This window comes from Capsicum annuum, unplaced genomic scaffold (assembly GCF_002878395.1).
Source record: "Capsicum annuum cultivar UCD-10X-F1 unplaced genomic scaffold, UCD10Xv1.1 ctg1489, whole genome shotgun sequence".
NCBI classification, from domain to species: domain Eukaryota; kingdom Viridiplantae; phylum Streptophyta; class Magnoliopsida; order Solanales; family Solanaceae; genus Capsicum; species Capsicum annuum.
The window spans coordinates 3,907,252-3,979,340 of NW_025820303.1; the positions used below are offsets into that span (position 1 = coordinate 3,907,252).

The window sequence follows — 72,089 nt, forward strand, 5'->3', positions numbered from 1 at the left end:
TGGACATAACCCTAGCTTGCTATTTCTCTGAATTTGAATACTACTACACATATTTCATCTTGTTAAACTGAAACCATTAATTTGTGAGCTGAACCAAATCCCTCCAATTTATTTTACGAAAACAAATGATTAAAAATCAACTAATCTGCATACAACTTAATTAGCACCATATTCCCTGTGGGATTCGACCCCAACCTAGTTGGGTTATATATTTGACAATGACCGCTTACTCTCTCGTAAGAGAGGTGTAATTTGAGCGTTATCAAAAATGACGTCATTGCCGGGGAATACGATTGTCAATTGAGTTTATGTGTGTTAATTGACTGCTAGTCAAGTTTCTTAATTTTATGTTTAAGATAGTTGGTTTGAAATTTTAGCCTACTTGCTTGAATTCAAACTTGTAAATATTTGTTTTTAGTTTTCTTTTATTTCTTATGTTAGGTAGATTTTTTTTTTAGTTTACTTATTACTATGGCATCGTAGAATGAACATGAGCTTGGTGGTTGGAAATCTTATCTTGATGATCCATGTCCATATTATGATGGACCTCATTTTTGGCAAGATTGTAGATATGCTCTTCGAAGAGAGATATGTGCACCATCTCCATCCTACTGGGAGTATGATTGTTCTTTATGTGGTGGTCAAGATGGACACTGGAGTGATTTCCCTAATGCATCCTCCCCCCGTTGCGCTAACCCAAATTCTAGTTCTTCTTTTGAGTTTAACAGGTCTTATGGTCGAGAAAAGAAAGAACGAAGCACCAGAAGGAATGGCAATGAAGCTATGTCAATGGTGGTAAGTTTAGGAGTGATGGAAACATTACAGGTAAGTTGGAGTGGTCAAATGTGTAAGGCTCAAGTATGATTTGCATTAGAGTCGTGCCTCAAATTATGTTAATCCGACCCAAAAAGTTTTGTAGTGCGACTTTATTTTGTAACTTTCAATGAGGTCTGTGGTAGCGTAAGGATCGGGCGAAGCCCCCACGGTATGGACCTTTCCGACCAAGAGTGCTCCGTATATTCTATCACACATGCTCACTGGACCAACTATGCAATGCACAATACACTGCACACCTTGATGTGTGTGATAACGTATGCATCACATACTTTAACATGTGCAATAACCTTTGTGTCGCACACCTCTCCGCATATGCTCACTGCCTCAAGTATGCGATACCCTATGCGCTGTACTCTTAAAGTTGTGCGATAGGGTATGTGACGCATACCTCTTCGCAGATGCCCACTATATCAAGTGTGTGATATATTATGCGATGCACACTTAGTCCAAACAACATAAATCTGACCTTAAATTGGGTTAACCTAACCCAAATTTCATCCTTTAAAAAAACCATGCCTTCAACACACTCTTTGTCCCACAAGCTCTTCACCACTTTCAAAACCCAAGAACATCGACTTACTTTTTTCAATCCTTCATCTTCAAGGTAAGTGTTCTTTTCTTAATCCTTAGGTGTTGTGACTCTATGCTGTAGTAATTAATTGATCACTTGAGGATTATAAATTAAATTCTTACCATGGCTATGTTGTGAAAGTGATGGTGTTTTATATATCTTGATATGGTTGAAAGTGTAGGGTATGATTTTGTTCAAAAAGTGTTTCATTGAAATAGACTTGGGGAAATTGAAGTGATTGAATTGTATTGTGACTAACTTGGTGCACCATGTCAAAGTGTATGTCGACGAAGTCTGAGCACCCGATAATAACACTTAATTGGTTGATACTAACAAATTAAGTGTGGGGTGGTGAACTTACCACCCTCATCTTAATTATAGTTAGTTTCATTATGTGTGGCTGTCGTGGATGATAGGATGAGTACAGGAAAAATGGCTCCAATGATGATCTCCATGCAGGTGGCATGGCTCCTAATGTGAATGAGAAGTACTACTAGCCAGGTTCTTTATCTTGTTATTTGCACTGGGGACAGTGCTGAGCTTAAATGTGGGGTGGCTGGTTACTTTTCTACTTGTTTTGTAAGAAAATAGGACCTTCTCCTTAGTATACTTCTGGATAGGATTAGTTATTTTTTTTTGTTAGTTATTTAGTCATAATTAGGTGCTTTTCTCGATCATGGATGGATGACGATCGTCTTAAGAGAAAAGTAGTCTTTCAATTACATGTAACTGCTCTTGTGGATCACATGACATTATAACATAAGTATGTGATGGATCATTACATTTGAAACACCAAGGATCTAGTTGTGACTCTTTTTGTGATTGTTGGTTTTAATTGAATTCATGTACTTGTTCGGTCGAGAATCTATAATGCTCCTAATTGAGTTGACCATGTGTCATGAGTGTGTAAGACTGTTGTATATTCCTTATTGCAACTGATGCTAGAACTTACCTGGTGTGTATGCAAAGCGAAATAAAGATTGTGAGTTTAGGAGATGATTTAGGCATTTCTTTTGTAGCTATTGTTCATACCTTCTTTTGACCTACCTTTGAACATTATCTTAGCTAGCCCCGTTGAGCCTTTAGCTTGATCTTTTGTTAGCCTCATATGTAGCCTAATCCTTTCTTTAATAGATCGTAATTTGATCCAAAAGCTCCTAAGCGCTTTAATGTAAAATTAATTTAAGTTAGGATTTTGACAATTAGAGGAAAAAGGTGAAATTTATGCCCCAAAATCTAGTTATTGGCATGTGAAATTGATGTGGTTGAGAGTAGCAAAAATTGTTGAAAAAGTTTCAAAATTTATCCTGGACATGTTACAATGAACCTGCTTTGGCCCTGGTCCTTCTTGGACATTGTGCACCTCAACTAAGGTAAATCGTGTAAGTTGAGGGTGGCTATTATAGGGGTGCATAACATGAAAAGGGTGCAAAAAAAATATTTGAAAGGGTTGCATACTCCCACCATAGTGTTATTAATTGAGCTTAGCGAGTTGGGGTGAAAAGCAAATCTGTGAAGATAGCAGAAGTGGAAATTGGTTGTTAGAGATTGGTCTTAATTGCATAATGTAGTGTATTAAAGTGCTTAGGGAAGATAGTCACTATTTCTGGCAAAAATAGTTCCTACCCATCCTTTAGCCTGCATTACAACCCGTAAAAGATCTAATTGATCCTAATCTTAGCATTTTGATATTAGTGGAGTATTACACTAAGGGCAAGCATATGGTCATCAGTTGTAATTTGAGAATTTTTTGTGAGAGTGAGTGCAACTTGATTCTTGTACCCATTTTGTTAGAAATTGCATGATTATGAGTGATTATGGGTAACTTTCTTGTTGTAAGGACACATGGTTGATGAGGGTTGGTTAATTTATATGATTTCTTTTCTTAAACGATATCCATGAAATTTCCAACTTAATAAGTTTATTCTTGAGGGTAGGTTGTCTCTAGTAATGATCCATGAATCTACTTCTTGTTTATAATTGTTGTGTGGGCCTATTTGAGCATCTTGTTTTCCTTTGTGGGTGAGGCTTGTGAAGTATGCATAAATAGATATGTTGTTTGAGGATGAACAAAGCTTGAAGTGTGGGGTGGTGATCTTGGGTGTATTTATACGCCTAAGCACCATAATTTATCCATATTTTAGCTATGTTTAGAGAACAAAGTGCCTAGTTTCTTATGTTTTTACTCTACTTCTATATAATTGAGCTAACCGATGTGATTAGCATGATTTCAGGTATTAATGAGGTAGATGAAGACATTATGGGACTATGGAATGCGGATGGCATATGACACAAGAGAGAGTAGCAATCTGGACCAAATGTGGCGCCTAGAAACTATGTCTAAGACTAGTTTGTCATTTATAATTAGTTCAGGGACTTAGAAGGTAATTATGAGAGCAAAGATTATTAAAAGCCTTAATGCTGAATTTTTATTCATTATTGAATTATTCTGTAGTATTCTGAGAAGGGAATAGCGGCTTAGGGTGGAGAGAGAAAAACGTTTCTCTCTTGTTTCACTATTCGCACACCAAGATCGTCTTCTAGTTTTTGGTATGATGAATATATTTATGATGCTTTTCGTTTTATTCATGAGTAGCTAAGTTTATTAGTTAGGGTTATGGAAGCCTTGTAGCATACAATCTATCACTTTGAGTTTTGAATTCATTATGCATTGATTTGTTTACATCATACTCCCTTCGCTTATCTTGAATTCTCGTGGTTGCAAACATAGAGGATATGCCTTAAAATGCAACTTGTTTGAAAGAAAGGTTGATGTTCAAAAAAGAGAGTAGTGACAAGAAAATAGGATTACCAACCCCTATTTTATAAGTTAATGCCTTAGCAGGATTAACTACTTGGAGATTTCGTATTGTTTTTGGTAAACGCTTTTGATTCGAGAGAACTAAAGTGAATTAGTCCTTGATGGTTGACAAACACTAGGACTATGTTGTTAAATACAATATGTTTCTCTGTAAACATGATGCATGTATGAATTTGTAAATCCCATAGTTAGAATGTATTGAAAACTACAAGGTAGACATAACCCTAGCTTGCTATTTCTCTGAATTTGAATACTACTACACATATTTCATCTTGTTAAACTGAAACCATTAATTTGTGAGCTGAACCAAATCCCCCCTATTTATTTTATGGAAACAAATGATTAAAATTCAACTAATCTGCATACAACTTAATTAGCAACATATTCCCTGTGGGATTCGACCCCAACCTAGTTGGGTTATATATTTGACAATGACCGCTTACTCTCTCGTAAGAGAGGTGTAATTTGAGCGTTATCAGGCTTCTGACTGGCTATTTTTAAATTTGTTGACTTACAATTTCTTCACCCTGTTCTCCAGGTGGGCTCATGACTTGCTATTTTTGAATCTGTTGACTTTCAATTTCTTCGCCTTATTGCTTGACTCTCAACTTCTTCACCTTGTTGCTTGACTTTCTATTTACTCTCTCTGTTCTTCAGGCAGACTCCTAAAATAACATCAAAACTAGAAAAAAAATTATTTCAAACAAAGATTATTTTAAAGAGAGATTCCATTTGCAGGAAAAGTAAAGTTCCAAACAACAGGAATTATATTTGTTGCCCCAGTTTATCATCAAAAGACTTTTATGAATGTCAAATCCAACCATAATTACTTGTATGTTACAATGATGAATCAAGGCTCTAACCAAGAAATGCATCACTTGAGAGTAAAATTAAATGACTAAGACTAGAAAGTGCACCTCCTAAGAATTAAAGTGAGGAATTCCGACTAGAAAGTGCGTCTTCTAGAGATAAGGGTTTAAGTTAGGAAGTGTGCCATCTGACAAATGAAAACTGACAAGGACTTGACTAGGAAGTGCATTTTCTAGGAAGTGCATTTTCTAGGAGTACATTTTCTAGGAAGTGCATTTTCTAGGAGTGCATTTCTAGGACCTGACAAATGCAATGACTTGACTAGGAAGTGCATTTTCTAGAAGTTAAAGGGAATGAGTCAACTAGAAAGTACATTTTCTAGAAATCAAGGGGAATGAATCGACCAAGAAGTACATCTTCTAGGAATCAAGGGGAATGAATCGACCAAGAAGTACATCTTCTAGAAATCAAAGAGAATGACTCGACCAGGAAGTACATCTTCTAGGAATCAAGGAGGATGACTTGACTAGGAAGTAAATCTTCTAGGAATCAAGAGGACTGACTCGACTATGAAGTACATCTTCTAGGAATCAAGAGGACTGACTCGATCAGGAAGTACATCTTCTAAGAATCAAGGGGGCTGACTCGACTAGGAAGTACATATTCTAGGAATCAAGGGGAATGACTCGACCAGAAAGTACATCTTTGAGAAATCAAGACTTAAGTTAGGAAGTGCATCACCTAAAAAGTAAAATTCTAATTACCCAATCAAGGAAGTGCATCTTCTTACCAGTGTCGCTTGAATTACCAAAACAAAATAATTACGTCTCCTTACTAATGCCACGTGAATTACCCAAATAAGGAAGTGCGTCTCCTTACAAATGCTGCTTGAATTACCCAAACATGAAAGTGTGTCTTTTTACAAATACCGCTTGAATTACCGAAATATGAAAGTGCGTCTCCTTACAAATGTCACTTAAATTACCCAAAAAAAAGAAGTGCATCTCCTTAAAAATACCACTTGAATTACCCAAGAAAATGTGTCTCCTTACAAATACCGCTTAAATTATCCGAACAAGAAAGTGCATCTCCTTATAAATGTTTCTTGAATTACCCGAATAAGGAAGTGCGTCTCCTTACAAATGTTGCTTAAATTACCCGAACAAGGAAGTACATCTTCTTAAAAAATGCTGCTTGAATTACCCGAACAAGGAAGTGCGTCTCCTTACAAATGCCACTTGAATTACCTGTGCAATAACATTGCCCCTTTGCATTTGTAGATTTGAGAAATTGTGGCCTTTAATGTTTAGGATTTGAAATCCTTGACTTGAAGGTAACATGTGTTCTTATTTCATATAAAGTAAACTTGTGAGTTTAAAAAACATGGTGGCTGGCTTGTGGCTTAGCTTTTGCAGCAATCGCTCTTGCCCCTGTCACATTTAATCTTGTTTTCAACCATTAGCATATGTCATTGACTTGATGCATCATTGACCTAAACTTAGATTATTAAGAGTGACTCTGAAACAGATACAGTATCTCTGCTTTGCCATGCTTCTCAGATAACCCTTTGAACTTTGGTATTTCCATGAGTTCCCAGACTTGTCTATTGACAAAACTTTTTGCATGCCTTATTTCACCTCACAATCATGTATCTTTTATGTATTAGCCTTTTGCCTTGCTTTGTGCAATTGAAGAAGCTGGTAGCCAGTTTTGAAATATTTTCTCACTTGTTTTGACACGAACTTGACTCAAGACAAGAGAGAAAAAAAATGACAATGATTTTTTTATTTGGTTAACTGACTCAAGAAAATAGAATAAAAATAAAGAGAAGAAAGAAAAGACAATGAATGTCCCCATTTGAAACAAAAAAAACAAAAAATTTATCTAAAAATGATAGTCAACTCTAATGATTATGCCATGCTTTAGATTAAGTTGTCTGCTCTTTCCATCAAAACTTTCTACGAATTATTTTTTAGTTAATGGCCCTGAAACTGAGTTACTTCCTTGGGCCAATTGCGTTCGGATACTTCATTCGGCTATTGGTGCCTTGAAGGGTTTTTCCCAACAAGCCTCTCTCATTTTCTTTCTCTCAGCTCACCATTTTTCTATGGTATCCATGAGGGTTTTCAGTAATGAGACTCTGTCATTTTCATTACTCTCAGCTCACCATCTCCTTATGGTGTCTATGAGGGTTTTCACCAATAAGGCTCTCTCATTTTTATTTCTCTCAACTTACCATCATCTTACGGTGCCCGAAAGGGTTTTTACCAGTAAGACTCATTTTTATTTCTCTTCCGATTCTTTATACTGAGGAAGACAAGTAGTTCCCAAATATATCATCATATCCATTGTATGCTTAGCCTTAACATTCTTAAATATTGATCTAAAGGTCTTTCTTTGGTTGTAACTTGGCTTTTGGGTAAGGTTAAAAGGAAAGGATAGCATGAGACCCAAATGACACTTGAAATGGGGTAGGAATTACAACTTTTGGAATCGACTCAAATAATTAGGATTAACTCATGGCCCAGTTTTTTTTGACTGGGCAATTCTAAATTGTTTATTTGGTTGGACTGATCCCAGAGTTGGGCAGCCTACATATCTCACACTCCCGAAAGAGGAGAATCAGGTCACACGTAGTTTCGGCAACTTGTTTTGCTTATTTCTATTTTTTTATCTTTTATTGACTCATTTCTCTTTGGGAGTTTTTGTCTGACTCTATTTTTCTTGACACTCTTCTCTTTTCTTTCTTTTTGACACACTATTACTTTTTTTTTTTTTTTGAAATTTTTTTTACTATTTTTTTACTCGACATCATTTTGTTTTTGAACTTTGTTGACTCTATCTTGATTCCAAAAGAAAGGTATGAAAGAAAATAGAACTAAAGCTTAAATGCGGTAAACAAAGGATGACACGATGTTTGGATAGGAGAATGAAATTCCTTCGTCATATCAATCCTTGAAAAATGCAAGTACATATAATGCAATATAAAAGTGAAAGGTGATGATCATTTGTGACATTTTTTATAGCATTTACATTAACTAAGCATGTGCGTCACTACTTCTTTTGCGCTTGTCCAGCATACAACTCTACTTTTGTTGTACATTTCTCATATTGAATGACTCATGATTTTGTGAAGCTGATTTTCTTTCTGTTCCTTTTGATATAGTATCACGCATCCAACTATTTGACCTAATTAAAACATGTCTTTCAATTGATGACCAAGTTATTCCTGTGATTCTCAAAATAATTGCCTTAATTTCGAAAAAAGGCTTCATCATGTCACCAAATATCTTAGCACTCTACCTATTTTCTCATATGTTTTTTCTAACGTTAGCCCTATGATTCAAGGTTCATGCTCAAATTGGATTTTAAGATCTAGCTGAAAATTCCGCAAGCATGTCATATCACTAGAGCCAACATAAAATGTACTATGTAAAGACAACAACAAATAACATATATTTAAAACACAAAGGGAAAATGGAAACTTTATGTAGTTGAAATGGAAGATAAAAGGGTTTGAACATAAATGACAAAGGGACAAAAGAAGATAGATCCCGAACTACAACCATGAAATAATTCGGATAACAGAAAAGAAAAAAAACAAACTACCAGACCCCTTCCTAGTAAGGAGAGAAGTGACTTCTTAATTGCTGAGCTAGACATCTTAACCACTGGTCTACATATCAGCATGACTAGAACTTTCCTCACAGTTAATGTTCTACACCATAATTGATTTATCTTGAATTATTTTTTTTGTTTCTCCTTTCAAAGAACGACAATCTTCAGTACTGTGACACTGAACATCAGAATGATATGCACATCATACATTAGGATCAAAGCTCCTTGAATGTGGGTTAGGAGTGTACCTAAGGAGAGTACTGATCATGCCCCTCTGTACCCATCTCTAGAATAAACTGGCATACAACTCTCCAATTGGTGTGAAACTATCTCTCGACTTCTGCCTCATTTCATTGTTTGGCTTGGATCAAAAATCGGGCCTATAAGGGCTTTGGTATGTTTGTGGAGTTGGAGGGTGACTCTGAGGAGTTGGTGTGTGCCATTGTAGGTAAGATGAGGGTTAAACATATGGTTGTGTGCTATACACTATTTATGGAGGTACAATAATGAAGTATAATGGATTTTGGGAGTGATTCTGTAGAACTTAGGCATGGACTTGGGTTTGAACCTGAGGGTAACGACAACGTGGTCTTCTTGACCGTGCTCGCTGTCCAACTACAATAGTAGATACATCTTCCTCATTCTTCTTTCCCCTAACACTTTTTGAACCCTTTTAAATAGCTTGAGTACGTAGTTGCTTTCAATGTTGCAAAACTCATAATGCGATCGGTCTTAATTCCATCCTTTATTATCTCCCCCATTTTAAAAACCTTAATAAATGGCTTGCCTAATGCAGGTAACAAATATTGATAATATGTTTCATCCTGTGCTTGAATAAATGCCTCCACTATTTTGCTTTCTTTCATTGATGGTTTCACCCTAGCAGCTTGTTCACACCATCAAATCGCATACTCTCTGAAACTTTAAGTACTCTTCTTATTCTTCATATTAGTTAGGTATTTCTCATTAGGAATCAACTCCATATTGTATTAGAATTGTTGCACGAATTCATTAGCTAGGTCATTCCAACTAATCCACTTGTCGATGTCTTGGTCAAGAAACCATTCCGGAGCTTGGCTTGAAAGACTCTCACCGAAATAAGCCATGGTCAATTATTCTTTCCCTCCAACACCCCTTAATTGGTTACAATAATGCCTCAAATGTGCCACTGGGTCACCGTGTCCATCTTAGTTCTCAAACTTTGATATTTTAAAGCCAAGAGGGAGATTAACACCTGGAAACATGCACAGATCTTTATATGAGACTTTTGTAACCCCCAAGTCCTTGGAAATTCTTCATAGAAAGTTCTAAACTTCTCAATTTTCTTGTTATTTTCTTTTGTTCTTCTTTCATAACAGGCTTTTCAGCATTAAGAGAAAATTCAGGCGAATAAGTGTAGCCATATGGACTAGTCGACCTAAATATGGGCTCAAAAGCACAATGTTGATCATAAAAAATATTCAATACAGGGTCGCTTGTATAGTGAGGAATCATAAACATTGGATTGACATTAAAAATAGGAGCTTCAGGCAGAGATGGTGCCGCAAAAGCATGAACAGTAGGTAGATTCAAGCATGTGGTAACTTTGTGTTGAGGAGTGAGGAAATGAATATTGGAAGTATTTGGATAGTGTTGAACCGGAGTAGTCCCTGATGCATGTTGTGGCGTGTCAAAAAAAATGAGAAATTATACATGTGACATGGTAGGCAAGCTACAAAGATATTCTAGACTATCGGTGGGAAATGAAGGAGGTGGCAACCTATTAGCCCAAGCTCGATGCATTTCTATCATTTGCTGCCTTAATTTTTGAATCTCTTTATTAGCTCTTAAATTCTCATTCTCCGAACTCTCTATTTGATTAGTGATGACAACCTCGGTATTTTTGTTGGCCATAACTTTCTCTTTGACTTGGTGCAATATGGAGAACAAGCCGAAATTCCACAAACCAACCACCTTAAACTAACTAGACAAGAGATAGCAAATGTGTTAGAGTTCAACAATATTTTTAAACTCTTTTTTGACTTTTCTTTTGAAAAGATCACCGAACCCAAGAAGGGTAACTGCGTATCTTACTCCCGAGAGAGGAGAATCAGGTGTGCGTAGTTCGTGAAGGTTGGTCACAAATGACCGATCAATTTTCTTTTTTTTTCTTAAAACTTTGATAACAAATTGTCAAAAGGATTGACAAAAATCTTTTTGAATTTTTCAGCTTTAAAATCTTATACAAAATGAAACCTATGATTACCAAAGGAAATTATTTTTTAAATTTTTGATTTTGAATTTCATACGAAAATGAAACTTGAACCTATTAAAGGAAAATCTTTTTGTGGTTTATTTTAAAGATGTATACACACCTACTCTAAATGAAGAGTGAAGAAATTTATTTTTTGAATTTTTTCGATTTCTACACAAAATGAAAACTATTATTACCAAAGAAAAAATCTTTTTCGGTTTCGATTTTGAATTTATACGAAAATGAAACTTGAACCTATTAAAGGAAAATCTTTTTTGTAGTTTTCTTTTAAAGATGTATATGACACCTACTCTAAATGAAGAGTGAAGAATTTTTTTTTTTTGATTTTTTTAAATAAGATCACCGAACCCTAGAAGGGCTGCCTATGTATCTCACTCCTGAAAAAGGAAAATTAAGTGCGCGTAGTTTGTCTAGATCGAACAATTAAACAATAACGGACAGACTGAACCATGACTTGATAGACACGACAAAGACTGACGGTGAAAAACGTCAATAAAATCTTTTTGAGTTTTTAATTTGACACTTCACGTAAAAATAACACCAACAACTATGAAAGAAAAAATATTTTTGGTATTTTCATTATATGAAATGTACAAAACTTCTACCACTCTTTTTTTGAATTTTTCTTTTATAAAAAGCTTCTATTAATTTTATTTTTTTTGAAATTTCAAATTATGAATGCATGCTAAAGGTGACAAAGGGAAAATCTCTTTGATGTTTTATTTTTTGAGTAAATGAGTGCAAAAGGTAAAAAAATCGTGAAAAACGAAAGTCATAAAGAACACTAAAAACTGCGAAACTCTTCTTTTTTTTGTTTTTTTTCAACAATTCCTTGCCTACACACTTTACTTCTAACACATGCTTTTGCCCAAATTAGTCTGTCAAATGACTCTATTACCCTCAAAGATGCAACATTTAGGACGTAGGGATGCTTTAGAGGTGAGTCTCCTACAAAGGAAAGTGGATCCCGCTAGGTCTCAATATGATGCAAATAAGCATGACCTAAAGGCTGACCTATGTTGGGGCTCACTAACAAGGCTGTTCGGGGGAGCGTATAGTCGATAGTGGTTGTGATAGCTTTCCACCCACTCTATACTAGCCAATGGATCCCCTCCTAATATAAGAGTGGCTTAACTAGAGGTCGTGTACATAGCGTGTACTATAGAACTTGTTGCAGAAAAATTTAACTCAAGTTATGCAAATGATGCGAGATATAAAACGGTAAAATGTAAGAGGAAAAACTATAAACATGTGGCAATTAGGCACTCAACAATGATAAAATAAAATACAAATAATAACACAAATAATGTCTATACACCGATAATGTCAAACTAAGCCGATACAACTCAAAAATAACCAGAGATTCTAGGTTCGATCCCCAACAGAGTCGCCAGAGCTATCAAACCCTTTTTTTACCAAAAAAAATATTGATTTTAAGTTTGAAAAGGATCTTTATTATTAAAGTGACAAGATAAAGAATTGTTTCAAAAAGGATTTATTTTACAATTAACTCAGAGTCGCCACTTGACATAAATCGGGTGTGCCAAGTCACCTTTGGAAATCCCTACTAATTTTTGTATTGTCGGAGCTCTGGCAAACTCTGGTCGCCGGAATGAATCTCTCTCTTAATTGTTTCTCTCCCTTTTGACCTCATCTCTCTCTTAATTCTCCTTTTTCTCTCTCAATTTTCTCTGTGTATGTTTAATTTGTGTTTTCTCAATGACTGGGTATGTGTATGTGTGGAGTGCGTATGGCTGTTGTTCTTTTTATTGAGTTTACCAGTGAATTCCAAAGAAAAATGAAAAAGGGTCTGTGGGTGTATTCGTGTATTCTCTATATTATGAAGAATTGTGAGTGTGGTGACTTTTTTGTCAGGATCCGTGATTCCCTATCTGTGACGATGTGTGTATGTCAAGGTTTTTATGTGTGTGTACATGATATTAGTGAAGACTGTGTGGTGTGTGTGTTAATAGTAAGGGTGATTCCAGTGAGTGCGTGTGAATCTATTAGTGTAGTCTTGTGGGAATTTCAATGAGGTCCCCCATGAATTTTATCTATGTTCGTATATAAAATGGAAATTAAGCCTTCTTTCTTTATGTATTGTTCTGTTAATGGGATAGGGGGTCTGGGATAGTAAGGGTTAAGGGCTATATGGGGTAAGGGGGTGATAAGGTGGGAGATAGGGGTAGGGGTGAGGTGTCAAAATTAGTTAGAGGGGTTGTTATTTTTTTGTGAGTTTGTTATTTAGATTTTTGTGGGGTAAATTATTAAATGGGTGAAGGTGTATGATAAGGTGAGGCAAGAAATGGACAAATTGGGTTTTTGGGAGGGACAAAATTAGATGTCTACAATCAAACCGTAAATTTCGCCAAGGCACTGTTTATGGAAGGTCTCAGGTTAAATGAGCTCTTCAGGAGTGACACTCGACAAAGATGGATATATTTCTTGTCCTCTCTTAGGGAAAGATCATGAGAGCCGTATTTTTAAAGTTTGAGATCGTAAAGGAATTCTCTCCTCTAGAATGACCCTTATTTCTCCTAGTTTCGTAGGTACTGGTGTGTGAAGGTTCACAAACTGACCCCGCTGGACAGGAATTGAGTTCCATGGAAATAAAAGTGGATTCGTATTGACTATCTCTTGAGGTATGAAGAGCGGTGTTAAAGCAATTCATTCATGTTGGGGAACTAATTCAACATATGTTGAAGGTTCCACAAAGACTCCAAAGTGTGGATGAACTGTGGAGCCGTGGATTGCACTAATAGGTCCATAGCATTGGATAGACACATCTGATTCACAAAGTACTCGATCGCTTTTTTCATACCTTCCAAAATTAGTTGGGCTAAAAAGTTATGGTTTTAGAGAAAAAACAGGGTCTCCACTCCATTGATATCCATCGAGAAGAGAGTTGTATGTCCTTGGATTGCTCTCTTGATCTAAGTCAATGGCTGATGTTGGGGATACATGGGTTGAGTTGCATATACTAATGGATGGTGAGCCGCCTGTGGGGAAATTTGAGAAGGCAAATTCATTGGAATATGACTGAATGGACGAGTTAGAGGAAATAGTTTGACCTTTTGGTGTAGTGGGAGGGGAAGAATTTTGTCTATTTTCTAAGTATAAAGGCTTATTTATCTCTTTTGGAAAAAATCAGTGAAGTGTTGTAGTTTGTTTAGAATTTAATGCAAGAAGTGTTGCAGTGGAAGTATAATCATTGTAATTTATTCAAAGTTCAAAGGTATTAAGTAAAGGCTCTGATATGGGATTTTGCATAGCATACAAGTCATCAGCAGGTGACAAGTGTTCTGCCAGATGGATTTGCTTGTCGTTATTTTGGGGGAAGAGAAAGTGAAGTGGATGACAGTTGAGCCCTAGAGTGGGAAGCAATTAAAAAATTTGGAGAATTAGTATTAGGGTTGTTTGGAGAACGTTCCACATAATTAGAAGATCCAGTAATAATAGCAGTGTTAGTAGGAGGAAAATGATTTTACAAGGAAAGTCCACAAGTAACTTTATTTTTTAAAAAGGGGTCTAACTTTTCCCTTAGTTTTTCCTTAGAAGGCCCTACCTTAGTGCAAAATTTCACTTTCAAACTAGTAGAATGAGAAATTAAGTCTCTACATTCAAAATATTAAATTGATTGGGGTGAAACATAGAGAAGGTCCCCCTATTAAGAGGTAGGAATCTTTTTTTTTTGTCTATCTTAGAATTATACGAACTAGAACTTCTGTAATTGGGAGAAACTTGAGTACTGTCAATTTTAGACTTTGCAGAAAAATTAAAAGGGGATGGAGGCATACCTGTTAATGAATCGAATTAAGAAAGTACCTTAACACCGTTTCCATGAGATGCATCCTTCCTATGTGGATCCAAAATAAGGGTTGTTATTGAACAACTTTGAGAATTTTCCTTAACCCCCTTTGCAGGGTATTTTCCATCTTGGGTGAGGCCAAATCTGAGGGTGGAGTTTTATTAGTTTTCCCTAATTTATTATTTTTTTATCTAGGTGGGAATTTGACAGTGTGTCATTCCTGTGAGGAGGTGGACAAGTAGCTGAAGCACCACCGAGATCTGGTGTTTGTGACTCCGTTCAAGTAGTATGCTTTTGATACGAGCAGTCCTTGCTTACATGACAAAAACAACCACAGCTTGTAAACAAATAACCATCTCCTTCGTACAAAATTTCTTGTGTATGAGCACCTATTTGGATGGTACTAAGGACTGGTTCAACCATTGCAATTTGTAAACACAAACGAGCATATCGACCACGTAGAGTTGAACTGATACACGCATCTACTTTCAATAATTTGCTGATCGCATTAACAATCTTTTTAAGAGAATGGCATCATAAAATTCTGTTGGTAAGTGGGGGAGACGGACCTGAACGGATGTGTAAATAACTCGTTCATTCTGTGGCACAAAATTGGGCTCCCAATTCTTAATAGATAGTAACGTCCATTAATAAACCAATGACCATTTTGGAGCACCTGAGACACACTATTTGGTCGATTAAATTTAGCAATGTAGAATCCTAACCCAAGATCGATTAGGGGAAAATACTTCTGGAACCTTCCATAAGGACGCCAGCTTTTCACGAAGATATTGATGAGTAACCTTCGTACCCAACAATTTGATGATTAACGAATGTTTCCAAGGAGAACAAAGTCTAACTGTATCTTCTTTGGAGAGCTTAATAATTTTCATCACATTAGATAACTCCTCAGCTTTTCACGTTCATTCTGTGGCACAAAATTGGGCTCCCAATTCTTAATAGATAGTAACGTCCATTAATAAATCAATGACCATTTTGGAGAACCCGATACACACTATTTGGTCGAGTAAATTTAGCAATGTAGAATCCTAACCCAAGATTGATTAGGGGAAATACTTCTGGAACCTTCCATAAGGACACCAGCTTTTCATGAAGATATTGATGAGTAACCTTCGTACCCAACAATTTGATGATTAACGAATGTTTCCAAGGAGAACAAAGTTTAACTGTATTTTCTTTGGAGAGCTTGATAATTTTTATCCCATTAGATAACTCCTCAACTCCTTTATTAATGGAAACCTTGGGACAAGGGTTGTCATTAATGTCAACAGAGTCTTCCATTGGTAGGTCCTATACGAGCTCCGTAGCAAGTAACTTTGATTTAAAGATTGGTAATAGTTGTGGACTTGAATCGGGTGGGTCAGGTGGTGTTAAATTTGGTTCTAAAATGTTGAATAGATTTTCCATTGACATAATGGATGTTTTTTAAAATGTAGAGAGAAGGGAGAGCATCTCTCTAACTAAGCTATTTATATTCCCGTACAAAAGAATATACAGGGCTTGGTTCCACAATTTAACATTTCCATCTCTTTAGAGAGTTTGGTCCCAAAATAATATTTTATAATAAACATTTGATCTAAAATGCTAAAAACACAAACCAGAGGGATCAAGAAGAAGATAAAGAATTTCAAGAAATAGTAGCATTAGTAGGTCACAAATATAAAGAACATTTTGTTGCAAATGGATGCCATGTCAATATACATTTGGTTTGTTATAAATGGATGCCAAATAAGTAGGCACTTGTTTTTCCCTTTTAAGTAGGGAAATTGCCTTACTATTTCTCCACTTCTTAAATATTAAATTAGATATTTTGGGCTATAAATAGCCTACAACTTATGAAGGAAATGTGCAAAGAGAACAACTTTGATTACTTCTCTAGTGAAAGATTAATATACTCAAATCCTCCCTTTTCTTTGTTTACTTTACATATTTTTATAACACGTTATTAGCACGAGTCTCTGCAAAACCCTTACGAAGGTATTTAAAGGTTAGTATTTAATTTTCTTAAATAATGTCTAATATTTTCAGACGTGAATTTAGTGCCCTAGATATATCTAGCAAAACTTATTTATCTTGGGCATTAGACGTAGAAATACATTTAAATACAATAGGTCTGGCAGACACCATTAGAAATAATAATAAGGCATCAGATCAAGATAAGGCCAAGGCCATGATATTTCTTCATCATCATCTTGACGAAGGTTTAAAAATGGAATACCTCACGATCAAAGATCCCCTCATATTGTGGAATATTTTAAAAGAAAGATACGACCACCTGGAGATGGTCGTTCTTCCACAAGCTCGTAATGAATGGACCTATTTGAGATTTCAGGACTTTAAAAATGTACTGAATATAATTCTTCAATATTTAGAATTAAATCGCAGTTTGATTTATGTGGGGAAAGTATCACGGATCACGACATGTTAGAGAAAACATTCTCTACTTTTTCCTCCTCGAGTATGCTCCTGCAACAGCAGTACCGAGAAATGGAATTTAAAAAATATTCTAAATTAATTGTTCATCTTCTTGTTGCTGAACAACATAATGAAGTTTTAATAAAAAATAATAAAAGTCGGTCTCCTGGTACTGCTTCATTCCCAGAAGTGAATGCAGCACACTTTCGCCCAACTAGGTGTGAAAGAAGTTCTGACCCCTGTCGTGGTCATGGTCGAGGTCGAGGACGTGGTCGTGGTAGGTATTTTTATCAGGGTGATTGCCTGACAATAAATAATAACCCTCCATACCAGCAGTGCAAAAGAAGGGGGAAATCTCCTGAAGTAGCGCTAAAGACGAACTCTAAAAATAGATATTATCGATGTGGAGGAAAGAGACACTGGACGCGTACCTGTCGTACGCCAAAATATCTGGTAAAACTCAATTAGGCGTCCCTAAAGAAATCAGAAAATGATGTTGAAACAAACTTCCTCCTTGAAGATAACGTTGAGCCAATGGACCTGGAAGCTTCAGATTTCTTTGCTATTCCTGAAGAACATGTAAATCACCTGAAGGTGATGATTATAAAATGGACTAATTATATTAATTTTATGTTAAAGTTAAATTAGTTTACGTTCCTATTATTAATATTTTACTAATCTGGTATATAAATAAATATTTATGTGCATTTATTGTGTAGTAAAGCATTTTTTTAAAAGTGAATATTGGGTATTTGCACGATAATATAGTAATAATTTATTAAATAAATAGAGTTTTAAATTTAGTAATATAGATAGGCACATGTTTACATAAATAAATAACTGAATAATAAATATAGTTATAATGAACTTGCAAGCACTATTTATATTGACATATAGGTAACATGAAATGAGATATTATATAATATGTTATGTGCTAGTTATATTATAATGTTTATTTTGTTTATATTTTTATTTTGAAGAAAATATGAATACTCCTTAAGTCTTATTTGGATCAATAATCGATCATGATGATATTTTTGTAATTGATAGTGGAACAACGCACGCTCCTGTTACTTGAATCCAATTTTTATTTCATCCGAGAAAAGCCATTTTTTTCTTAACAATGTCTTTGTCATTTGATCCAATAGCGTCCATTAGATAGGAACATATTTGATAAATACTGATAACTCTCGGATAGAGTATTAGAACGGAAAGATACATTAATAATGAGTCATCTCTGATGATTAATCAACAATTCGAAGTGCTTTTCTTGCGTATTCTTGGTAAACCAGCATTTATATATATAGATATAGGAGGATCTATTTGGGAAGTAAGAAACCCCTTTGACATCTCTTCAATATTTAATGATGAAAAATACTTTTTCCACTTACTTAGAAGAAGAGAAAATGTTACAATGATTGCTGGTAATTCAAAATTAATCGAAGGCTCCAGAAGAGCCACTATATTTCTGCCTAAGGGGACAAAGTTAGTTATAGAAGATGCATTGTTCTCTTCTAAATCCCCAAGAAACTTATTAAGTTTTAAAGATATTCACAGAAATGGATATCATGCTGAGATAATAAATGAAATGAATGTCAAATATCTTGGCATTACCAAGAATGTCTCAGGTCAAAAATAAATGTTGGAGAAATTACTATCTTTGTCTTTTGGCTTATACTATGCCGAAATTAGTATAGCTAAAGTACACTCTATTGTAAATCGGAAGTTTACTGATATAAATACATTTGTGCTTTGGCATGATCGAATAGGCCATCCTGGCTCAATAATGATGAGACGAATCATTGAAAATTCAAAAGGGCATCTATTAAAGAACCTAAAGATTCTTACACCGGATGAATTTTCATGTGTTGCTTGTTATCAAGACAAACTGATAACTAGACCATCGCTACTGAAAGTTAGCGTCGAATCCCCTTAGTTTCTAGAACGTATACATGGGGATGTATGTGGGCCTATTCACCCACCTAGTAGGACATTTAGATATTTTATGGTTCTAATAGATGCATCTTCAAGATGGTCACATGTGTGCCTCTTATTATTCGCAACCTGGCATTTGCAAAATTATTAGCAAAAATAATAAGATTAAGGGTCCAATTCCTAGATTATCTTATTAAGGCTATTCGCCTCGATAGTGCTGGAGAATTTATATCCCAAGTTTTTGATGATTATTGTATGACATTTGGGATAAAGGTTGAACATCATGTTGCTCATGTTCATACTCAAAATGGCCTTGATGAGTCATTTATTATGCCCCTACAATTGATAGCAAGACCACTGCTTATGAAAATAAAATTACCTAGTACTGTTTGGGGTCATGCTATCTTACTGCAACATCACTTGTTCGTCTCAAGCCAACTCATTATAATAAATACTCTCCATTACAATTGGTTCTGGGTCATGAGCTAAATATTTCCCATCTACGAATTTTTAGATATGTTGTATGTGTGCCAATTGCACCACCTAAGATGGGCCCCCAGAGAAGGTTAGGAATATATGTGGAGTTTGAGTCACCCTCTATAGTTCGCTACCTTGAACCATTGACGAGAAATTTATTTACTGCTTGATTTGTAGAGTGTTGATTTGATGAAACAAATTTTCCACAATTAGGGAGAGAAAAACGTGACCTTAAAAGAGAAATTGTGTGGAAAGGTTCATCATTATCTCATTTTGATCCACGTACCCCCATATGTGAAAGTGAGATCCGAAAGATCATTCACTTACAGAAATTAGTGCAGATGCATTTACTGATTTAAAAAGGATAACAAAGTCACATATCCCTGTAGCGAATGTGCCTGTCCGAATTGAAGTTCCAAAAGAACCATATTCTAATGTAACAGCTTCTGAATCTCAAACACGCCTAAAGTGTGGTAGGCCTTTGGGTTCAAAGGATAAAAATCCTAGAAAAAGAAGCACGAAAAATAATAAAGATGGTATTATTAAAGATTCTCCTGAAGAGACTCAAAATCTGATTAATCTTGATATTCCTGAAGAAATCAGTAAACCCGAGACTCAAATGAATAAAGAACTTTCAATAAGTTCTACTAATGATGAGGTAAATTTAGATCGATCGAAAATTATGGTGGATAATGTTTTTGCATATAATGTTACACTAAATATCATGCAAGACAATGAGGACCTTGAACCTCTATCTGTCGAAGAATGTCGATGAAGAAAAGATTGACCAAACTGGCAAGAGGCGATTCAATTTGAATTGAACTTACTTGCTATACGGGAGGTTTTTGGACCTATAGTCCAAACCCTAAATGGTGTAAAATCAGTTGGCCATAAATAGGTCTTCATACGTAAAAGAAATGAGAAAAATGAAATTATAAGATACAAGGCACGTCCGGTATTGACTATGAAGAAACATATTCACCTGTCATGGATGCAATAACATTTTGATACCTCATCGGTCTAGTTGTACATAAAAATCATGAAATCTATCTAATGGATGTGATTACACTTATCTTTATGGTTCACTTGATAATGATATTTACATGAAAATCCCAGAAGGATTAAAATTGTCTAAAGCATATAGTTCAAATTCTCGAGAATTATATTCAATCAGATTAGAAAGATCGTTGTACGGTCTAAAATAATCAGGGCGTATATGGTGTAATCGCCTAAGTGAGTACTTGAAAAATGAAGGATACATAAATGATGTCATTTGTCCTTGTATTTTCATTAAGAAAACGGTGTCAGGGTTTGTTATACTCGCTGTTTATGTAGATAATATAAATCTCATCGGGACTCCAGAAGAGTCCAAAAGGCAATCGAATATCTAAAGAAAGAATTCGAAATGAAAGATCTTAGAAAGACAAAACTTTATCCTTGTCTACAAATCGAACATTTAGCAGACGGAGTCTTCATCCACCAAACTGCCTATACCCAGAAGGTTTTGAAATATTTTTACTTGGACAAAGCATATCCATTAAGTACTCCAATGATTGTTCGATCACTTGATGTAAGTAAAGATCCATTCCGACCTCTGGAAGAGGGTAAAGAGATTCTTGGTCCCAAAGTACCACATCTCAGTGCTATTGGTGCACTTTTGTACCTTGCTAATGCTACAAGGCCAGATATAGCATTTTCTGTTAATTTGCTTGCGAGATATAGTTCCTCCTCTACGCGAAGACACTGGAACAGAGTTAAGCATATATTGAGGTACCTAAAAGGGACTATTGATATGGGTCTATTTTATACTAACAAAGCTAGTCCAGATCTTGTTGGTTATGCCGATGCAAGTTATTTATCTGACCCACATAAAGCACGGTCCCAAATAGGCTATGTGTTTACATATGAAGGTACTGCAATATCATGGCGATCGACAAAGCAGTCCATCGTTGCTACTTCTTCTAATCAGCTGAGATAATAACAATCTATGAAGCAAGTAGAGAATGCATATGGCTGAGATCAGTAGTACATTTCATCAAAGAGTGATGTGGCCTGAAGTTTGAAATCAAGGTACCTACAATTATATTTGAAGACAATCCAGCATGCATAGCTCAACTAAATGAGGCCTTATAAAGGGAGATAGAACGAAGCACATTTCACCCAAGTTATTCTTCACGCACGACCTTCAGAAGAACGGTGATATTGATGTGCAACAGATCCGCTCCAGTGACAATCCAGCAAATTTGTTCACCAAATCTTTACCAATTTCTCACCTTTTGAGAAGATGGTATACAGGATTGGAATGCTAAGACTAAACCAGTTGAATCGGGGTCTTCATCAGGAGGAGTAAGAATACGCGTTGTACTCTTTTTTCCTTAACCAAGGTTTTTATCCTACTGGATTTTTCCTGTTAAGGTTTTTAATGAGGCAACACTCAAATGCATATTCAGAAAATTTTGCTTTACATAGTCATCCAAGGGGGAGTGTTGCAAATGGATGCCATGTCAATATGCAGTTGGTTTGTTATAAATGGATGTCAAATCAGTAGGCATTTGTTTTTCCTTTTTAAGTAGAGCAATTGCCTTAGTATTTCTCCACTTCTTGAATACTAAATTAGATAATTTGGGCTATAAATAACCTACAACTTATGAAAGAAATGTGCAGAGAGAACAACTTTGATTACTTCTTTAGTGAAAGATTAATACACTAAAATCCTCCCTTTTCTTTGTTTACTTTACATATTTTTATAACACATTTTGTGTTTCACCAAAAAAAAAGAAAAAAAATTTGTGAAAGTGGACATATTAAGTAGTTGCTAAGAAATTGAGTTCAATAATATGAGCCGTTTGATAATGAGAATTTTTTATTTTTTTCTAAAATATTATTTAATTTTAGTAAAAAGGTGAAAATAATAGTGTTTGACTATGAAAATTTTAAATACAATTTGAAATTGTATTTAAAAAAGTGAAAGTTAGTAAAATTTATTTTTATTTTTTTCACTCCTATTTCTCTCACAAAATTTTAAAAATAACTCTAATTTATATTTATTGGCCAAACATAATTTTTTTAGCTTGTTTTAAAAAGAATAATCAATAGAAAGCGTTTCACCCCGAATGGGATTTTACATAGTGAGAATTTAAATTAGTCGGGACTTCAATGCGGGTATCAAATATCGGATGAAAAATAATAATAAAAAAATAATTATCTTACTATAATTAATAATATTTAAATATTATTTTAAACCACAAATTTTAAAAATTTTCTTTTTCTTTTTAAATATCGTGTCAAATAATGTAACATGAAATGAAGCGGAAGGAGTGTTCTAATAAATATTAGGTACTAAATGCATAAAACAGAAAGTAGAAGGACCAAGAAGAAAAGAACGAGAAGCAAAAGAAACAGGCCGATAATAGGTCACAAATATTATAAGTATATATAAGAACATTTTGTGAAAGTGGACATGTTAAGTATTGCTAAGAAATTGAGTTCATTATTATATATGAAACAATTTTTACCATTGTTGTCAACACATTCTTCTTCATCAACTTTTCTATCATTTGGTTCCTCAATTTCTCACTTCATACCCCCACGTGGTACCCAATTCTTGCATTTAAACTTTCACTTCAGGTTCTTTTTTCTGCCCATTTCTTGATATTTTTTTTTTGTTATATCAGTTAATAATAATACCCATTAAAAATCAGTGCTATGGTAATTTATTTGAAGTATGTTAGTGTTTCTGTATTTCAAAGTTTGCACTTTGGGTTGTGGGTTTTTTAAGGCTTCTTTTCTTCTTATATTTAGTTAATACCTATAATAATCAGTGTTACTGTAATTTATATTGAAGTGTGTTGCGTTTCAGTAGTTCAAAGGTTTTTTTTTTAATATAACTGTAGCGTTAAGGCTAGGATAAATGAGGAAAAATCACCTAGTGTTTTTGTCTCTGTGCATTTTGTATTGAGGGTCTTCAAGATATTTTCTTATATTTAGTTAATTCCTAGAATAATTAGTGTTTTTGTAATTTAATTGAAGTGTGTTATGTTTCAGTATTTCACAGTTATTTTTTTGGATTGTGGGTGTTTAAGGTTTTGCCTTATATTAGTCATTAATATCATTTGAAGGGGAGTGTTGTAGTAGCTGGTAAAGTTGTTGCCATGTGACTTGTACATGCCGGGTTCAAGCAGTGGAAACAGAACCTTGTGGTCCGACCCTCTCCCAGAGCTGATAGCGGGAGCTTTAGTACGCCAGGAAGCACTTTGTTTAGTTAATACCCATAGGCCATAATTATCAGTGTTACTATAATGTATTTGAAGTATGTTAGTTTCTCTGTATTTCGAAGTTTCGAACTTTGCATTTTGGATTGAGGCTCTTTTAAGTTTACTTATATTTAGTTAATACCCACAATAATCAGTGTTACTGTAATTTTTTTGAAGTCTATGTTGTGTTTCAGTATTTAAAAGTCTGCACTTTGTGTTGTGGGTGTTTAAGCTTTTTGCTTATTAGTACTCTCCATGCTCACTTTTACTTGTCACATTTCTCGAGAGTCAAACTGTATGGATTTTGACCTTCATTTTAAGGTGAAGGATTGCAACTTATAGTAATTTTATATAGTTTTCGAATATCTAAATTTTAAATTGAAAAGATTAAATTAATCTAATTCAATTTAGCTTCAAAGATTAGGCAGATTGACTCTCGTAAAGCTAAACATGACTAAGTAAAAGTGATTGGAGGGAGTATCAATTTATCAATTATTATATGTTTGTTTCTGTTCATTTCTTGGTTTTTTGTTGTATCAGTTAATATTGAAGTATGTTGTGTTTAAGTATTTCAAAGTTTGCATTTTGGATTGTGGATCTTTTAAGATTTTTGCTTATTAGTTTCAAGTTATCGTGTCTTTTTTTCTGCCCATATCTTGTTTTTTTGTTATATCAGCTAATACCCATAATAATCAGTGTTAGTATAATTTATTTGAAGTATGTTGTGTTCAGTGTTTCAAAGTTTGCATTTTGGATTGTGGGTCTTCAAATTTTTTGCTTATTAGTCTCATTTTTTCATTGTGTTTGTTTTGGCACTTTTTATGTGTATATTGCTGTGTGGTAAGATGAATGAACAAAAAGTGTCCGTTTTAATGGTTCAAATTTTGTCGATGAAGCATTCTATAGTATGGTGCCAGAGTAGGCTGAGTTTATCATTCTAGTCTTATTGAAGGTTGTTACATATCGTTTCATAATGTATCTATTATATTTTATAATATCTATAGATTGTATCGTTTCTCATCATTTTATTATGCCACACACCAACAACTTGAGAGTAAGCTTACACTATTTCAAAGAAAAAATAGGGTACGAGGTAGAGTTGGTAGGATAAGGGTAAAATAGGATTTCTTTTAAAGCCATGCACCCGGGAAAATTAGTGCAAGATGAGAGGAAAAAATAAGGTAGCGATGTGATCATGCAAAATCAGTCATTGCAAATGACACTTTTCGTTGTTACATAACAACAGATGTAACAATGAAAACAAATATTGTATTTAAAGCAACAATAGAAAACAAATATTGTATTTAAAGCAACAATACAATACAATAATAGGTAACAGTGGGTCAATGAAGTTGGGTTGAGCACCATTCTGTCTCAGGTTCAATTCCCAACAGAGACAAACACTGGGTGATTTCTTTCCATCTGTTCTAACCCTGTCCAGACAGAGTTACCTGGTTCCTGGTGCTGGTGGGAGGTGGAAGGTATCCCATGAAAATAGTTGAGGTGAGGGCAAGCTTGCCCGGATACCACGGTTATCAAAAAAAAAAGTTGTTAGTAGTACCACTCGTTGGAGACCCAATTTAAATAATTCAAAGTGTCTATCTCCTAAATTGCTATAAATCTAATATAAATAAGGAGAAGAATCTCCTCTCTAGACAGTTAGGTGTTAAAATGAGACTCTTCACAATTTAACTTATTTTATCAGTTGATGTATATTTCATAAGTTGCAGGGTGAGTTTCTAATATAGCCTTTATCTTATTATTTTTGTGAATGTGTGTTGCTTGAGGTGTGTGGTTATGTTGGGACAATGCCTCATGTCTTTGAAGGTTTATTCTGCTTTCTGATTCTTAATTGGTTTTCACGGATTATTGGAGTTTGCCTAGTTTTAAATGCATTACATCTCAATTTCTTGCGATTTTATGAAGGAAAAGATTCATCATATGGCTGTTACTTATCTCCTGATTGTAGTGTCTAGTGTAGCAGTTCTTGATCTTTCTTTTTTGAAACTCTTGTTCATGCAATTTTGTGCAGTTTCAAATCCTTTGTTTCATGATGCTAAGCATTCATTCTAAAAACCTGCAATGATTTTGTATGCAATCCTTTGAATGAAAATACAGATGGATGTATACACTTTAGAGGCTGTTGAAATGTCCAAATTTAATTTGTGGTACTTTTTCTTGTGACGGATGGAACAGAACAATGGCGTCTCATGTTGGTGGATATCCTCGTATGGGGCCCAAGAGAGAGCTTAAGTTTGCGTTGGAGTCTTTTTGGGATGGGAAGAGCAGTACTGAGGATTTGGAGAAAGTGGCAGCAGATCTTAGGTCATCCATTTGGAAGCAGATGGTTGATGCTGGCATTAAATATATTCCAAGCAACACCTTCTCGTATTATGACCAAGTCTTGGACACAACGGCTATGCTAGGTGCAATTCCACCAAGATATGGTTGGAATGGTGGTGAGATTGATTTTGATGTCTACTTCCCAATGGCTAGGGGAAATGCGTCTGTACCTGCCATGGAAATGACAAAATGGTTCGACACGAACTAGTAAGTGACGACATTTCATTCAAATGTTCAACAACTTAGCGAGCTTTGAGATCTGTGTAATCTTACTGTTTGATGAACTCTTTATATGAGATTCTTTTTCTTGGATGCAGCCACTACATTGTTCCTGAATTAGGCCCAGATGTTAAGTTCTCGTATGCATCTCACAAAGCAGTTACTGAATACAAGGAGGCTAAATCTGTAAGTTTATGACTCGTACTAAAATTTAAAGGTTGATTTAGTTGAACCTTTTTTACTTGTGAGATTATGTTCTGCATGCCTCTCCAACTGGAGTTTGTCATGGGGCTGAACTAACATTCATGCATGACACATATCCCTGACTGCCAGCCTGTGATCATGACTGGTAGCCACATGTCAGCTGTATTCATTGAATCTTTTTGAATTTTTTGGTATTCTCATATTGTTCAACCATTTGTTTTTGCAGCTAGGCATTGACACAGTCCCTGTCCTCGTAGGACCAGTTTCCTTTCTCTTGTTATCAAAAGCAGCAAAAGGTGTTGAAAAGTCGTTTCCTCTTCTCTCACTGATTGACAAGATTCTTCCAGTTTACAAGTAAGAGCAGACCAATTTTTTTAGTCTCAGTCCTTTATTTCTATCTAAAATGTTCACCAGTATGGTCCTATATATATCCGCTCATTCAGGGAAGTCATTGCTGAACTGAAGGCAGCTGGTACTAGTTGGATTCAGTTTGATGAGCCTACTCTTGTTAAGGATCTTGATTCTCATCAATTGCAAGCATTTTCTCATGCCTACTCAGAATTAGAGTTATCGCTTTCTGGTTTAAATGTCCTCATTGAGACATACTTTGCTGATGTTCCTGCTGAAGCTTTCAAAACAGTGATTGCTTTAGAAGGCGTTACTGCACTGGGGTTTGATCTTGTTCGTGGATCGAAGACTCTTGATTTGATCAAGACTGGTTTTCCTTCAGAAAAGTATCTCTTTGCGGGAGTAGTTGATGGGAGGAATATTTGGGCTAATGATCTTGCTTCTTCTCTCACTACCTTGCAATCTCTTGAGAACCTAGTCGGAAAAGGTATTTGGTTGTAACTGCACTTTATTACATTGAATAGGAAAATCTGAGTCCGCAGATGTTCTCAAGAAGCCTAGAAATTTACCTATAATTTCTTACTATTCTCTAGCTTTTCTTTAAGGAATTTAACAGCATAGAAAAATCTGTTATATTCTTTACCCTGTTATATGAACACACTGTTCTATCTGTTTTAAAATTTGAAGTATTCCAGTCTAGTAATTTCAGTTATTTGTCTATTCCATTATCCTTTGTTAGATCTCCTGGGAAAGCACTTCTCCATGTCAGCATATTGTTTTAAACACAACGTTCAGTCTTCCTAAATTTTCTAGGAAATTGTTCAATAAGTAAAAATATAGGTTCGTGCACGATCAGAACTATATGAGTGACAATTGGGCATTTCTTTTCTTCAGACAAGCTTGTGGTCTCCACCTCCTGCTCACTTCTCCACACTGCAGTTGATTTAGTGAATGAAACTAAGTTGGATGAAGAAATTAAGTCGTGGCTTGCATTTGCTGCACAAAAATTGGTTGAGGTCAATGCGTTGGCAAAGGCATTGGCTGGACAAAAAGACGAGGTATAGCGATATATTTTTGTTAATTGTCTACATGGCAGATGAATCATCATATTTGATCTGCAAATATAAATCTAGAACATGTGAGATTTATATAGTAGTGAATCTTCAAACTCGTAATACTGATAATATTCGATGAAGTTTACCCTATTCATGCTGTTTTTGGCCACAAAATAAATCGACTCTTATTGGACTACAAGCCATCATATTGTTGTATCGCTGAGCACTTAAATTTTAACATTTATGATATAATGGATCTATTGAACATTAGAGTGGTGTGGAGTGTGGACCTCAATGAATGACTTAACCCGCAATTAAGCTTCATATCATTATTCAAAACTTGTTTTTTTTTTTAAAGCCTTTTGCTGCTGCTGTTTCTGTCGGTAGGCATTCTTCTCTGCTAACGCTGTGGCTCGGACATCCAGAATATCCTCTCCTAGAGTGACCAACGCGACTGTACAGAAGGCTGTAAGTAAATTTAGGTGTTTTATATCCATCTTATTATCGTTTTAGCTACTTGGAATTATCAACTCATAATCCGCCTTTCATGTTCAGGCTACTGCTTTGAAGGGCTCTGACCATCGCAGAGCCACTACTGTCAGCGCAAGGTTGGAAGCTCAGCAGAAGAAGCTGACTCTTCCTGCTCTTCCAACCACTACCATTGGTTCTTTCCCTCAGACATTGGAGCTAAGAAAAGTTCGCCGGGAATACAAGGCTAACAAGTTAACTTTCTACCTCTGCAGTTATTCCTTTTAGCTTGCTGTTGTTTATGTCTGCTTATTAATTTCTTTTCCCTCCGACTATTGAAGGATTCCAGAGGAAGGATATGTCAAATATATTACGGAGGAAATCAGCAAAGTAGTCAAACTCCAGGAAGAGCTAGATATTGATGTTCTTGTGCACGGAGAACCAGAGGTGAGATACACAAGTGCAAGTTTAATCGTCTTTATGGTCCTACCAAAGAAGCTGAGATCCCTAATATTTCATCATTAAAATGCAGAGAAATGATATGGTTGAGTATTTTGGGGAGCAATTATCTGGTTTTGCTTTTACAGCCAATGGATGGGTTCAGTCTTATGGATCTCGCTGTGTTAAACCACCAATAATCTACGGTGATGTCAGTCGCCCAAAACCAATGACTGTCTTCTGGTCTTCACTGGCACAGAGCATGAGCAAGCGCCCAATGAAGGGAATGCTCACAGGACCTGTTACCATTTTAAACTGGTCTTTTGTTAGAGATGACCAGCCAAGGTTCGAACTTTTAAGCTTCAAACAGAATCATATCTTTCTTTTTCCCGCGCACATCTAATTTATAACTGATTTACTGTTGTTTTAAGATTTGAGACTTGTTACCAAATAGCTTTGGCTATTAAGGATGAGGTTGAAGATCTCGAGAAGGCCGGCATTAACGTCATTCAGATTGATGAAGCAGCTTTAAGAGAGGGATTGCCTCTAAGAAAGTCCGAGGAAGCTTTCTACTTGAACTGGGCTGTGCATTCATTTAGAATTACCAACTGTGGTGTTCAAGACACTACCCAGGTCTGTATTTATTCTCGTTTTCATTCTTCATATGAAATGAAAATAACTATATGTTGAAGCCTATCGGCTTGTCAACTTCTCCAAAAGTTCCTTTATACATCAGTTCTATCTTGGATAGTCTTTGTATTTTCCTACCCGGTCAACTTCTGAAATTCATGCACCCCTTCACTCCCAAAAGAGGTAGGAAAAGGTAAAAATTCATAAATTAGAAAAGGAACATAATGTTTCCCACATGTCCGATGCCCAACAATATTACAACAGTGGGATTGAGAACCCCAAAATAGGTAAAAGAACACTAGGTGATTTCTTCCTATCTGTCCTAGCCTTGGTGGACAGAGTTACCTGGTGCTGGTGGGAGGCGGCTGGTGTCCCATGGAATTAGTCGAGGTGTGGACAAGCTGGCCAGGATACCACAGTTATTTTAAAAAAAGAAGATTCATGAGCAACTTTTGATGTGTGGAATTGGTGCTTTGTCCCTGATAGTTAACTGGTAAAGCGAAGAGCTAGATAGAATTGGGAGGCATTTTGTGTTAATGGGTAAAGTTTTTTTCTTTGCCCCCGGTGCTTTGGTTCAGTTGTAAAGGGTACAGCACAGAAGTTATAGTTACGTGCATTTCACTAGTTCAAACCTTGCCGCGGACCAGAAGTCTGGATTTAAATGGAGAAGGGCAGAGGGGCAAGTCATTGTCCATCGAGTGTCAAATTGCGCATATGCTGGCTCTGAAGGATTTCTTTGTTGTACTAAATGTAGCATTTTTCTTCTTTTACATAGTTCTAATGATCTTCACCACTCATTGCGACAGATTCACACTCACATGTGCTATTCAAACTTCAACGACATAATCCATTCAATTATCAACATGGATGCTGATGTGATCACCATCGAGAACTCCAGGTCTGACGAGAAGCTTCTTTCTGTGTTCCGTGAGGGAGTGACGTATGGTGCTGGCATTGGCCCTGGAGTATACGACATCCATTCACCAAGGATTCCGTCGACAGAAGAAATCGCTGACAGAATCAGCAAGATGCTTGCAGTCCTTGATACCAACATCCTTTGGGTCAACCCCGATTGTGGCCTCAAGACGCGTAAGTACACTGAAGTTAAGCCTGCACTCAACAACATGGTAGCAGCTGCTAAGCTCCTCCGCAACCAGTTGGCCAGCATGAAATGAGCTTTGAATTACCATAGTCAATCCAATGTGAAGTCCCATTTTAAATTACCATGGCTGTTTTAGCAAAAATAGGGATAATGCTCTTCTCAAGAAATAATATATAGGTTTCTGAGTTACTGGCAAATTGTCCGAGGTTTGCTCTATCGGCTCCTTTTTCATAATTGCTTCTTATATTCTTTTAAAAAGTTGTTAATCTACCCCCCCCTCCCCCCCCCCCCCCCACCCTTTTTTTTTTCAAACAGAACTAATATGTATTAAATCAAGCACTCTTCAGTTGTACAAAGCAATAGAAAGTTTCAATTGACGATCCAAATTGGGAAGTTCTCACGCGTAGAGATTTCAGAGTCTAGTGATAACAGCTAACTTACGCTTAATGTATGGCTACGCATACTAGCGCGCCTGCTTTTACGTATAAAGGCTACATCATTTACCCAATGCTTGAAATGTCGGATACCCTCACAATTAGTAATCACATTCTAAAAAGGATCTATTCTTCTATTTAGCATTTGAGCCATTCTTAATGTCGACAATATTTGTATATTTCTCCTTCACCGCAATTTGGATTGCTTTTCGAGTTGCTAATGTTTCAGCTATTCCTGCTTTTTCAGCAAAATGAATTATGCTACTATAACACTGGGTATGTTGTTGTTGAATTATGTTACTATAGGCATGAAGCCCATGGCCATTAGCCTTCAAAGATACCAATATTCATTTTTCGAGTATTTGGATCCAAACCTGCCTCAAACTTAAAGCAACACATTCTAGAGGAAAGGTTAATGAAGCCGGGCTAATCACAACATGTCGCTTCTATTGTCAAATAAAAACTTTCAATAAAATTTCAGCAGCACTTCACAACAAGAAACTAAACACAACCATTTCTAACTTCTAAACACAACCATTTCTAACTTTCTAAATCATCCATGAAATAGATACCGACGATAACGATAAAATATTGGTATCCAAATTTGATTTATATCACCATGCTGAAAAATCCAAAACAAGGCGCAACCCAGGCCTACCTCAACAATTTTAAACATACCATGTGCTGGTTTCTGGCGGTTCATTTCTATAAAATTTGTCTTAAAATCTCGGGCCAAACAAAAGAGATCCCAGTTAGGTATGAGAGGTAATTTTAATGTAAATGATTAATTGAATAACTAAATCTTAATCTCAACTAACTATATAACCTACATGAGCCCTTTATTTCAATTTGGTTTTTTCTTGGTTAAAGTGTATTGATTTCAAAAAATTATAGGTCTTCACTCCTTTAGATATTTTCTTTTCATATGCGTTTTGGTATATCTTGTTCCTTCTTAACACATTCTAATCACTATATAGATCGACGCATTTGAAAGTAATTTGGGCGTAAACATTACCAAAAAAAAGGTAATATACGCAAAAAAATTACAACTTTTTTGTAATGGGAACTATTCTTACAAATCAGTCTAATGCTAAATATAGTTTTGGAAAAAAAAAAATTAGGTTGCCACCTTATACAATATTCACATGAAAATTACATAGTTAAAGCGCAATGATGGCAAATCACGTCACATTAGTTTGTTTCCGAAAGACAGGAATGATCAAAGAGAGGCATCAACGCTAATAAAGCCAAAGAGCAAGAAGGAGGTGATGATGTGATTTCTTATGTATCTGTGTCTGTGTCGCTTGACAAGTATACCTATTAATCAGTTGACCTATCTCTATTTGTGTTTTCTTCTAGTCGTCTGCAATTTACACTTGGGCAAAGACGACTCTTCAGTGGTTCCATTTCTTCTTACTTACTATACTTCTGGGTCAACCCAACCTGAATGGGAAGAAGAGGGTCAGTCAAACTGCGGTCCACTTTGTACATTCGCTGAGCAGACCACTCAGGCATTTTAAAAAAGGGAAGGGGACTTCTCACCTCAAGGGAGGCGGGAAGCTACCGCTTCTAGAATGGAAGAATACTCCAATCAATTTTAAAGACAGTTGAAAATATTTTGAGAGAAAAGTTGACTTTTTAGCTCATAAATAACATACTTCCTCCGTCCCAAATTTCCTAATTTGATTTCTCATTTAACTTGTTTTTTTCGTTAATCAAGAAGAAACAATTTTTTTTTTTTCATGTTTTACCTTTTGCATTAATTACTTTTTCTTCAAATTAAAAATATAAACATCATTTAATAGGAATATTATAACAAACTAGACATATTATTAATTATTTTTCTTAATTAATGTGTCATCTCAATTAAGTTTGGGACTGAGGGAGTAATAATCTCCAAAACACTTTAACTTTCTTCCTAAAAGTTTGCCAAGCGCTTCAATTTTTTTAAAAGAAACACCTCGTCTTTCAAAAACTTAGTCAAACAGGTTAATAATCTGGCCCATGAAATTATTTATAGGATAGTATGGCCACAAAAATTTTACCGAGGTCAAAATAATAAAAAGATTATATTGCCTTTTTTCTTTTAAATAAATAAAATTATTTAATTTTTAAAATAGAAAGGTAAAAATGTTCAAAAGTTAACTAGTTCATAATACGAACATGACTTTTTTCTATTGTGGTCAAATTATGGCAAAAAAAAATTATGGCCAAAATGTGGCAAAAAAATTTGGCCAAAAGGACTTCCTTATTTATATTCTCTAAGCAATTTTACATATTCTCCCCATTTTGTTTCAATTGATTCTCTTACTAAAACTATTTGTTTTAATTTAGTTGTTCAAATCAAGATAATTTTATTATGTTATTTTAATAGTATCTTTGTCATTAAATGACTACATAATGTATATATACTCAAATTTATACTTTTAAAGTATAATTAATAAAGTTAATTTTATAAAATAAACTCCTAATAAATATTTCGTTTTAGAAAAGTACCGTCAAGCAAATAAGCAACAACTATTTTGAAATTGAGTGAGCAGTTTAATTAGTTAATATCATAGTAAAAAGTATTTTACAATTTTAATATTACATTGAGTATAATAAATGAGAAATTAACACATGTTAAAAGTGAAGATGTTGCCAAATGCTGGAAGCACAGAGAATCCCTGTACATTCACCATATCAGCTTTGCAACAGTACCTTTTTGGTTCCTCCTTTGTGCTAGTTATAAACATGCAGAAAATTAGGAGAGGGGGAGCGGGGATGGTGTTAAAGATTTATCAGTACTCAATGCATGAACCATAAAGTAAACTAGTCGCTTTGTTTTTTGTGTGTGTGTTTGGGAGGGTGGGTGGGGGTGCATCTCTATGTATACATATAGATAAGGAAGTTGAAAGCAAAATAACTTAAAAGAAGCAGAGAAAAAAGAAATGTACAAGTCTAAGCTGCAAGAATTGTGTCAAAACAAGAAATGGGCACTTCCAAAATACTGTTGCATGAGAGATGGAGCAGATCATAATCCACAATTTAAAGCATCTGTTGTTGTCAATGGCATCAATTTTGACTCTCCACCTTTCTGCAAGTCATCAAAAGAAGCCCATAATGAAGCTGCTAAGTTTGCTTTCCTTCACTTAACAAGTGGTATTAAAAATATCTCTAAATAATTATGTTTTGAAGTATTTGTTAGATTACGTACTTGATGCCTATTTTCATATTTGAGCAAAAATGCACTATTTTTGGAGGATCTAACATGCATCCGTTGACATTCTTGAAGAGTCCGAGCAACATTGTGTTTTGAGTATATATATATTGATGTTTCACATACAACTTCTGCTTTTAGACTTTTCCTTGACTTATTCTCTTGAACTTGTGGATTCAATAGTCAAATCTGGTCTGTAGTTTTATCTTTTCAAGTTTGTTGTAAGGTATCACTTTTAGCTCTTTTTTACTTCGCCCTCTTTTCTGATACATCCTTTCTACCTCCACGAGGTAGGTGTAAGGTCCGCGTACACTCTAACCTCCTCAGACCCCACCACTATGTAGGATTCACGGGGTATGTTGTTGTTGAAATTTGTTTAACTCTGTCACATATAGTGGGGCCAAAGTCCAGATATAAGAGAAGAGGTGCATTATAATTTAAGTAAGATGAATGTGTTGAATATTGGATTTATTAGGTGAGCAGAATGGATACAGAGAATTCATATAATCGACCCCTATTAGTTCGTGAATGAGGAATATAGAAATGTTTGTTTGATTGATACGTGAAGTTTATTTCAAATGAAAGGTGAGGAGAGTGTGTCTGAGGCTCTCACTTTCACCTAATTTTACAGAAATGATATGCTATTATTTCCCCTTCTTGTATTGTTTCAAGAAAACAATGATGTGTATTCTTAATGTGTGGAACTCTGAGTATGAATGTCATGTGTTTCAAATGTATTATCCGTTAGCAATTAAGAACATATGATTGGCTTATTAGTGTCTAATTTCGCGTTTCTTGCTAGTCTAGGATTATTGATATATTATTGTTAGGAGAAAGAGCTTTAGAATAGATAGCAAGTCTAAGCTTGTTCAATGTTCAAACATAAAAATAGGTACTACATTGCTTGAACAACAACTAGAGACATATTACAAGCGTAAAATGCTAAATGAGAGATTTGTTGAAGGTTGTTCCTTTATTTTCAAGTTCCAGTATCAAATTAGAAGTCATGTTTCCTTCTACCATGACTCCAATGCTAAATTTTTACAACGACAGTATTTTGCTCACGTCAATGCTAAATTTTTACAGAGATAGTATTTTGCTCAAACTTATTGCAAGGCTTATGCTCGTCTAGGTTTCATGTCCATTAGTACTGGTGGAATAAGATTCTTTTAAGCATTATATTCATGGAATAATAGGAAATGTTAAACCAGTGTGTCCTTGTTCCTGAAAATATAATGTACTAATGTATTTTATTTTTGACAAGGACGTCTTGTTGAAGTGTATTTATCACAAAAGAAATTATCAGCATTGCCTATGTAAAATTTGTCTCTTCTTTGTGGAATTAATTGGCTAGAGAAGTGAAATGGAATAAGTAATGTGTCTTGCATTTGTATAGTAAATTTTTCACAAAGTAGTACTTGAGCAAATTGTTGAGTAAATAACATGCTTTTCTACATATTAATAGGTGGTTCACGTTCAACGACAGAGGATATTGGACTAACGAAAGTTGACGGAGAATGCAAAAGTCTGCAGGATAAAAATACTTCAGAGACCAAGAAAGGTGAAAAGTTAAAAGATGTTTTTTCTGTTACATTTTATTACACTTTGATTTTTGAGATTTTTGCGTCATTACCATTGCAATTGCTGCTTATTCATCTATGAATCCTTCATTTTTTATTGAAACTTTTTCTGTATGTTCTAAAACCTTGCTTGACGTGTAATTATTTTTTTCTTAAAAGTAAATAATGTCTTTCCCTACTTATTTTTAGGTGGTTCCCTTCCAACTATAGGAGATAGTGGACTAATGAAAACTGATGAAGTATGCCAATTTCCTTGTGATCATCTAAATACTTCTGAGATCAAGCAAGGTGAAGAGCATAGCACGGTTTGCTGTTCTATATCTATATCTATATCTATATAATACCTTCCAATTTTTTCGTTGTTAAGATTTTGGTGTCATTACATTTGCTTTTTCTCCTTATTCATCTATGTTAATCCCTCATTCTAAAGAGATTTTCTTTCGTCTGTTATAAAACCTTGCGGCAAGCAGTTGACATTCAATATTTTGTGGATACTATTATTGCTTTATTATTTGTGGAACCTTGTTCGTTTAATAGTCTACATAGTGTTGTGTCCAGAAAGCCTTTTCTATGATTTATGATCTCTAGTTGCAGCACACTTTTCGCTTTTTTCAAGTAAACTAGTTGAAGTAATTTAGGAATATGAGATTTAAAGTTGCTACTTAAACCAAAAGGTTGTTCTTTTCATAGTCTTTTTTGAGTTAAAAGTTATCCACTATGCCGTGTATGAAGTACTTTCTGCAACTTTATCATTGAATGTCTAGATTATTCCGTGAAATTCTGCTTCTCCTTGAATGCCTAAATTAGGTCGTTTTGCTACAGAAAATTATCACTATCAGTACAAGACGAAGCTGCAGATGTATGCAAAAAGGAAAAACCTTGGTGTACCTGTGTACCGCAACATAAGAAAGATTTCAGCTCAAGATCTTTATTTTGAGGCAACTGTGGTAGTGGCTGGTGAATTGTTCCAAAGTCCCGGAGCATACAAAACTGCAGAAGAAGCAGAAAACTCTGTTGCACAGCTTGCATTAATGAAACTCGTAACTGTTTCCTTAGAACAGGTATAGCCCCTTGTTATCTGAGTTTATGTCCTATATGCACCGTCTATGATAAGCATTACTTCATAACCTAATAGAAATGGCAGTTAATCGACTATAATAGGTTCAACTATAATACTTTAAAAAAGGTTTATAAGTAGTTAAATTCTAGCTAAGTAGTTATCCTATCTTGTTTGCTTCTAGTGTGTTCAGTTTTGGTTTTGGCATGGCGCGGAAGCTGCTAAATGATAATGTTTCACTTTTTTTCATTTTATTTTCTTTGTCGCAGAGTAATACCAGCAGCTACAAGAGTTTCCTGCAAGAACTGGCACAACAAGAAGAAATGTGCTTGCCTGATTATAAGACAATCAGGGTTGGCGAGCCTCACAAGTTAGCGTTCTTCTCAAGTGTTGAACTTGAAGGAGAAGTTTTTCACGGGGCTGCTGCAAAGTCCAAGAAACAGGCAGAAGAAAATGTTGCCAAGGTTGCTTATGTGGCTTTAACAAAATGTAAGTATTCTTCTTCTGCCTTCCACACTCGAGCCAATCCAACATTAAGGGAACTTCATTGAAGCTAATAAATTTGTCTTAAGATCAACTTAAAAATGGCGTTTTATTGTAGTTGAAAGACTATCAAGAATTTTACTTTTCTACAATTTTTCCAATTTCAGGCAAATCTGTCCATGCTGGTGAGCATTCAAATTTTTCCTCAGGCTTGGAAGGTGAAATTGTCAAAACTGAACCTATCATGGATTCACTGTCGATTACTGCTGGTCAAGAAAAATTCAGAGGTATGCATCATAGTTTTGATCATGTACTCGTTCCCACTTTTACCATTGTCTTATTACTCTTTATGACTTTGATAGATGAAGAGGAGGAGATAGTTTACTCTAAACATATATCTCCAAAGTCCACATGTGCTGAAAAGGTTATTGCATCTTCACTTTCGCTTGGGGTGAAAGAGCTTAGTGTAAATGAGAAATCCCCTTCTTCAGCACAATCATTGCGCCATTTGCCTAGAGAAGCTATATTATCATCAGTTGCAATGAAACCATCCAAGTCCCCTACTGTCTCAAATGTGAATCCTCGTGCGAAGACGACTGCAGAAACCAAAAGTTACCTACTCTCCAACAGGTTCAGAGTGTACAACTCCATTCCAGATGAGGTCCTACCCCCGGGTACTATTGTGCTTCCTATTGCTGAAGAGAAGTGGGCTGTTGTGAGCTTGGAATTCCTCAATGAGAAATGTGGCTAATTATGTACTATTCCTGTAGAAGCATGTTACTTGCGTTTATCGTCCTGTTAAACTTAAACAAACAGGCTAAACTGAATCAAGGATGATTATAGCTACCATCTATTTAAATTACTTGTATTACGTGTTTTATTTTCTGAAATATTAAAGTGTTTGTGGAAGTTAAATGGTACTGGTCCGAATTTATCAGGGTATTCATTTTTTCTTTTTGCCAGCCCCTCACATGCAGTCTTTATTATGTTCAGTAGTTGTTGTTTTCTACAGGATTATATGAACCAAGTGTTTATGCCATATTAGTTAATCTTTCTACACTCGTACAAGTAGATTGTTGCATAGTATGCTTGCACATAATTTTGGAATAGAAATCCAATGGAAAGAGTTAATGGTCAAAATCACACCTGAACTATCGCTTTTCCGCGGGGTTCACATATCAGCTATCAGTTGTTTCATTTTCCTACATGAATTGTCACAATCTATGTATTAAAACACCCCTTGTTAAGTCCATAATTTTGATGATTGACAAATTGTATGTTGGGACCTGCTTTCTGAAAATTATGTGATGACAAAGTTGCTAACACTTAGGGAATAGGTTGGGCTCACCTGTCCCTATCACAGTCACAACTGGCGCAAAGTACAAAAGTTGGTGAAAAAGATGTTGCCACCTTTTTGTCTCAGCCAATGAGATCGCTCTTAGGTTTTTCTTGTGTCATACTATATATTGCTCATCTTCCTCAACAATAAAACCAATGCATCCATATTTTCGCAACTAAATATCTTTCTGAAGCTGTGAATCAAAGACTCCACTTTGCAATAGGGAATTGATTGTTCATCAAGTTATATTTTTATTTAATTTTTATAGTTAAGTATTTGTATGGTGCTCTTAAACATTTGGCTACATTTTCCTATGATTGTTAGTAGGTTTTGTGGTATAAATCTCAGTTCTTTGTAATCATCTAGAGTTAAGTAGTTGTTCAAGCTAAAGTTAGCTTGGTGTGTCCAGTTAGAGTTAGTTGGAGCTTGTGGCAGTAGAGTTACTGTTTGGTCTTCTTGTAATTGAGTTAGTTCAAAGAGACAAAGAATTAGGAGGTTAATCCTTGGAGTCTATATTCAAGAAGTTGCTTGGATATAGTAGAGCTTAGAAATCCTAAAGGCAGGTCGTGGTTTTTCTCCCTTGAGTAACGAGTTTTCACATAAAATCTTTGTGTCTGCTATTTACTTTATTCTTACACTTCTTATCTTATATCTCTCCTAGTTCTTGTTGTGTCAGTTCATCTAGGAATAAATTCCAGAGGTGAGGAGCAACCCACTGCAATCCCTCATTTGGTATCAGAGAAAGGTCTTTCTAAAAGAGGCTAACACCTTAGAAGGATCTTAAGAAATGGTTGCTCTTTCAAATTTAGTTCTGAAGGCTTCACAAGCTACTCAAAAATCTGAAGAAGATAGAATAACTTTTATTGCTAAATCAGTACTTCAAGCCTTAAAACGATCAGAGGCTATGTCCAAGGAGTATGTCAAACAAGCTGCTGATGAGGAGAGGGGAAATGAACAGGTTCCTGTAAAATGCAATAGGAAAGCTGATGCTGACATGGTAGCAAATCAAGTTCTTGCAGCCTTCTAGGGTGATTCTTCAAGTGACTCAAACGAATCAGTGCAAAGAGAAGATGTCTCCAAGATGGTGCTGAAAGATGAGGTGAAAGTCTATGACTCTCTCCTTATGTTGATGGCAGACACTGATGATAAGGATAAACTTGGAACTCTTTTAGAGATCAAAGAAAGTCTGAAGGATTATTCCCTCAGTAAACTGAGATCTCTTAATTCTATACTAATTGATTCATTGAATGGGCTTGCTAAATACAAAGAAAATATGAAGGAAGCCCTTGAAAAATATTAGGAAGAATTTATAAGTTGAGTGTATAGGTTACTGAACTTACCAATGAAAGGGTAAAGTTGAAGGAAGAACTTGGGAAGTATGAAGAGAAAGTGGCCGAACTAAGTATGCAAGTGGCTAAGTATCAAGCAACTTACAAAAATCTCTTGCATAAGAATGATCTTCAAAGTAAGCAAAATAGAAGAAATTACTGAGCAATATTCTAAAGGAAAAGGTGAAGGAAACAGGATTCAACTTCAGTTGAAAGAAGAAGTAGATGAATTAAAGCTAATATGATTGCTTCACTTGAAAGAGAATTGGTTAATGTAAGCACTGAGCTAGAAAAGGCTCTCAAGTGGACTTCTTCACCATAAGCCCTCACTACTCACACATGCAAAGATCCCGTAGAAGGAGAGGATCAGGGTACCACAGTCAAGGTGAGGCTTCCAACTTTTCTATGAGGATTACAAGAAGCAAGGATAATCCTTTGTGCACCCGTGTAGCAATGATGGTCACACAAGAGAAATATGTCCATTTAAAGTAGCTGTATAGAGAAACTTGAGGAATCTCATTGATACAGGAAGAAAGAAAGAAAGATTACCCAGGAAGAAGTTGATCTTCCCTCTATATACCCATTGGGAACTCAGACTGAAATGGGTTCCCAAGACTAATAACTAACTTGTGGAACTGGGCAAATCAAGAGGAAGTGGCCAAATATAGGGATGTTGATGCTGGCTGCTCATAGCATACAACTGAAGACTTGAAGGATTACCTCTTGCAGTATGCCGTTGAAGGAGGAAATGTCTTCTTGTTGGTAAGGAACAGGTTAAGCAAAACATTTAGAAATAGAGTTGATGAGACTTATATGAATGTTGAATGCTTTCATAAGTCTCCTTTTATGGATATGAATTGGTAAACAGGTATCTTGGTAAGGTAATGATATACATGTCTAATTCATATCTTTTGCAAATATACATCCAAGGTAAGGAAGAGAAGATAAAAAAAAAGAGAAGGTGACACAACACAAAATATTGTGTTCAAAGATCACATATGGACCAGGTCCTTAATCAAGTTAGTATTATTTACCATTCCTATATAGTGACTATTTTAACTCATTAAATGATATGTTCCATGTCACCTTCTCGCCTCTTCTCAAAAAGATATCTTTTGTACTTTAAGTCCAAGGGGCGTGTCCATCTAACCAGACACATCTTATCAGAGATACCTACTCGAGAAATTTAAACTGTTCCCCTCTTGTCTTTTCTTTCAACAATCAAAATTAGATTCTCATTTCTTCACTCCAAAGAATTTTTTTATAGAGTATCATCAGTTCCCAAACCATTCTCAAAAGATTCATATTGTTTTTTTTCTCTCAATTCACCTGGTCTTTGCAATGTCAAATCCCTCATTTTCCGCACAAAAGAGCGAACCCTCTTACTTGAAAGTAGTAGATACTTCTTACATATTATTTAGGTTAGAAGAACTGTTCGCGATTACAAAATTTTCTCCTCTTTCCCTTCTCAAAATTCTAGGGAATTTAATTCTCAGAAGATGGAAACTTCTAATAATCCTACTCTAAAAGGGGGGGGGGGGGTAATGTACTGATCCCAAATCTGAACTCAAAACCACAAATAAAGAAGGAACTGTCGAGGCTGGTTCCTCTAAAAATCCTGTCCCCACAGAAGAAGCCCCAATTGAATTCCTCAAGAAACTACTCTTTATAATCGCCCCTTAAATCAACAAATCCAAAGACTCGATGTCTGATCAACTAGTTTTTTCTCGTCAAGATTTGGATCCTTCTACTAAAACTCTCTCACCTTACAAATCAGAATCCTCCGACAAATCAAATAGTGCCTCATTAGATGAAACCCTATTTGAAGATTTATCAATCTCTAGAGAACCCCCCCCTCCAACATTCAAGCAATGAGTGAGGAAATAAGAGTGTAGGGCCTTACCATATTGGGTGTTGAGCCCCCAAGATGGGAAACTCCTTATGCAAATCTTTTCACTAGGAGGCAGAATAATTTACCTTAAAAGCTGATAAGGAGGATGAGGTGCTTCCTCCGGTGCTTCATCTTTCAGGAGGCAAGAAGGATGCAAAGAGTGTTAGGATTTTTGCCCTGATTTTCTTACTATATTTAAGTTTTACTTTTTTCTTAGAAGGAAAATAAAAGTTACCATAATTAATTTTACTTTTCCTGAAAGAAAAATTATAATTATTTTCCATATTTGGCTAACCTCTTTCTTGGAGGAAAGGTTTTGGACATCTATTAATAGAAGACCTCCTTCTCATACCATAACATAATAGCATCCACAATGTAGTCATTTAAAGAGTCTCGTTTAGGGGGAGATTTTTTCCCAATAATTTTTAATGTTTTTTTATATTAGTTTTCAATATGTAGGTCACTTGATAAAATTACATCAATAATATGTTTTTTAGTATGTTTTTCTTTGTCGTCTGAATTATCACTACGATAGTTTGCAACTAATAGCTTCCACATGATACCCTCTCGATTTCGAACTCAACAAGTGGTATCAGAGCTTCCGGTTCAATGGTCCAATGGTGCGGTGAGACGAGATTAAACAGGTTCAAAGCGGTTTTAAAATCAAGCTGCAATAATTTGGATGATAATGAAGATTTTTGTCGAACTACATGTGGAGAACAAGTTTCAACTATATTTTCAACACTCCTGCTGTTGCATCTTTAAAAATAAAAATAAAATATTAATTTTAAACCAATTTTTAACCATGATATTTTAAACCTTATTTTTAGCCATGGCAAGCAGCAGTTATGAAGATTATATCAAGAACGAAGTTCATGCACGTGATATGAAGAGAAGACGGATCAAATAAAGAAAATCAAGACAAAAAGGGGAGATTTGTTAGGGTTTTTGCCCTGATTTTCTTACTATATTTAAGTAGAAGGAAAATAAAAGTTACCATAATTACTTTTACTTTTCCTGAAAGATAAAATATAATTATTTTTCATATTTGGCTAACCTCTTTCTTGGAAGAAAGATTTTGGACATCTATAAATAGAAGACCCCCTTCTCATACCATAATATAGTAGCATCCATAATGTAGTCGTTTAAAGAGTCTCGTTTAGGGGGAGATTTTCTCCCAATAATTTTTAATATTTTTTTATATTAGCTTTCAATATGTAGGTCACTTGATCAAATTACATCAATAATATATTTTTAGTATGTTTTTCTTTGTCGTCTGAATTATCACTATGATAGTTTGCAACTAATAGCTTCTGCATGACGCCCTCTCGATTTCAAACCCAACAAAGAGTGCATCGAATAGTGATGATAACAAGCCCTTGTCTTGGAAATTATCTAAGAAAGGATCATCCTCGTATAGTAAGGGACCCTAAAAAATAGCCAAAACACCAGGGATAAGAGTGAGTCCTAGAAATATGGTGAAGAAAGCTTTGGAAAAAAAATAAGATTAATACTAAGAAAAGAAGAATGGAGAAGAAGAAAAGGGTGGATATAATTAAACCAGTAGATATAGAGGAATCTGCTGAAAAAATTGTAAGTGATGATGATAGCAGGGATAATGACTATGACAGTCTTGATTATCTTTTAAAAATTTGTCTGATGATAATGATGACAATATATTTAACAACGAAACTGTTGATTCGGATATGGAAAGAAGTATGGGAGCCACTAGGGTTACAGCAAAAGGAAAGAAAAATGTATCTCCTCAAAAGGAAAAGCAAGCTCATTTGAAAAGTCTGAACGACTGGGAAGTGAAAAAGGGAGACAACAGTAGGCAACTAGGGACCAGGTCCTATCCCCAAGATTGGAAAGACCTTTGGATCTCCTGGGTGATCTACCAAGGGGACTGGTCCCTCAGAAAAGGCCTCCTCATCCACTGAAAAAGGCAAAGGATTGTCCAGGTAATGAGGGAAGGAAATTCTAAAGACACAGGAAGTTTTAAGAAGAAGGGTGTTTGACCCTACGGTGGCTGAACTGCCTGGAATGAAGGAATTACTTGAATGAGTTAAGTTTAAAAATTGGGAGCACCTTTTTGAGGGACCTGTTCCCCTCCTGTATGAGAAAGTGCACTTGTTCTATCACAACTTGAAATTCTCTTAAAATGAACTATATTTGACCTTTCAGGTAAATGGACTAAATATTGCCATTGATGAGGATGTGATGTATGAGATCTTGGGAGTCTGTACTGAAAGGATAAAGTCTGTGAGACAGGAAAAAAGATCTATGAAATTTCTGGAGATTTGTGGCAGATTGAATGATATAAACCTAAAAAATATACCCAAGAGGGGTTGAAAACTAAGTACCAACTACTTTTTAAGTTGGTGAACAAATCACTTCTTTCTAGGTCAGAGAAAAGGAACACTATCACTGGTCCAGATCTGTTTCTCATAGAGGCTTTGTCCAAATTCAAAATGATTAGTCTTCTTGCTATAGTCATTGCATATTTTATACCGTGATGAATGCGAAAAATGGGATACATGGTCTGGCATATAATTTATGGCTTATTAGGATCTTTGTTTATTTCAATGTGGTCTGTGAAAAAGGAAAGGTTAGATCTGTAAAGCAGGTGTTTAATATGACCACTCTGGAGGACAATGAATGTGTGCCCAGGAGAAGTAGTGGAAAATCTAAGTCCCTAATATCAGAATTAACGGATGTACAAAAAAGTTTGAAGGAAGAGATAGAGACTCTAACTACCATGATTATACTAAGGGGTGCTGAGATTACTACTTTATAGGATGCATCTGCAAAAGATGGTGAGGTGGGAATTCAGAGAAGGAATTGCACACCGAAAACATTGCCCTATAGGAAAAGGTGAATAAGCTAGAAGCCACGACTAGTGCCTTAACTGCCAAAAATGAAGAGCTACACTCAGCAGACTATTAAGGCATATACAGACGTGAGTGAGAGGATGGCAATGCTTCTTAAATAGTGGTCTAAAGCTTCCTTCTAGAATCTGACTCTACCTGGTCTCACCTCCTTTCCCTTAACTCATTTTTAAGTCCTATCTAGAATTTGTTCCCTTAAGATTGTTGTCTCTTAGTCTCTAGGATGTATTTGGTGCACTTATCATCTTGTTTTAAGGTCACTATGGTTGAATAGTATTTGATACTGCTTGAACTGATATCTGAATGTTTTGCTTTTGTTCTATTCCTTCATTTATTTTTTATCTAATGTTCCTTGCACCTGGTCGTGTTGCCTCAATGGCCATGAGTTAACATGTATACTTGTCTATGCTTAGTTTATTGCCTAACCTCTTTGATGATTCCAAAAGGGGTAAATAATGAGAGTGTAGTTGTGCATAAGTGTATTTTGTATATTTTGCATGTGTGAATATGTAGCTGGGATAGTTGATAGTGAATGGAGAAAAGGGGTTCATATTTTGCATGTGTGAATATGTTGTAGCTGGGCTTAATAATTAGTGGTGATAGTGAGTAGAAAAAGGGGATTCTCACATTCAGGGGAACAAGTATGATTCTCACACTCAGGTGGAATAAGGTGATATGCTTAGAGGTATCACTGATAGGGGGAATTGGTTGGGCAAACTGGTTTGGCAAAAGCCTTGTGACTTGTATTGCTGAATCTTGCTGTGTATATGGACTTTGTGGTGTGCTGAATGTTTAAAGATGTTGAATGTTGCATGGGTATGTCATCATCAAAAAGGAAAAAATTGTTAAGTCCTTAGTTTTGATGATTGACAAATTGTATGAATGGACCTGTTTCCTGGAGATTATATGATGAAAAAGTCTCTAACGCTTAGGGAACAGGTTGGGCTCACCTTTCACTATTACAGTCAACAGTTACAGTTGGTGCAAAGTACAAAAGTTGGTAAAAAAGCTACCACCACCTTTTTGTCTCTGCCAAGGGGATCGCTCTTAGTTTTTTCTGTGTCATACTATATATTGCTCATCTTCCTCAACAAGAAAATCAACGCTTTCATATTCTCACAACTAAATATCTTTCTGAAGTTGTGAATCAAAGACTCCACTTTGCAACAGGGAATTGATTATTCATCGAGTTGTATTTTTATTTTCTTGTTGTAGTTGAGTCCTTGTATGGTGCTCTTAAATGTTTGCCTACATTTACTTATGATTGTTAGTAGGTGTTGTGGTGTAAACCTCAGTTCTTTGTAATCACCTAGAGTTAGGCAATTGTTCAAGCTAGCGTTAGCTTGGTGTGACTAGTTAAAGTCTGGAGCTTGTGGCAGTAGAGGTACTGATTGGTCTTCTTGTAATAGAGTTATTGCTAGGAGACAAAGGATTATGAGGTTAATCCTTGGAGTTTGTATTCAAGAAGTTGCTTGGATATAGTAAAGCTTAGAAATCTTGGAGGTAGGTCGTGGTTTTTCTCCCTTGAGCAAGGCGTTTCCACGTAAAATCCTTGTGTCTGCTATTTACTTTATTCTTGCACTCCTTATCTTATATCTCTCCTAGTTCTTATTGTGTGAATTGATCTGGGAACATGTTCTAGAGGTGAGGAGCAACCCACTGCAATCCCTCACCCCTCAACTATCAATTTTGCCTTTTTCTACCTGAATTATCACCATCATTCAGGTAAGAAAGGGAACAAATGATAGTTGAGGTGTGTTATAATACATAAATGGCTACAATTCAGGTTGGAGAAGGGAACGATTGATAGTTGGGGCGTGAAACTCAGAAAAAAAGTGATAGTTTAGTTATGTTTTTGACCGTTATCTTAATGAAAAATGACAATCCGTAAATAATCTGTTGTTAGGTAGCTGCTTGATAATGCAAGTAGAGGTGGGTGCAGTCTATATACAATGGGTCCAAATGATGCAGACCTTTAGTGAGCACGCGTGAAATGAAGATCATTCAACCTCATTAGCACTTGTGATTTGTTCAAATGATGGTTTTATGATTGATAACAAATTGGTTGATTACATTTTAGAAATGAAAATGGGATCCTTTGTTAGTTAATTCTATTCACAATCATAGCAGGGAGGAAATGCAAAGAATAGTCTCATTCTTCAGCTTCATTGGCAGACTTCATCACGTTGGCGACATAGAGCCCAATGCCAAGAACTGAAAGAGCAACAAGAGTCAATTTGATCACTTTCCTTGGCTTCTTCAGGTTTGCAGCCAAATAATTACTGGTATTTCCGGTCGTAATATCATCTGTCTCATCATCAGTCGATTCACTTTCGGATTCACTGGATGAACTACTACTTGAACTACTTTTATCTGCTGGTAATTTATTTTCCGCAACACTTTTAGCTTCTGTTTGCTCTCCTATTTTAGGACTAGCTTTCTTTGGTTCTTCTTTTGCAGGAGTATTAATATCAGCATTGTCTTGTTTACTAAATTCGTCTCGTAAACTGGTCTTCTGTCTTTTAGCTGCAGGAGTATTTTCAGCTCCTCTGGCTGCCAATTCCTTATCTTTATTCGCTAGTGAAGCTATCTTTGGCTGTTGAACACGAAGAATGTCATTTTCAAACTTTGCGCTGATTTTGCTTTTGTCACAATTTTCTGCAACAGGAAATTCCTTGTGAAACCTCTGCCATTTATTCTGCCCAATTGGCCGTTGTCCGCTGATCTTCAGAATTCCTGTACTGGTCAGTATAACCTTCATCTGTTCCTTCTTGAAACCTGTATATTCTCAATGTTGATTAGTATGTAATTGTTAACATTATGCCACATCAGTTGAGAGAATAAGCTACTGTCTCCTTATATACCGTTTTGGACAATATCTTTATTTCATGAGTTAGCTTTTCAGGTTGAGTTAGGTTAAATGTTCATCTTCTTTAAAATAATCGTATATGAATCAACACATTCCACAATATAGAAGATAATCTCTAAGCTAAGGTTAGCCATGAAATTTATGAAGAACGTAACAACAATTGTGCATGATGTAAACGCATGATTTCTCAATTATCTCAAGTAACATAAGTCGTGAAAATAATTTACTTTGAGTAAAGCAAGTTTAAATATCCTCTCGGGTGCATACATTGCCTTTTAAATCCTAGATCCGTCTATGATTCACTCCCCCATCCAAAAAAAAAAAACCAAGTGCATGTATTGCATGCAACATTTTGGTTGGAGGCCAAATATAAAGTGATGGTGAATCCAAAATTTAGAGTCAAATGAATCCTGCTCTTTATATATATGCCTGTTTTTCCTCACACGCGCGCACAATAGATTCTAACAAATCCACGTCTAGTAGAGGAGAAAACCAGATAATCAAATAATAGGTAGAATAAAAGCACCTGCAAGATTAAGGTGAATTGTGTCACAATGTTCTTCCTTAACCAGCTTTGATGATGGCACAAAATCTTCATATACTTGAGTTGGTGTAGCAACTACAGCTCCTTTTGAATTCATTTTCTATGTTTCTTTGCTAATTCTGTAATCGTTTCTTTAAGGTTTTAATTTCTTCTTGTTGATGGAAAGGATTTAAGTTTGTTGTGTATATATACACTTGGAAAAAATTCACAAGAAAACTTTCTTGATATGCTTTTTATGTTTTCTTTCAAGATACATATTCCTTAGCTAATTTCCATTACTTTGTCTACAAACCTTTTCTTTAAGCTACAAGGTTGTCTTGTACAATAAAAAACCTGAGAAGAACTCTTAAATAGGGAACCTGAAAGTTCAGAAACAAAGTTTTGACTTTTGAGGTTCAAATTTTTAAGAATTGCTAATTGAGGATATGGAAAGTCTACACTTCATTGGTTCCAATTAATGTAAAATAGAAAAGTACACTTTTGATGGATTTTTGCCAAATAAGTGGGACCCAATATGAGTAAAATATTGATTATTTATTATTCCCTTCATTTCTAGATAAGTGATTTTTTAATCTTATCATTTTATTCTTGTGGTTTAAATAATCAAGAAAGTATTAATGATGTTTTTTTAATTTACCCTTCTTTAAATAAAAAGATTTTACATAATCAAGAAATTACTCATTCTATTCACTATTACTTGTCACGTTTGCTTTACAAAAGTCAATTTGACTAAATTAAACTTTAAAGCTAGATCGTAGCAGATTAATTTAAATTTTAAATTTAGATATTTGAAAACTATAAAAAGATGCTATGAGTTGCAAACCTTCTAGTATTAATATGAGAAAATAATACATCTTAAAATGTTGGTCAAAATTTATGAAATTGTTATGAAACAATAAAGAACAAAGAAGAAGATTAGAGAGAATAGAGAGAATAATTGTTATTTCTCTTGAGGGATGATTTACAATGAAGGAAATCCTTCTATTTATAAGGGAAGTTTACTCCTAGTTTCTGAGTATAAGACAGATACTTCAAATCCTGATAGATATCAAACTATATCTTGATAGATCTTGATAGACATTCACTACAAATGATATGCATTAATATCATAACACTCCCTCTTGAATGTCTAACAATACGCATATCGGCTACCTCATTAAAAACCTTACAAGGAAAATCCAGTGGGACAAAACCTCGTTAAGTAAAAAGAGTACAACGCGTATTAGCTCTCCCTAATAATAACATCCTTGAACCTTTACATTCCGATCTTGTGCACCATCTTCTTGAAAGTTGCAGTTGGAAGAGACTTGGTGAATAAATCAGCCACATTGTCACTTGACCGAATCTGTTATACATCAATATTACTGTTCTTTTGGAGCTCATATGTATAGAAGAGCTTTGGCAAAATGTTCTTCATTTTATCTCCTTTTATGAATCCTCTTTAAGTTGTGCTATGCATGCTACATTATCTTCATATAAAATCGAGGGTACTTTGTCACATTTCAATCGACATTTTTCTCGAATGAGATGTATTATGGACCTCAACCACACAAACTCTCAGCTTTCTTCATGAATAGCTATAACTTAGTGTGATTCGATGAAGTGGCTATGATAGACTGCTTTGTTGATCTCCAAGATATGGCAGTACCCCCACATATAAACACATAACCTTTTTGATATCGAGCTTTATGCGAGTCAGATAAGTACCCAGCACCAGCATAACCAACAAGATTGAAACTGCAATCTTTAAAATAAAATAAACCTATATCGGTAGTCCCTTTTAGATACCGTAATATGTGTTTGATCCCATTTCAATGTCTACTGGTAGGAACAGAACTATACCTTGCTAACAAAATAATTAAAAAGGCTATATCAGGCCTTGTAGTATTTGCAACATACATTAGTGTACCAATTACACTAAGATATGGTATTTTAGGACCAAGGAGTTCCTCATTCTTTTCTTGAGGTCGGAATGGATCCTTATTCACATCAAGTGATCGAACAACCATCGGAGTACTTAATGGATGTGCTCCATTCATATAAAATCGTTTCAACACCTTTTCTGTGTAGGCAGATTGATGGACAAATATGCCATTTGTGAAATGCTCAATTTGCAAATCAAGGCATAACTTTGTCTTTCTGAGATCTTTCATCTCAAATTGTTTCTTTAAGTAATCAAATGCCTTTTGAAGCTCTATTGGCATTCTAATAAGGTTTATGTCATCGACATAGATAGCAAGTATAAAAAACTCCAATGGTGTTTTCTTTATGAAAACACATGGACAAATTTCATCATTTGTATAACCATCCTTAGATAAATATCCACTAAGACGATTATACCACATGCATCCAGATTGCTTCAAACCATACAATGATCTTTGCAATCTAATGGAATACATTTTTCGAGGCTTTGAACTATATGCTTTCAACATTTTAAATCCTTCAGGAATTTTCATGTATATCTCATTATCAAGTACTCCATATAGATAGGTTGTTACCACATCCATCAAATGCATTTCAAGTCTCTCATGGACAGTGAAACTAATAAGATAACGCAATGTTATTGCGTCCATAAATGGTGAACGACACCAGGCCGTTATGAAAAACCTTGTGCAACATGGCATGCCTTATTCCTTTGTATTTCTTTTTTCTTATTTATTTTTTTTGCACAAAGACCCATTTATAGCCAACAAGCTTAACACCATTAGGGGTTTGAGTTATAGGTCCAAAAACTTCACGTTTGGCAAGTGAATTTAATTCAGATTGAATTGCTTCTTGCCATTTTGGCCAGTCATTTCTTTGTCGACATTCTGTGACAGATCGAGGTTCAAGATCCTCACATCTTGCATGATTTTCGTTACAACATTATATGGAAAGACATAATCCACTACTATTTTAGATCGATTTAAATTTGTTTCAACATCACTTGAATTTATGGATAGGTCCTCATTTTCTTGAGTCTCAGGCTCATTAATTCCTTCAGGACTATTAACATTGCTCAAATCTTGAACTTCCATGTGAGGATCTTTTGCAGTGTCATCTTGACCATTTGTTTTTCTTTTTCTAGGATTTCGATCCTTAGAACCTAATGGTCTGTAACGCTTCAAGCGTGGTTTAGATTCATTAGCTATGACACTAGTGGATGGTCCTTTAGGGACATCAATTCGAATTGGGATCTTCTCTGCAGGAATATGTGATTTAAGGATCCTTTTTAAATTTGTAAATGTGTCTGGCATTTGATTTGTAGTTTTCTACAGATGAATAATCTTTTGTACTTCTTGCTCACAAATAGAAGCACATGGATCAAGATGAGATAGTAATGAATTTTTTCACAAAATTTCTCTTTTGATGTCACTATATTCTCCCCCTAATTTTGAGAAAACTATCTCATCAAACCGATAATCTGTAAATTGAGCAATGAACATATCTCTCATTAATGATTCAAGATAGCAAATAATGAAGGGTGATTCAAACCCAACATAAATTCCTAACCTTCTTTGGGGGGCCATCTTAGTGCGTTTTAGTGGTGCTATAGGCACATATACACCGTATTCAAAAATTCTCAAATGAGATATATTAGGCTCTTGATCCAAAACCAATTGTAACGGAGAAAATTTATGATAATTTATCGGTCTAAGACAAATATTGCAGAATGCAAAATTGCATGACCCCAAACAGAAATAGGCAACTTAGTTTTCATAAGCAATGGTCTTGCTATCAACTGCAGATGTTTAATTAATGACTCAGCAAGGCCATTTTGAGTATAAACATGGGGTACATGATGTTTCACTCTTATCCCAATCGATAAGCAATAGTCATTAAATGCTTGAGATAAAAATTCTGCAACATTATCAAGACGAATGAACTTAATTTAATTATGGAAAATTGTGCCCGTAATCATATTATTTGTCCCAATAATTTTACAAATGTCAAGTTGCGAGATGACAAAAGGCACATATGAGATCATCTAGAGGAAACATCTATTACGATCATAAAGTATCTAAACGACCCACTAGGTGGGTGAATGGGTCCACAAATATCCCCATGTATGCTTTCTAAGAACGCAGGGGACTCAATCCCAACTTTTGTTGGCGATGGTCTCACAATCAGCTTGCCTTGATAACAAGCATTGCATGAAAATTCACCATTCGAAAGAACCTTCAAGTTCTTTAATGGATGCCCATTTGAATTTTCTATGATTCGTCTCATCATTATAGATTCAGGATGTCCCAAACGATTATGCCAAAGTACGAAAGTATTGGAATTAGTATATTTTCGGTTTACTATAGAATGTGTCTCAATTTGCACAAATCTTTGTCCAATATAGGCCAGCAGATAAAGCAGGGATTTTTTTCTATAACACATTTCTGCCCAAAGACATTTTTGGTGATGCCAAGATATTCAAGATTCATCTCATCAAATGTTTTGATATGATAACCATTTTCACAGATATCTTTAAAACTCATCAAGTTTCTCCGAGACTTGGGAGAGAACATAACATTATTTATGACGAGTTTAGTTCCCTTGGGCAAGATTATAATGGCTTTCCCGAAGCCTTCAATCAAATTAGCACTACCAGAAATGTAGTAACATTAATCTTGCCCATATTTAGATGAAAGAAATATGTCTCGTCTTTGAATATCGTATGTGTAGTGCCAGAATCAATCAAACAAATATCTTCACAATTGGACAGTTTACTTTTAAAATTATCCATATCTTCAAATAAAATGACATACACCAAATAAAATATATATTAAATCATTGTACAAAGTGAAAGCTTATACTATAAGAAATTATTAATCACACTTTACTAAGCAATAAAAAAAAATATGTCCAAATTAAAACTATTAAAACAATATAATATGTAATACGTAATATATTTATAATTATAATTAGTAGTATGGAACACTAAAATGCAATAATAATATAATATTATTATATTATATTTGTCCAGAATGTTAATATGCAATAACAAATGTTAATTTGCAATAACAATATAATATTGTTAACATGTCCAGAACATTAATAATATATATAATATTGTTAATATGTCCAAAACGTTAACATGTCCATAATGTCAACAATTTTTCTTTCCATTATACCGTGTTTTTTTTTCAATAAATAATAAAATTGAAATTTGATTTAACTCAATAATAAACAACAATAATATAATTAAACTAATCGATACTTATCAAAAACTAATACTTATGCAAAAAACTATTTTTATACGATTCTTTATTCACTAACTCTTATCAATAATAAAAAAAAATTAAAAAGCATTCATTCTTCCATGTTTACAAAACCATCACCAATTAAGTGATCAATCTTTCCTTCAGGGTGCACAAAGAAGTCTGCTACATCCAAGCTTGTGATGTCAACATCATTTTCAGAGAGAAAGTTAGCCTCGGAATTTTTCTCTTTCTTCTTTAGTGATACTTGATAAAGATGAAAGCACGACGATCACGTGAATAATATCCTTTTCCACCACATCGGAAATAAGTAATTGCTTCACGTTTCTCATCCTTTATTCTTTTTGTTCGATAAATGATTAACACCCGAAACAGGGTTTCTTTCTTGGTCATAGCGACCACGACTACGACCACGTCCACGACTACGTGCACGACCAGGGCCACGACCTTTTTCGTGCCTAGCATAGTGAGCGTGCACATCATTCACCTCAGGGAGTGGTGTATCTAGTAGGTTGATTCTCGTGATTTTTCATCAATAATTCATTATTTTATTCAGCCACGAGAAGATGAGAACTCAGTTCAGTATACTTTATGAAATCTTTTTCTCGATATTGTTGTTGTAAGAGCATATTCGAGGCATGAAAAGTGGAGAGTGTCTTTTCCATCATATCATCATCATTGACCGTCTCTCCACATAGTTTCAATTGAGAAGAAATTTTGAACATGACAGGATTGTATTCATGAACAGACTTCTATTAAATCTTAGATGCATTCACTCATATCGTGCTTTTGGGAGAATGACTATCTTTAAGTGGTCAAATCTTTCTTTTAGGCTATTCCACAATATGAGTGGATACTGAGTAGTAAGGTACTCAATTTTCAGAACTTCGTCAAAATGATGACGCAAAAAAATCATAGCCTTAGCACGATTTTGACTAGATGTTGTATTTTCTTTCTTTATGGCGTCTCCAAGACCCATAGCATCTAGGTGGATTTCAGCATCCAACACCCATGAAATGTAGTTCTTGCCCGAACTTTGAAGGGCAACGAACTCACACTTCGTAAGATTGTTAGCCATAAAAAAGAAGAAATAAAAAATAATACCTTAGCCTTAGCCTTCAAATTTGAGACGGTAGAGTCTCGTGCTGATAACGTGTTATAAAATAATAAAGAACAGAGAAGAAGATTAAAGAGAATAGAAAGAGTAATTGTTATTTCTCTTGAGGGATGAATTACAATGAAGGAAGCCCTTCTATTTATAGGGAAAATTTACTCCTAGTTTCTGAGTACAAGATAGAGACTTCAAATCCTGATAGATATCAAATAATATCTTGATAGATATTGATAGACATTCACTACAATTGATATACATTAATATCATAACAGAAATTTTGATCTCAAAAAGTAAAACGTAATAGTAAAAATGAATGAAGGGGTATTCAAGAGCTACATCTTTTTTAAGGTATTTATTAAGGGTAAATTAGTAAAACACTCTTTGTTTTTGAGGAATGAATAATTTCTTAAGGCGTGTGTCTAAGCTAAATAACTATTTATTAACGAATGAAAGGAATAAATGTTGCCAAATAAAGAAATATGTCGATAAACTAAAAAGAAGTGTGTCAGACAAAGGGAGTAACTCATAAGTCATAATGAGGGAATAGAGGATGGGCACAAGGAAATCTGATTATGCTAGTGAATGCTTTCTCATAGGCAAAATGACCTTCTGGACCCTTGTACTATGTTGGTTTTGTAAGTTGGATGCTTTTACTTACATGTTTGTCATCTGGACCCTGAACCCACTAAAAAACAACATTTTAAACACTTTTTGGGTGAGTGTAACACACTCTCCCACGTCAGCTGCCACATCAGCTGTCACGTGTGCCACATCATCTTTCACATCATTTTTATATATAAAAAATATTACATATTAAAATAAATAAATAAATAAAAAGAAACCCCCCTCCTTTTCTTCCTCTCTCTTCCCCATTTCTTTTCATTTGCTGTTTATCTTTCTCTATTCCCTTTCCCCAATTCTTTCTTTTTGCTGTTTTTCTTTCTTTATTTCTTCTTCTTCTTTTTCTTACAAACGAACTTTTTTCCTGGTCACTCTCAATATACGCCATCACACACACTCACAATGAGCTTCCAACAATCATCTTTCACAGATTTTACATCCACACAATAAAAACACATACACACATAGAGATCCATGACTTTCTGATATAGCGAAAACAATACAAACACACCCAGCTACCGAGAAAAACACACACACTCAACTCACACACACCACACACTCTTCATTGATATCACGCACACACACAAATCTGAGAGAGATTAAGCAAGAGAGAGAGATCTGAACAACAAGAGAGAGAGAATGAAGCAGAGAGGGCGTGAGAGCTGAGAAAACGACCAAACGAACAGTCATTTGATAACCAAAATGGAAATGGGACAAATTCTCAAACCAACTGTACAACTTAAATGAAATGGATTATGTTGGCGGCTCACTCGTAGCTCACCGGTAATGGTATTTCGCGGGTGATTTCAACCGCTGGTGACCAATTTTCCTACGATGGAAAGTTCTGAGTCATTTTTTGGTGGATATGATCGATTCCTATGAAGATCTTGGTCACCGATTTTAATGGGTTATCTCCGCACCTCATCGAAATTCGATCACACTCTCTCTGTTTTTATCTCGATCTCTCATGTTCTTGCCCTTTCCTTCATTATTTTCTTACTCCCAGTTTCTCCCTTGATCTCTCAGTTTAATGGAGATTTTTATTTTTTTTTAAAATTTATTATTTTTTAATTTTTAAAAATATTTTTATATTAAAAAAATTGAAAAAAATTTGAGTGGACTTTTTATTTATTTTTTAATTTTTTTAATATAAAATTGACTAAAAATTGATCCCACTCGCACCTTAGGCAAGTGCCTTCACTCTCTTCGTCCTACTCAGCAATTTCAATGCCATGTAGGCTCGGTCAACGGTCAAAGGATGCAAAATATAACTTTTTAATGGGTTCAGGGGTCCAGATGATAAACATGTAAGTAGAAGTGTCCAACTTACAAAACCAACATAGTACAAGGGTCCATTGAACCATTTTGCCTTTCTCATATGATACCTTCCACGCACGTTTCATACAAACTAATTTAATCGCACGTATCTTGCACGTGTAATATTTGATTATTTAAAATTAAATGACTTTGTCTCTTGCGGAGATTTTTAGTGAAGTCTAAAAAGTTCAACCCACTTTGTAAAGATGCTTCATATTTTAATATAATAATGTAAAGATAAACATATATTTTACTGTAAGCACATATATATATTTTACAAAATTATTTATTACATTCTTATTATTCTTATTACGTACTTAAAATTTTACTTATTCTAACACTTTTATATTTATTTCTAGATTTTTCAAATCTTATTAAAATCAAATTTAGTTGACTTAGAATTCTTAAACTAATGGAAAAAGTATTAGTTATCATTAATGTTTTATCATAAATCTATTTAATTAATTTTCAACACTTAAATATTAGAAAAAATCATTAATTCTGATAACATCTAATAAAGAAAGATTTTATTATAAAAAATTAATTAATTTTTAACTCTTAAATATTAGAAAAAATAGTAAAAACACGATTTTATTTAAATTAAAACTTTTAATAAAGGGCAAAAAGTTCAAACAATATTTTACACTTTTAATATATTATAAATATAGATATAGATAGATTATAGATATATAGATATAGATTAAAAGAAGGGAGAAAATACAAATCTCTTTTATACTTGGATGCTTAAGTGACATGGTGAGTGTGTATTATACTCTTGCGGGTAAAAATAATAGATTACATATTTGTATTTTTTTTAGCTTTTCTACAATAAAAAATATTTTTCTAACATGGCGAGATGACTTTGGCAATGGGGTGTCGGTCGTCGATCATGTACATCCCATGAACTACAACTACAGAGGTTTCTATAAAATATATTATTGTGGGAGGTTAGTTGGTTCATGAGTTTATAGTATCTTGTATAGAGGCGAGAATTCACCATTTGGAGTTTATGGATGGATTTTAGGCCTTTTAAGTTATTGAATTTTAAATTAATAATTTGTACATATTAAATAATTTTTTATGAAAAAAATACAAGGTATGAATGAATCCTACTAGGTTTTGCGAACTTGTACCTTCTACTCTACCTCTGTCGCTGCACCCATGTCGTAAGTGTAAAAATTTAATAGATTATATAACTTAAATAATCTTATATATAAAATCCTATCAATTATTTAGGAACATAGAACTATATGATTTTCACAATAATTTTATAACAATAAGCCAGTCAGGAACATATCCGAATTCTTCATTCTTTTTTTATTTGATCGAGATTAGCGGAAGTACTGAATTTTTTCTCTCTTTACCTTACTTTTCAGAATAATTTTGATGGAGCTTATTCTTCTTTTGGCAGAGAGGGCCCCTTTTATAATATGGAGAGCGGATAGTTATGTTTTCACGTTCCATCAACGTTATTTATGGATATAATAATTATCCCACAAATAGCAGTTATCCCACTAACAGACAGTAATTATCCTACTAGGAGTCAGTAATTATCCTACTAACAGATTAGTCAGTAGTTTAATCCTACTAGGTAACTTTCCCATACAGATTTAGGATTTTAACTTATTCAATTATTATTAAACCAACAAATAAATTAATTATGTGGGCCATAGAAATTTACATTCTCCCACTTGGCACATACAATGCTAATTTAGTGGTTTAATATGTACGTCAATCATGTGCATAATTAACGTTAAATCCAACATCATTTGTCATCATTAAATAAATCAACTAAAATGAGTCATGGCGATTGTATCTCACTTTACTTGACATAATTTCTTCCATGTATTACAATATTAGTCTATTACCTAACATAATCTTTTAAATATATAATAGGTCTAATGATAATACTTAGAATCTTTTATCTAAGTCAGAACCTGTCATCATCATTCACAATATCATGTATAAAGGAGAAAACAGGTAACAACAGAAGCATATATAATTTGAGCTCAAAGTATCAATTACATAAACATAATAAAGTCTTTACATGAAATCATTCATTGCTATCAATAAGACCCATCCTTTCAATATGTTCAACACATGTTTTGGGCAATGATCCTTTCGTCAAAGGATCATCAATCAACTTGATGATAATATATTCAATTGACACTTTATGTTTCTGGACTTCTTCTTTAACCAAAAAGTATTTCAATTCCATATGCTTAGCACCTTTCGAATACTTATCATTTTTAGAAAAGAAAACTGCGGCAGTACTATCGCAATAAATTTTCAGCGGCCTGGCTATATTATCGACTAGTCCAAGTCCTGAAATAAAATTTCGCAGCCAATTAACGTGGACTGTGGCCTCAAAGCATTCCACAAACTTAGCTTCCATAGTGGATGCAGCTCTAATAGACTGTTTCACACTCTTTCATGATATTGCTCCCCCAGCTAACAGAAACAAATATCTAAATGTGGATTTTCTTGTATCCACACAACCAGCATAATCTAAATCTGAATATCCAACCACATTTAGATGATCAGATCTTCTATAAGTAAGCATATGATCTTTAGTTCCTTGTAAGTATCACAACACTTTTTTTGCAGTCTTCCAGTGATCCATTCCAGGATTACTTTGATATCGGCCTAGTATTCCAACAGCAAAACTAATGTCTGGTACATGTTTGGGTATACATTAGACTCTCAACTATTAACGCATAAGGAATATCTTTCATTTGCTTTCGTTCCAAGTCATTCTTTGGACGTTGATTAAGACTAAACTTATCTTTTTTCTGAATTAAAACGGGACTTGATGAGCATTTTTCATTATAAATCTCTCTAATACTTTATTAATATAGGTTTTCTGAGACAATCCCAACAATCCTTGTGATCTATCTCGAAATATTTCTATTCCAATCACATAGGATGCCTCTCCCATATCTTTTACTTCAAAGTTGTTAGAGAGATATTTCTTGGTATCATGAAATAAACCAAGATCATTAGTAGCAAGTAATATGTCATCAACATACAAGACTAACATAATAAACTTACACCCACTGACCTTCAGATATATACACCGATCAACAACGTTATTTTTAAATTCAAAGGTGACAATCATTTCATTAAACTTAAGATACCATTGTCGAAAAGCTTGTTTAAGTCCGTATATTGACTTCTTAAGTTTACACACCATGTGTTCCTTTTCTTTAATAGAAAACTCCTCAGGTTGATTCATATAAACTTTTTTCTCCAAATTTCCATCCAGAAAGGCTGTTTTCATATTCATTTGATGTAGTTCTAAGTCATAATGAGCTACTAAGGCCATTATAATTCTGAGTGAATCTTTTCTAGAGACAGGTGAAAACATCTCTTTATAGTCAATGTCATCCTTTTGAGTGAAATCTTTGGCAACAAGTTTGGCCTTATGACGTTCGATGTTGCCAGTTGAGTTGCATTTGGTCTTAAAGACCCATTTACACCCAACTCTTTTGCAACCTTCGAGTAATTCAACAAGGTCCCAAACTTCATTCTGTTCCATAGATTTTAACTCATCTTTCATAACATTTATTCATTTATTAGAATTGTTGCTTTCAATGGCTTGTGAAAATGAAAATGGATCATTATCAATTCCCAAGTCAGTTTCTGATTCATATAGATATACCAAATAATCATCAGAAATAACAGATATTTATTGTTTTTGATATCTTCTTGATGCTACTTCTTGTGGTTCATCTACTACAGGTTCATCAATTATGGCTTCATTATGATTATTAGGAACATTAATTTGTTGTTCTTGTTGATTACTTTGTATAACAACTTCAGGAACAATAAATTTAAAAGAAGTACAGGGTAGAGGAATTCGCACTCTAACTTCTTTAATTTCCACATTACGTAGTTCTTCACTCCCACTAACTTCGCCATTCTCAACGAACCTAGAATTTTTAATTTCAATTATTCTAGTACTATGATTAGGACAGTAAAATCTATACCTCTTTGATTTTTCTAGATAACCAATAAAGAAACCACTGATTGTTCTTGAATCCAATTTCTTTTCTTGTGAATTGTATACTCTTAACTTTTATCAGGTAACCCCAAACATGCAGGTGCCTCAAACTAGGTTTTCTACCAGTCCACAATTCAAAAGGTGTCTTTGAATCTGCTTTACTAGGAACCCTATTTAGAAAGTGAATGGCAGTCCTTAAAGCATACATCCATAACGAAGGAGGTAAAGATGAATTTCTTAACATAATCCTAACCATATCCATTAATGTACGATTACGCCTTTTTGCCATACCATTTTGTTGTGGTGTGCCAGACATTGTGTATTGAGCACATATACCACGCTTTTCGAGGAATTTAGCAAATGAATCTGGGTGTTGTCCACTTTCATCATATCTTTCATAATATTCACCACCTCTATCAGACCTGATTATTTTTACCTTTCTATCTAGTTATCTTTCAACCTCAATAATAAATACCTCTAAAGAATTAATCGCTTGAGATTTTTCATACAACAAATAGATATATCTATAACGTGAAAAATCATCAATAAAAATGTTAAAATATTTTTTTTTATTGAAAGATGTGATATTAAAAGGGCCACATATATTTGTGTATAATTTCAAGAAGCTGTGTGCTTCTTGTGGCTCCTTTCTTTGTGTGTCTTGTTTGTTTTTCTTTAATACAATCTACACAAATATTAAGGTCAGTAAAATCTAAATTTGGAAGAATTTCATTCTTAACTAATTTTTCCAGCCTTTCTTTAGATATGTGACCTAAACATTTATGCCATAAGTAAGCAGATTGTTGATTCACCAAACTTCGTTTGGTTCTAACATTATGATGCAGAGTGAAGAGTGTTTCGACAAACAGATTATCAAGATTCAATTTATATAAGTTATCATAAAGAGTACCAGTACTAATGAGATAATTATGTTTAAATAAAGTAAAACATTCATTACCAAAATTAAAGAAATATCCAGTCTTATCTAACTTAGACAAAGAAACTAAATTTCTCGAAAGATAAGGAACATATAAAGTTTCAACTAAATCTAAGTGACGCCTAGTATCGAGAATCAAACGATAAGTCCCGATAGCTTCAACTGGAACCTTCACCCTATTCCCCATGTAAATATATCTTTCATTCTTGTTTATGGTTTGGATTGTAAGGAATCCTTGCATAGTATTAGAAACATGAACAGTACAACTAGAGTCAATCCACCAAGTATTATAAGGAACTTCAGTTAAATTTAATTCAAGACATGTAAAAGCACTAGGCTTACCTTTCTTCTCAGATCATGTCTTACATTTCAGGCAATCTTTCTGAAAGTGTCCAGATTTTCCACAGAAATGACACTTACCATTCTTGTTTCCTTTCTTATGTACTTAAGATGAGGACTCATTAACATTAAGTTGCTTTTGTTGTCCCTTACCATGCTTCTTTCCTTTCTTTTCAGCTCCTTGATGATTTACAAAGTTAATGGAGTGAGTTCCTTGATTCCTCAACCTTGTTTCCTCTTGAACCAACATATCATGAAATTCATGCACGTTCTATTTGTCTTTCAAGGTGTTGTAGTTCATTTGGAAAAGACCATACTCAGGCGGTAATGAGTTGATGATGAACTGCATAAGGAAATTCTATTCCACTTTCATTCCCAAAAACTTAAGCCTGGCTTTTATGTTTGTCATTTCAATGGCATGCTCATTCATAGTACGTGAACCATCAAACTTCATGGTGGTCAAAGTACCCATTAGTGTCCCATCAATAGACTTATCAGCAGTTTGGGAAGATTCTTCCACAAGTTTCAGAAGTTCTTTTGCATTTTTAGTTTTTGGGAAGAGTAGTCTTAATGTTGCCCGCAATATTCATTCACATGAACATTAGGTCTAATCTGTTAGACCGATTTCAATGCTTATAATAGGACTTTTCTTCATCACTACTAATTTTAGTAATAGCAGTTGGCTTCTCAGAGTAAAGTGCAACATCAAGATCTAAGACCTCAAGATGGAATTTGATTTGTTCGCACCAATCTGAAAAGTTAAGGTCATTAAAAGTCATAACAGAGGCAGAATGCGAATGAACAGCAAATGCTGCAAATAGAACATTCTCATTTGTTAATGCTTTGAGTTATGAGATTAAACATATTATCAAATTTAGAAATGACTTATTTTCTTAAATGTATATTGATGTTCTCCTTTGGGCGAAACATCAACATACAACTTTAAACATAATGATGCTTAAAAGTATATTTAACACAAATCGATAATATTTAATGCATCAATTAATAATATTTATTATCTTTGGATAAATAAACAAAACTAACGATATATCAAAATTATCTCTTTAATATTTATTGGTCATACGAACAAACAATCAATCTTTGGGTGATCCACAAATGTCATATAACCAAAATTTTAATTTACCGATAATTGGTACATCACTTATAAGCATCAAAATTAATGGGCAATTAATTTAAATTTAATATCTATTTTGAAATTAATTTCATAAAGATTCGACCACTTTGGTGATAAACGAATCTTACATATATAATTCCAAAAAAAAAAAATAATTTAAAACAATTTTTTTTTTTGTTAAGATTTTAGTCAAGGTACAAAATGGAAACAATCCTTTTGAAAAATCAGTGAACCAAATAACCAAACGAATTTACCGTCAAAAATTTCTTTTCATTATAATCTTATCATAAAAATAAAATAAAATCAATCAAACCATACGTATAGAATGAGATAAGAATACATACAAATTTATGTAATTGTTCCAGAAAATTAATAGGAACTTCTCATGCATATTCAAACAATAAGAATAAATTTAATATGCATAACTCATCTTGTAGTGCCGAAATAAAATCACATCAATAATTTCAAAAATTATTGTAGTGATATCCTCATGACCATTCATAATTCAGAGACAAAAAAAAAAATTAAATAATAAATAACTTCCCAACATCATGCATATTATAAAATTACTATATTTATACCATGATTTACGTACATACATCCACTATTCCAATTCGAAATTCGGAATTCTCCATTATTCAAAAATTTGTTATTCAGTAATTGTGATTGGGAGAAATATTAATTTTAATGAAAAATCACTAATTCTTAAACCGTTCTGTGATACCACATGCAAGAATTTAAAAGATTATATAACTTAAATAATCTTATATATAAAGTTCTATCAATCATTCAGGAATGTAGAACTATATGATTTTCACAATCATTCTATAACAATAAAACAGTCAGGAATATACCAGAATTCTCCATTCTTTTTCTATTTGACTGAGATTAGCAGAAGCACTAAATTATTTCTCTCTTTATATTACTTTTCAAAATAATTTTGATGGAGCTTATTCTTTTTTGGCAGGGAGAGAACCCCTTTTATAATGTGGAGAGCAGATAATTATGTTTTCACGTTTCATCAACGTGATTTGTGGATATAATAATTATCCCATTAATAGCAATTATTCCACTAACAGACAGTAATTATCCTATTATGAGTCAGTAATTATCCTACTAACAGATTAGTCAGTAGTTTAATCCTACTAGGTAACTTCCCCATATAAATTTAGAATTTTAATTTATTTAATTATTATTAAATCAATAAATAAATTAATTATATGGGCCATAGAAATTTAGAGTAAATAAATTAATTTTGTGGGCATAGAAATTTACAGTAAGAATCATACTTTTTCAGTACTGTACAAGATTATTTGGCCAATGTGCCACATGATACAATTAGTGCAAAGACGAATATATCTTTTCATAAGGTTTGACATGCATTTTTCATGCCTGTGGGGAGCTATCTATTTAAAGCTTGTTTGATTAAATTATAAATTAAGCTTATATTGAAAAGTATTTTAAAAAAAAAGGAAAATTTTTTTTTTGGTGAGAAGCAGGTTGTGTTTGACTAATAAATTTAATAAACACTTTTGAGATGTAATTAGTGTTTGATCAAGCATTTTAAAAGTGTTTCGAAGTATAATTTTTTCAAAAAAGTGCTTTTCAAAAAAATATTTTTAGAAAAAAAATTATTTTTTTAGCTTTTGAAAAACAACTTGTGCTAGTCCCTTGTTTTCTTTCAGAATTTGAAGCGTGAAAAAAGGGGGGAAAGGGTCAAATTTGTCCCTCTACTTTGAAAAAATGGCTAAATATACCGTTCATCCTACTTTAGGATTAAATTTACCTTCGTTGTCATATTTAGGGGTCAAATATACCCCTCTACTTTGAGAAATTAGCTAATATACTTTTCGTCATATTTTGAGATTAAATTTATTCTTGATTTCATACTTTGTCCCCAGACCTCACTATGTGGGAATACACTGGGTTTGTTGCTATTGTTATTATTGATTTCATACTTTGGAGTCAAATTTACCCTTGTCATTAAGAAACTTCCCACAAGTAACCTTTCTTTAAATAGAAAAGCTCAAATCAACATTACATGCCATATTTTTTTAAAATAAAACACAGGCTATGCTAGCCCACCCAACCCGACTCAACCCACAAAACAAACACAGACAACTATACCCCCCTCAATTATGTTAGTCAATTTTTTCAATGAGATTAAGTCACTAGATATTTATCAATGCATAACTTATAAAAAAAAATAAGTTTGCATCAGTTTAAACATAAATAAATATACCTCTCCCTCAGTTCATGAATTTACATCAATGTAGAGCTCATGAAAAATGTCACGTAGTGGTTAAATCCAACAAATTAGGTTTACTGGATATTTCTCTAGATGATTCAATTAAGATATCTCCTTTTATGACAATCATGACATCTCGTCTTTCTTATGTCTTTATATACAGTTTAGATCTACATAAATTTTTCATCACGTCATTTCTCAGAAAATTTATCCATTGAATCCAGAATCTAGATGCACATAGAATAGCATACCAAATTTTAAAATTTGAATATAATTAGAAAAAAAGCAGAGTTTATAACAAACGTTTTCTCTAGTTTCATGCTTCTACATTATTTTGTTTCATTATACTTTTTGTTCATTTTTAAATAACTTACTAGGGCTGCACGTTGAAAAAGAAGTATATTTGTTTGTTGAAAAAATTCAACCAACAGAAATGAGGGAGGAGGTATATTTATTTGTGCATTTCTTTTGAGTCGGATCGGATGGATTAGATTATGTTGTATTTTGTTTTTAAATTTTAATGCTGATTTGAGATTTTTTATTAAAAGAAAGGTACAAGTGAAAACTTTTTTAACGAGGGTAAATTTGACCCAAAAGTATGAAATCGAGGGTAACTTTGCTTTCAAAGTATTCCTCCATCCCATTTTACTCGTCTCAAATTTCCTAATTTGAATTCTCACTTCACTTGTCATTTTTCATTAATCAAGACAAAATAATTTTTTTTCCTTTTTTACACTTAGTATTAATTATTTTTTCTGCAAATTAAAATGTAAATATTATTTAATAAGGGTACTATGATATAAGTAACCATGTTATTAATTATTTTTCTTAATTAATGTGCAATGTCAAATTGGGATGAGTAAAGTGGGATGGAGGGGAGTATGACGAAAGATATATTTGTTCACAACAAATTTTTGTGGTGCTGAAAATTAACTGCAAACAAAAATAAAATAAACAAAAAGAATAATTTTATTTAAATGAATCTTGTAAGTACAATTCTGCTGTTCTCTTGATTCTTCTCTCCTAAACTTAGAAATGATCCGAGGACCTTTAGTAGCGTGTTTCTCAAATCATTGGATGATTGGACTCCTAGAGACGTATTTCAATCGTCGGGAATGTCGAAAAGTATTTTGTTGCTTTGGAATAATCTTCGAAAAGAACTCCGTTGATTGCTCCTTTCATGAACTTGATAGTCAATGCTGACATTGCTAATGGTTGTCAAAGTCCTCTTTTTCGAGTCCCTCCTTTTTTCCTCCTCTTTAGAATGTTATGTTACCCCCTATTTATAGTTGTAGGGGGTAGACCTAGCTGCTTATGATTGACTGAAATATGTCACTTTGACACTTAACGCCTTTTGACTAGTTGTTAAATTTAAATGCGATTTTCACATCTTTTGTACATGTGACAGCGTCTCATTGGTCTTGGATTTGACTGGGATGCCACGTCACTAGATGAGTTTGGGCTTCAAGGTGAGATGGACCTTGATGAGGAATAAAATGGGCTTATTATTTTTTAAGCCCAAAATAATTTTAAACCCAATAAAATATGGATCAAATTCAAATTTTATATGAATTTGATCCAATAAATTTTACTTGTCTATAGATGCCCCTACTTCAAGGTTGGTTGACGTGTAGGCTTGCCGAAACTTAGCGGCGAGACTTGAAGTACTCATGAATGTGTTTTCATTCTCTTGACTTCAAAGGTATTTGTTTCTCATCGGTGCATCCTAGTTAGACCAATACTTGCGAGTGGTCTAACTAAAGTTTCCTCCGTGAACTTTCATGTTGTGAAAGTCTTCGTCAAAACAACCAATGATTTATTTATGGTGATCCTCATTTTTCATCCACAATCGAGTACAAACTCGATATTATTTCAAGAGTCTTAAAAAAATGACCAACTTAATTTTTTTTACTCTTTTTGGATAAGTATGAACATGAGAAATCACCACCTTATTATTTATTTAAGTAGTTTTTACTTGCACAACAATGTGACTCTCTCAATGTATTTAAATTAAAAGGATCAACACTACTCTCTCACTTGACATATTGCACGTATGAAGTAAAAAAGTTGACTTGATTTTTTTTACCAAAGGAAAATATTAAATTTTCTTTTGGTTTCATGTACCAAAGAAAAATATCAACTTTCCTTTTGGTTTCACGTACCAAAGGAAAAAAATATTAACTTTTCCTTTGATTTCAAGAAAGAATTAAAGTCACCTCCAAAGAAATCTCCTCAATATGATAATTTTTCAACTGATTGGCAATTTGAAATTCCTAAGGATTCTCATCTTCTAATTTCACCACAACATTCCTTGTACACAAACTGAAAATTCTTTATAGGAGCCTCTATATAAGCAGATGTTATGAAATCACATCAACCACAATCTTTTGAAATTCGTAACTTAATCTTTTGAAATTCGTAACCCTTGCAAAGACATCCCTTGGCCTCTTTGTGACTATGTATTTGAAAAATACTGTTGGTTCACCTCAACCTTTTCGGCAGCATTGATGGACGTCACTCAAAGTAGACAACCTCCCCGCAACATTGACCGAAGAAGTACATGGAGTGTCTTTCCTGAATTTTAACTTCAAACACTTGTAGAGTAAAAATTATATGAGACTGTAGGAATTTCCATACGTTGAACGACTTAGTTCTGGAGAGATTAGACTTTTATTGCTGCATCATATACAAAAATCAATGTCAAATTCCTTCTGTATTGACGAGAATTAATTTTTTAAGTTGACGCTATAAGTTGTCATGTCGTGACTTCAGATAGCATTTTCGTGATCACTCCTCTTTGCATTTTTTTGTAGGTTCATGAAAAAATTCAAGTGGTGTCGATATCACACCAAGCATATACAAACATTGTCCAGATGATTGGTCATGAACCATTTGAGACATCATTTTTCTAGTCACAGTTTTCAATGAGCAACAACTAGGTGCTTCACCCATTTTTTTGAGGATTTGGTGAGCAATATTCCCTCTCACGGCTTGGAAACGGACACTCGGAGCAACTCTTTTCTATCCTTGGCAAGAAAATTTGTGCCTATTTCCTTAAATCTTGGCATAGAAAATTCCTTACATCTCTATATAGAAGATCAATGGTTGAAAATCAAATTTCATGCTAATCGACATTGATATCAACTATGTTGAACTGAACTAATATGTTTCTCCTAATGTTGATCATGCCACATCGAAGCATCGTGCCTTTGGTACCGGCACTTATTGTCATATTGAAGTTTTACATAGTTGGCATCAATTCGTATAAAATCAAGAAGCTTCATCCGGTCAAAACTGTAGATGTGTTCCATCTTTATTTTTTTTTGCAGGTTTATGAAAATGGTCTTGATGTCAGACCAAAAAGGTCGATATGATTAATGTTGAACCATTTGGTGCATTACCCCCTTACTGCTTGATAAGAAAGTGACTTGGAATGATCTGATTTCATCCTTGATGACGCTGAAAGTTGCCTTTTTTAGCTTCAGTGAGCATCTACTCTGCACACGTTCACAAAAATATTTATTCTCCGATGGGAGAACAAAAATATGAGTTGTTTCATTCATAAAAATTGTTCACAATAAATTTTCGTAGTGGTGAAAACTAACTGCAAGCAAAAATAAAATAAACAAAAAGAATAATTTTATTTAAATGAATCTTGTGAGTACGATTCTGTTGTTCTCTTGATTCTTCTCTCCTAAACTTAGAAATGATCCAAGGGCCTTCGGTAGCATATTTTTTTAATCGTTGGATGATTTGGACTCCTAGAGACGTATTTCAATCGTCTGGAATGTCGAAGCTTTTGAAATAATCTCCGGGAAGAACTCCGTTGATTGCTCCTTGCAAGAACTTGATAGTCAATGCCGATGTTGTCGATACTTGTTAAACTCCTCTTTTGAGAATGTCTCCTCCCTTTAGAATGTTATGTTACTCCCTATTTATAGTTGAGGGGTATACCAAGTTGCTTGTGTTTGGTCGAAACATATCACTTTGACACTTGACGCCTTTTGACTGGTTGTTGAATTTGAATGAGATTTTCACATCATTTGTATATGTGACGGTGTCTCAGTGGTCTTGGATTTGACTGGGATGTCACATCACTTGATGAGTTTGGGCTTCAAAGTGAGATAGACCTTGATGAGGAATAAAATGGACTTATTATTTTTTTTAAGCCCAAAATAATTTTAGATACAATAAAATATGGATCAAATTCAAATTTTATATGAATTAGATCCAATAAATTTTACATGTCTACAGATGCCCTCTACTTCAAGGTTGGTCGACGTGTAGGCTTGCCTAAACTTAAAGTACTCATGAATGTATTTTCATTCTCGTGACTTCAAAGGTATTTGTTTCTCACCAGTGCATCCTAGTTAGACCAATACTTGCGAGTGGTCTAAGTAAAGTTTCCTCCATAAACTTTCATGTCGTGAAAGTATTCGTCAAAGCAGCCAACGATTTATTTATGGTGATCCTCATTTTTCATCCATAATCGAGTACAAACTCAATATTATTTCAAGAGTATTAAAAAAATGACCACCTTGATTTTTTTTTAGTCTTTTTGGATAAGTATAAACATGAGAAATCACCACCTTATTATTTATTTAAGTAGTTTTTACTTGCACAACAATGTGACCCTCTCAATGTATTTGAATTAAAAGGATCAACACAACTCTCTCACTTGACATATTGTACGTATGAAGTAAAAAAGCTGACTTAATTTTTTGTCCCAAAGGAAAATATTAACTTTCCTTTTGGTTTCATGTAACAAAGAAAAATATCAACTTTCCTTTTGGTTTCATGTACCAAAGGAAAAAAAATATTAACCTTCCCTTTGATTTCAAGAAAGAATTAAAGTCACCTCCAAAGAAATCTCCTCAATATGGTAATTTTTCAACTGATTAGCAATTTAAAATTCCCAAGGATTATCATCTTCTAATTTCACCACAACATTCCTTGTACACAAACTGAAAATTCTTCATAGGAGCCTCTATATAAGGAGATGTTATGAAATCACATCAACCACAATCTTTTGAAATCAGTAACCCTTGCAAAGACATACCTTGGCCTTTTTGTGACCATGTATTTGGAAAATACTGCTGGTTCACCTCAATCTTTTTGGCAGTATTGTTGAACATCACGTAAAATATACAACCTCCCCGCAACATTGACCGAAGAAGTACATAGAGTGTCTTTCCTGATTTTCAACTTCAAGAACTCGCAGAGTAAAAATCATATCTGACTGTAGGAATGTCCATATGTTGAACAACTTAGTTCTTGAGAGACTAGACTTGTATTGCTGTCGTGACTCCAGATAGCATGTTTGTGATCACTCCTCTTTGCTTTTTTTTTTGTAGGTTCATAAAAAAATACAAGTGGTGTCGATATCACACCAAGCATATACAAACATTGTTCAGATGATTGGTCATGAACTACTTGAGGCGTCATTTTCTGAGTCGCAGTTTTCAATGAGCAACAACTAGGTACTTCACCCATTTTCTCGAGAATTTGGCCAGCAATATTTCCTCTCATGGCTTGGAAATGGACACTCAGAGCAACTCTTTTCTATTCTTGGCAAGAAAATTTATGCCTATTTTCTTAAATCTTGGCATAGAAAATTCCTTACATCTCCGCATAGAAGATCAATGGTTGAAAACTAAATTTTATGCTAATCAACATCGATATCAGCCATGTTGAACTGAACTGATGTGTTTCTCCCAACGTTGATCATTCCACATCAAAGCATCATGCCTTTGGTACCGACACTTATTGCCAGATTGAAGTTCCATGTAGTTGGCATCAATCCGTATAAAATCGAGAAGCTTCATCCGGTCAACATTGTAGATGTGTTCCATCTTTATTTTTTTTGTACAGGTTTATGCAAATGGTCTTGATATCAGACCAAAAAGGTCGACATGATTGATGTTGAACCATTTGGTGCATTACTTCCTTACTTCTTGATAAGAAAGTGACTTGGAATGATCTGATTTCATCTTTGATGACGTTGAAAATTGCTCTTTTTTAGTTTCAGTGAACATGTACTAGGCACATGTCCACAAAATATTTATTCTCCGATGGGAGGACAAAAATATGAGTTGTTTGATTTATAAAAATGGAATTCAATGTCCTAATACGTCTATTTTATTAGCTTTGCGCAGCGTCACGATAAATTCCATATTTTGACGTAGTAGTATCGAAATCAGGAGTGGCTTTTCGCATTGGAAACTAGAATCATAGAGATACATCATACATGGGAATCACAATCAGATTGCACCTTAATCATCCCATATATTTCCCCAAAATTGATCCTCTAATTTTTGTTTGCTAGTCTAATCAGCTTTGCGCAGCGTCACAATAAGTTTCGTATCTCGACGTAAGATTATCTAAATCAGGAGCCATTTTTTGCATTGAAAACTAGACTCATAGAGGTATGTATAATGTGAGAATCACTATTAGATTGCATATAAATCATTATAGATATTTCCCCAAAACCAATCCTACAATCTTGGTTCGCTAGTTTTATCAGTTTTGCGTAGCGTCATGATAAATTCCGCATCTCGACGAAGGAGCGCCAGAATTAGGTCTCATTTTTTTTGTTGGAAAGTAGATTCAGATTTACAACCTACATAAAAACTACACTCAACGTCCTTATGGATTTATACAGATACATCATCAAAGTTAGCTTAGTTCAAAATTTGATGGTCTATTTTGCAACTTTGAGCGGCTATGATGGAAAATTTATAACTTGGCGTAGGAACCTTTGAATCATGAGCCATCTTTTTTTTTTATGGAGAAATCTCTAAGATCTACCACATATATCAAAATGATGGTGAACACCTATATGAATTTATACAAATATGTTGTTAAAATCCGCTTTGCCTTGCTGGTTTCTTCACCTTTGCACGTCTGCGGTAAACTTAGCGAAGGAACGTCTATCCTCATATGATATC

At 34.4% G+C, this 72,089-nt stretch overlaps 3 protein-coding genes across 5 annotated transcripts; 2 read left to right on the top strand and 1 right to left on the bottom strand.

Annotated features, from left to right (window-relative positions):
* The first annotated feature begins 23,006 nt into the window (after positions 1–23,006).
* LOC124890239 (5-methyltetrahydropteroyltriglutamate--homocysteine methyltransferase-like) lies at positions 23,007–30,885 on the top strand. Of its 3 annotated transcripts, none has more exons than XM_047402059.1 (12): positions 23,007–23,194; positions 26,017–26,370; positions 26,481–26,568; positions 26,813–26,940; positions 27,030–27,421; positions 27,829–27,992; positions 28,377–28,457; positions 28,545–28,711; positions 28,799–28,904; positions 28,990–29,240; positions 29,327–29,528; positions 30,332–30,885. In XM_047402059.1, the coding sequence occupies exons 1-12, from the start codon at positions 23,028–23,030 to the stop codon at positions 30,698–30,700; spliced, it is 2,469 nt and encodes an 822-aa protein (XP_047258015.1). In that variant the 5' UTR covers positions 23,007–23,027; the 3' UTR covers positions 30,701–30,885. The 3 variants fall into 3 exon arrangements, with proteins under 3 accessions (XP_047258015.1, XP_047258017.1, XP_047258016.1); XM_047402061.1 differs by having other exon boundaries at positions 23,023–23,160; XM_047402060.1 differs by having other exon boundaries at positions 23,058–23,194; positions 25,939–26,370.
* A 3,105-nt stretch (positions 30,886–33,990) lies between these two features.
* LOC107854996 (double-stranded RNA-binding protein 1) lies at positions 33,991–38,227 on the top strand. The gene is made up of 7 exons (XM_016699978.2): positions 33,991–34,202; positions 35,726–35,821; positions 36,030–36,128; positions 36,663–36,901; positions 37,167–37,386; positions 37,548–37,667; positions 37,743–38,227. The coding sequence occupies exons 1-7, from the start codon at positions 33,992–33,994 to the stop codon at positions 38,129–38,131; spliced, it is 1,374 nt and encodes a 457-aa protein (XP_016555464.1). The 5' UTR covers position 33,991; the 3' UTR covers positions 38,132–38,227.
* An 8,625-nt stretch (positions 38,228–46,852) lies between these two features.
* On the bottom strand, positions 46,853–48,399 carry LOC124890240 (inactive protein RESTRICTED TEV MOVEMENT 2-like). The gene is made up of 2 exons (XM_047402062.1): positions 48,222–48,399; positions 46,853–47,604 (listed from the first exon to the last, which is right to left on the bottom strand). Exons 1-2 carry the CDS (start codon positions 48,334–48,336, stop codon positions 46,979–46,981), a joined length of 741 nt encoding a protein of 246 aa, XP_047258018.1. The 5' UTR covers positions 48,337–48,399; the 3' UTR covers positions 46,853–46,978.
* Between the last annotated feature and the right edge of the window lie 23,690 nt (positions 48,400–72,089).

Bases quoted from the DNA above. Each gene is read 5' to 3' on its own strand.
- LOC124890239 (XM_047402059.1), top strand. From the start codon at position 23,028: ATGTTAAGTATTGCTAAGAAATTGAGTTCATTATTATATATGAAACAA. The intron at 26,569-26,812 runs GTAAGTTTATGA...TTGTTTTTGCAG, and splicing joins AATACAAGGAGGCTAAATCT to CTAGGCATTGACACAGTCCC. The intron at 28,905-28,989 runs GTGAGATACACA...ATTAAAATGCAG, and splicing joins TTGTGCACGGAGAACCAGAG to AGAAATGATATGGTTGAGTA.
- LOC107854996 (XM_016699978.2), top strand. From the start codon at position 33,992: ATGTACAAGTCTAAGCTGCAAGAATTGTGTCAAAACAAGAAATGGGCA. The intron at 34,203-35,725 runs GTATTAAAAATA...ACATATTAATAG, and splicing joins TTTCCTTCACTTAACAAGTG to GTGGTTCACGTTCAACGACA. The intron at 36,129-36,662 runs GTGAAGAGCATA...GTTTTGCTACAG, and splicing joins TACTTCTGAGATCAAGCAAG to AAAATTATCACTATCAGTAC.
- LOC124890240 (XM_047402062.1), bottom strand. From the start codon at position 48,336: ATGAATTCAAAAGGAGCTGTAGTTGCTACACCAACTCAAGTATATGAA. The intron at 47,605-48,221 runs GTGCTTTTATTC...GAGAATATACAG, and splicing joins AATTCACCTTAATCTTGCAG to GTTTCAAGAAGGAACAGATG.